The sequence below is a fragment of the Carya illinoinensis genome, chromosome 4 (genome assembly GCF_018687715.1).
Source record: "Carya illinoinensis cultivar Pawnee chromosome 4, C.illinoinensisPawnee_v1, whole genome shotgun sequence".
Taxonomy (NCBI): Eukaryota; Viridiplantae; Streptophyta; class Magnoliopsida; order Fagales; family Juglandaceae; genus Carya; species Carya illinoinensis.
Window position 1 is genome coordinate 8,970,305 of NC_056755.1, and position 72,089 is coordinate 9,042,393.

The 72,089-nt window shown below is 35.0% G+C and overlaps 4 protein-coding genes and 1 pseudogene across 6 annotated transcripts in view; 2 read left to right on the forward strand and 3 right to left on the reverse strand.

Moving 5' to 3' along the window:
- Nucleotides 1-8,596: 8,596 nt before the first annotated feature.
- LOC122307908 (gibberellin 20 oxidase 1-D-like) lies at nucleotides 8,597-11,509 on the forward strand. Its single transcript, XM_043121033.1, has 3 exons — nucleotides 8,597-9,329; nucleotides 9,941-10,262; nucleotides 11,027-11,509. The coding sequence occupies exons 1-3, from the start codon at nucleotides 8,746-8,748 to the stop codon at nucleotides 11,309-11,311; spliced, it is 1,191 nt and encodes a 396-aa protein (XP_042976967.1). The 5' UTR covers nucleotides 8,597-8,745; the 3' UTR covers nucleotides 11,312-11,509.
- Nucleotides 11,510-29,875: 18,366 nt separating this feature from the next.
- On the reverse strand, nucleotides 29,876-31,088 carry LOC122306226 (annotated as a pseudogene).
- A 949-nt stretch (nucleotides 31,089-32,037) lies between these two features.
- Nucleotides 32,038-39,012, reverse strand: LOC122307288 (probable methyltransferase PMT26). 2 transcript variants are annotated; one of them, XM_043120063.1, is made up of 9 exons: nucleotides 38,688-39,012; nucleotides 36,690-37,769; nucleotides 36,460-36,609; nucleotides 34,625-34,895; nucleotides 34,207-34,317; nucleotides 33,950-34,124; nucleotides 32,987-33,259; nucleotides 32,650-32,844; nucleotides 32,038-32,554 (listed from the first exon to the last, which is right to left on the reverse strand). In XM_043120063.1, the coding sequence occupies exons 2-9, from the start codon at nucleotides 37,746-37,748 to the stop codon at nucleotides 32,326-32,328; spliced, it is 2,463 nt and encodes an 820-aa protein (XP_042975997.1). In that variant the 5' UTR covers nucleotides 37,749-37,769; nucleotides 38,688-39,012; the 3' UTR covers nucleotides 32,038-32,325. The 2 variants fall into 2 exon arrangements, with proteins under 2 accessions (XP_042975997.1, XP_042975996.1); XM_043120062.1 differs by having other exon boundaries at nucleotides 36,690-37,785; nucleotides 38,688-39,011.
- A 3,479-nt stretch (nucleotides 39,013-42,491) lies between these two features.
- LOC122308334 (protein trichome birefringence-like 14) lies at nucleotides 42,492-48,737 on the forward strand. Of its 2 annotated transcripts, XM_043121603.1 has the most exons (5): nucleotides 42,492-42,737; nucleotides 44,699-44,986; nucleotides 45,838-46,032; nucleotides 47,217-47,412; nucleotides 47,734-48,737. In XM_043121603.1, the coding sequence occupies exons 2-5, from the start codon at nucleotides 44,830-44,832 to the stop codon at nucleotides 48,560-48,562; spliced, it is 1,377 nt and encodes a 458-aa protein (XP_042977537.1). In that variant the 5' UTR covers nucleotides 42,492-42,737; nucleotides 44,699-44,829; the 3' UTR covers nucleotides 48,563-48,737. The 2 variants fall into 2 exon arrangements, with proteins under 2 accessions (XP_042977537.1, XP_042977536.1); XM_043121602.1 differs by lacking the exon at nucleotides 42,492-42,737 and having other exon boundaries at nucleotides 45,838-46,008.
- Nucleotides 48,738-64,209: 15,472 nt separating this feature from the next.
- LOC122307138 (cell division cycle 5-like protein) overlaps nucleotides 64,210-72,089 on the reverse strand; it is a 14,650-nt gene continuing 6,770 nt past the window's right edge. Inside the window, exons 2-4 of the mRNA XM_043119812.1 lie at nucleotides 66,909-68,627; nucleotides 65,970-66,251; nucleotides 64,210-65,502 (exon numbers count right to left, since the gene is read on the reverse strand). Coding sequence (XP_042975746.1) covers nucleotides 64,645-65,502; nucleotides 65,970-66,251; nucleotides 66,909-68,627 — 2,859 coding nt within the window. The 3' untranslated portion in view covers nucleotides 64,210-64,644. The remainder of the gene's footprint in view (nucleotides 65,503-65,969; nucleotides 66,252-66,908; nucleotides 68,628-72,089) is intronic.

Consider the following 72,089-nt stretch of genomic DNA (forward strand, 5'->3'; position numbering starts at 1 on the left):
GGAGTTTTGAGAAGGAAGAGAGAAAAAGTTGAATAAAAATAGTTAAAATATTATTAGAATATAATTTTTATTTTGAGATTTAAAAAAATTGCATTGTTTTTATATTTTGTTTGAAAGTTTAAAAAAGTTATAATAGTTAAGTAATGATTAACATATTGAATAAGCATGCTTAATATATGTTGAATAAAAATATTGATATGAGTTGAGAACATCTCAACATGATCCAAACGGGCCTAATTGCTCAAAATTTGTGTTGGATATGATCAAAGTTGATGGATCAAGGAGAGTTAACGTATCTAGGGGTGTACAAATAAACCAAAAAATAGAAAAACCGGCCCGAACTAGATTGGACCCGTTGGTTCAGTCCAGATTTCGAGTAATTCTATCTGGAATCAATTAATTCATTTTAAAAACTGGTCAAATCCAGTCTAGAAACGGTTTTATTAATTTTAATATTTATCTATATTTTATTAATTTTTAATATTATATATAATATATTTTATATTATATATAATTTTTTATATAGAATATAAAAATATGTATGAAATAATATATTATAATTTATAACATAATATTTTAATCTTAAACATGAATATTTATTTGATCATGTGTTTTAAAAATAAAATATATATTAGATACATTTTATTGCCTAATAAATTCTCAATATATTCTTTTTGATAAATACATTAGTAATATTAATATACCTAATATATTAAAACCGGACATATCAGTTTATGAGAGTAATCGGTGTGTAATCGGTTTTTAAAACTGCAAAACCGATACATATCGATTCGGTCTTAAATTTTATTCAAAACGGGACCGGACTGGACCCTTACACCCCTAAACATATCCAGATTTAAACGACTAACTTGGTTGGACCACTCTCTCTCTAGACCACATCAATAGTGTCTCTTCCACTTAACACCCCACATGTAGAAACGAGCTCAAAAAGAAACATTCCAGTATAGGAATTAGTCAGTCAACTCCGCAAAGATGGATCTGGAAAAGCTAATCACTCAAACGGAAGCTCTGTCATGGTAAGACTTAGACCTGATACCTGCACCAAAGATAGTAAAGAAAACTTTATACTTAATCTTAGTAGGGAGATTGGTAGCAATCCACTCCAGCATTCGAGCAAGCAGCATGGAAATTCACATAACAATTCAGCATAAAAGATCTCAAGGCCAACAAATTCCTATTTACATTCCAATGTCCTCAAAACAAGCTCAAAATACTCCACCAAGCACCTTGGAATTTCAAAGGTTCTCTTCTAATTCTAAAACCATGGTCACCATGAGCTACACTTCAGGAAATAAGCTTTCAACATTCCACTTTCACCATCTAGATTCACGGTTTCCCTCGTGAGTACATGACTGTTAGGAATGCAACAAATGTAGGGAAAGCCTTAAGGAAACTAGTTATTGTAGAATAGGACCCAATCTTTGGAGTAGCTTGGCATAAATTCATCAGACTAAAGGTAGTACTAGACATCATACAACCACTACAACAAGCCTTTATGATGCTAAGAAGGGGAAATAAAGAAATATGGATTGCTCTGAAATATGAACGTCTATCTGATTTTTGTTATGCATGCGGATGGTTGGACCATACACAAATTTTTTGTAACTACCATCAGCACCCATCCATAAAGATGGTATACGGACCTTGGTTGAGATCTAAGTACATTAACCCAGCACTCACCCAAGATTTCTGTCAGACAAACAACAGGCAAGAACAAGAAAACAATCCCATGTCAGAAATCAACGAGACTACTCAACAAGATGAACATAGTTCGAAAGGAAAGAAGATTCTAATCTAGATGAAACAATGAACAAAAGCTACAAACTACATTTTTCTAATCCGAGAGCAATTAATAGCGGCATTAGTGAAGAGATCGAAGCTTCAATGCTGGAATTGCACCAATTTTTCCCAAAATCGATGTCGACTCTTGACAACACAACAAATTCGAATTAAAAAAAAAACATGTTTCACCAATCAACTCCACTATTTAGCTACAGTGCACCACCTTCTTTAATTCCTGCACCAACTGGATTTATTAGCATCAATGAGTAGCCTAACTACTCTGTAGATCTTGCGCAGCAAACAGGAGGGAGTAAATCCCTCAATATGACCACTAAGTCTGAAAGCACAATCCTAGAGAAAGTGGCTGCATTTAATCAAAAATCAAACTTCACATTAAGGTACCATGCGGCACCAAGACAATACACGCCCTGAAAGGCACAGTGGAGACAAATCTACACAGCTATGAAGGGATATCAAGAACAAAGGACAAATAAGAAAAATACAGTAACATCAAACTCTCTCTCGGTCAAAGAAGGTGAGCCCTTTCTTCTCTTTAATTCATTTAACTCCATGCGGCCCTTAAATGCTAATAAAAAAGACTCTAGGCCCAATCTTGCATAAGGGTTTCTGACTCTACCCTTTCCACTCCAAGCCCAACCATCAGGCCCTGTCATGAAAGCTCGAAATATTTATCAAGTCCACCATCAACATTCAAACTCCAAGAGATATCGGGCCCCAAAACCCAAAGCCACTAAAGGTTGCCACTCTAATTGTTAATTTCAACCCACCAACATTTACCTTCCCTCCCTTTATTTCTAGGCAGCAAGCCCATAAAAAAGAAGCCACCAATCAAAGTGAATTTGCCCCTATGCAATGACCTGTAAAACCCATGCAGACTAGTCACTTAGGCATTACCCATCAACCTGAATTCTCATCCTTCTCATCTATGCCCCATAGTTTGGCACCATTAACCACATCCCATATCAATCTCTAGCCAACCAACCCTCTTTACTCACTCTCTCAATCTAGGGCTGAAACTGTCCATCAAACCTCACCTATACCGCCCAAACCCAAACCAAAAATGACCCCAACCGAGCCTCTAAATCTAGGGAGATTAAAAATGAACATTGCTAGCCTCACTCAGGAACATCTAGCAAATGAAAACTCACCAAAAAAAAAAAAGTTGCATGAATCCTACTCAAATGGAAATGCCCATCCATTGAAGAAATATCATCGGGCCACAGTGAAAATAGAGAAACAAATGGAGGAACAAGTATTGGAAAATGACCAAATCATGGAAGATGCCACTTTGGCACATATATTATTGAAAATGTAGTCTGAACATTTGGGAAAGAAGAAATTCAAAAGAAAGGTTCGCATGACCCCGTACTTCCACCAACACCCAGACAATCCAAAAAAGCCCAAGAGTCCATCTTCAAGATGCCTCCCCCATTAGAATGAGGACAATAGCTTGGAATTGCAGGGGACTTGTCCAACCCAAAACAATTCGAACTCTAAGGGCTAGTATTAGAAAATATAATCTTGATGTAGTTTTTTTGTCGGAAACCTTGTGACGGAGGACCGCACCCTATCTGTTGTATATAACTTAGGTTTCCATCTTTTTATGAACTTTGTAGTGTCGTGTAAAAAATGGGGACTACTACTAATGTGGAGATTGAATGTTGAAATCGAACTGGTTAATGTGAATATGAATGTAATTTCAGCTTTGGTATATTCGGATCCTTCTCATCATCCATGGTTAATTACTTTTGTATATGCACCAGCACATTGGAATAAAAATAAATAAATTTTTGTAGTCACTTGGACTCAGTGCACCAATCTTTCTAAGGACCATGGATATGTATAGGCGACTTTAATTATATAACCAATCAAAGTGAGAAACATGATGGGTGTCTAGTCTCCAATAATCAAGACAACGGGCTAAAAGCATTAATGAATAGACACATACTCATTAACATAGGATTCACGTGAACTCAATTCACTTGGTCCAACAATAGACATGGGTCTGCTTTAATTAGAGAAAGACTAGACAAAGTAATAACCAACCAAGATTGGAGAATCATTTTCCCAGATGCCATGCTACAGCACCTGACTTCTTTAGTCTCGAATTATCACCCGCTCCTGCTGCATACAATCACAAAAGCCCGTAAACCATCTTATTTCAAATTTGAAACTTTCTGGGTCTGTGAACTACTCAGCCAGAATATCATAAGAGAAGTTTGGAATAATACCTTCTAGCGCAACTTGGCATATATTCTTTCTAGGAAAATAAGAGCAACAAAGGATGCCCTCAAACTTTGGAATACGACCCACTTCAAAAGAATTCAAACCAATATTCAAAGAATGGAAAATGAATTATTGGAAATCTAAAGTAACCCCGCAAATAGATATAATCGAGAGAGAGAGAAACAAGTGCAGCAAAATCTTCACCGACAGCACGAAAATGAAGAGACACTTTGGAAGCAAAAATCAATAATCTCATGGCTTACCTCAAAAGATCTTAATACAAGATTCTTCCATCTATCAACAACAATTAGAAGAAAGAGAAACTCCATCGACTCAATCAAGCTAAGTCCAGGTAATTGGTCTACAGATCTCAATATTATTGAATTTACTTTCATAACTCATTTTGGATCCCTTTACTCCTCTTCAAATCCAAGCTTTCCGAACAATCTGGACAACCTATTTGAGAGACAAGTAACAGATCAAGAAAATGAAGCACTTCAAATGGTAACAATTGAAGAAGAAATATTTGGGTCCTTGAGGCAAATTTCAAACCAAAAAGCACCAAGTCCAAACGATATAACAACACTATTCTTTAAGCATTATTGGCATATCATAAAAAAAGATGTCATTAATACAGTGCAAACCTTCTTCATAAGTGGGAAATTGTTGAGACAGATCAACCATACAAACATTGCACTCATCCCAAAAATTCAAAGTCCAAACAACCAATGCCAATATCACCCCATTAGCCTCACCAATGTCATTTGCAAAATCAACACCAGAATTATGACTAACCAATTCAAATCAAAATTGAGCAACATCATATTTTCATTGCAAACAGCTTTTGTCCCTAGACGCAATATAAAAAGAAAACACAATAATAGCACATGAGCTGTTTACCACCTTAAAAAAAGAACTGGAAAATAGGGATTGATGGCCATAAAATTGGATATGGAAAAAACTTTTGATTAAGTGGAGTGGGATTTTCTCTCTTTGGTAATGAAGCAATTGGGTTACAGTATAGTCTGGATCAACCTAATCAAAGAATGCATCACAACAACAACCTTTTCCATATTAATAAATGGTTCACCGAGGGGATTTTTTAATACTTAAAAAGGACTAAGACAAGGTGACCTAATATCGCATTTCCTATTCATACTGTGATGGAAGAATTATCACGAATCATTTTAAAGGCAGAAGCGCAAGATGAAATGGAAGGAGTCAAAATTAACAGAAACAACCCTCTAGTTTCTCATCTTCTTTTCGTGGATGATACGATTATTTTTAACGTAAAGAAATGCACAAACAATATCAAAGAGTCTGAATAAGTATCAACAGTGGTCAGGTCAAAAAGTCAACATGCAAAAATCCTCCATCTTTGTTACAAGGAATACTAGCCAGGAAGCCAGAACAACAATTAAACAATGGCTACCATACAAAGTAGCCACGACCAAAATGAAATACCTAAGCCTCCCTACTTCATTCGGCAAAAAGAAAAAGGAAGACTACCAAGAGATGCTACGTAAGGTAGATAAGAAACTAAAAGTATGGAAACTCAAGTTGCTCTCTCAAGCGAGTAGACCGGCATTGATAAGAATGGTTGCAAGTACCATTCCAACCTACTATATCGCTTCATTCAAAATTCTCAAATCAATATGCAAGGCACTCGATACAACTTTTAAAAATTTTTTGTGGGGATTCCCTAAAGATTAACGTCACAACGTAACTATCAAATCACAGAAGTCCATATGTCAGCCAAAAGCTCAAGTAGAACTTGGAATTAGACAAATGGCAAACATTAATCAAACAATGCTAGCAAAAAGGGGATGAGAAATGAGCAAATGACAAGATAGACTTTGGCATGCAATTCTATCTGCAAAATATCTCAACACCACGGATTTCTGGCAAACAAAACGGAGACGATTAGACTCAAGCCTCTGGAAAGGGATATTGGAAACAAGAGACACGCTTAAAAAAGGAAGGTGCTACTAGATTAGTAATGGAGGCTCGATTAATATATGGTCACAACCATGCATTCCCATTATGAGCAACTTCAAGCCAAAGCCACTACTTGGAATGGAAGAGGTACAACCATATTTAAAAGTTTCAAACCTCCTCATTGAAGCCCCTAGATCATGGAATATCTAAAAAATGCAAGAACTATTTGATGAAGAAAGCATAACTGAAATATAGAAAATACCATTGCCTTCCTTTTCTCAAAGTTAAGACAAAATAATTTGGACCCCAAGCAACTTAGGTGAATTTTCTATTAAAATAGCTTATCAAATAGTAATTAACAGCCAGGAGACAATTCAACAGTTTGCCACAAAGAACATCTACAAAAACATATGGAAACTAAAAATCCATGATCGACATAAGCTGCTACTCTGGAAACTTCAATGGAATATACTGCCTACCAGACCAAGAATCAAAGAAGTTATCCAAGAAGCTTCATCTAAAGAATGTCTTCTATGTAATCAAGAAGAAGAAACACTACTCCATCTATTCATAAAATGCCTAATTTTCAGAATTCTGTGGTATCAAAGCTCTTGGTCCTTGAAGTTGGAAACACTACCAATTCAGTCCATATCGGATTGAATAAAAATGATCATTTCTCCTACTAAAGAATTCGGATTAAGAGAGGAAGAAGCACATCATTTTCAATTATTGGCGGTGATAATTTTGGACTTCATCTGGAAGCAAAGAAATGAAATACTACTTCACAACCACACTTCATTCTCTCTCAGACCAACACAAATCCAGTTAAACTGAATCTATCAGGAATACGAGGAAGCATGGAAAACAAAAAAGAAAAGCCAGGTAGACATTTGGAAGACTCCTCCTAACAACTTCCAGAGTTTTTCATTTGATGCAGCAGTCAGAGATTTATTTTCAGTAGCTTCAACAGTTTCCAGGGATCACAATGGAAAAATCTTAGAAATTCAAATTGAAAAGCTTCTCACCTCCAATCCCTTAATAGCAAAAGCAAAGGTAGCTCTCCTTGCTACGAAAATGGCCTCTCAACAGCAATAAGAAAAAGCAATCCTGAAGGGTGACTCACAGCTAGTAATAGAAGCCATAGATAACAAAGAAACCATTTTTGATCACTAGCTCATTCACTTCATCATTGAAGATATAAAGCACATCTATGCTCCTCACAAGTTTTGGAACTTTGCCAAAATTTATAGATCTGTAAATCGATGTACGTATTCTATGGCGCAATGGGCAGCAACCAACTTTATTTTTTGTTGCATACACTAACCTTTTATTTTTTAAATATGCAAACTTGTTTAGAAGAAAAGAGAGGAGAGTTAACGTATCCAATTAGCTGTCTGCCAGCTTGATCAATCTATACCCCTTTTTTTCATTTCTTAGGGGATCGATCATATATATGTATGTATATATATCATGTACATGTATATATATATGTATGTATATTGATAACATGTTCATGATGGCTCAAAAATATTATAACTTACGCGTCTTCCAATAAATAATGTGTTAATATTAATTCCTTGATTGGCAGCTACCTTAATTGCACGTAATTGGCGAGTATAATTAATTGATATGGTCATGTCATGTGGTGAGTACTCGTAATAATGAGTAGAAAACAGCTATTTACTAAACTCACCCTCTGATAGCTAGATACATGCCTGCATATATAGTACTGCTGCAAATAATAATAATAATAATAATAAATGCTATATCCATAAAAAGAGCGCACATAAATAAATTTATAAATTAACGTAATTTTATATAATTTGTTAGATTTAATTTACAATAAAAATAATTCTATAATTTGACGCATTATATCAAATCACATTAATTTATAGATTTACTTTTATGTATTCTTTTTTTGGTTAAAATATTTTTTTAATAACTATGATGAGGTTACTATAATATTAATATTTATTGTTATTATATATATTATATAATGATTTTTTTTTAAAATTTTTTGGGGAGGGAGAATCATACGATCTAATACTATATGATCTTGGTGATCTTCTTCATGACCAAATGAAACTTTTTGATCTATCTCCGGAGATATATCTGCTAAATGCTGATCTCTCGCTATGCGTAGTTTTAGAAAAAGTAGGCTGATATTGTCATGCTTGTCGGAGGAGATCATGATCGTGTAGAAAAAAAGACGAAAATTATGTACAGTCATAAAGTATTGAGTAATTATTTTAAAAAAATATGATTTATTATTAAAAATTAAATTTTTAATGTAGATTTTATATTTACTTATTTTAATATTTTAAAAAAATTATGCAACTTTGCGCACTTAATTACTCAAATATCATTACTTAAATATCATTTTTAAAGGAGATATTAAAGATAAAAGGGATCGGATCGAAGAGCGGCGATCATGATTTTAATTTCTTTGAAAAATTTAGTCACTAAACTAAGGGTTAAAATATGGACGCGTGTCCACTCGTCTCAGTGCTGTTGCACCTAATTAATTACTAACAACCATGCAGCTTCCAAACCTTAATTTTCAACGACCTTTGCGATGGACGGCCTTGCATGCATACGATCTTTAATAATTAAGCCCTGATCTTATTCAATGATATTTCTTTATATATATGTGTGTGTGCGCTCTTTGTTTTGTTCTATAGTTCTCTGTCTGTTTGTGCTCTCTAGAAATTACATAATATATACCTTCTTCTTCTGGCACCAAAACCCTTTAAAATCATGTCTCTCATAATGGACTCCAGCACTTCGCCACCCATTAATCCTCTGTGTCCATTAATGGATGTTAAAGATCATGAGAATGGAGCTTTCGTTTTCGACTCAGCTCTGCTCCAAAAGCAAACCAGCTTGCCTAGCGAATTCATCTGGCCACTACGGGATTTGGCCAATCACAGTAGTACCACTCGAGAAGAGCTCAAAGAACCCATCATTGACTTGGGTGGCTTCATTACAGGGGAGAATAATGCAGCAACAGCTCGCGCAGTTGAGCATGTCAGGGAGGCTTGCTTGAACCATGGCTTCTTCCAAGTGACCAACCATGGTGTCGATGTCAATCTCATTCGTGCCGCGTACGATGAAATTGATACCATTTTCAAGATGCCTCTCGACAAGAAGCTCAGCCTTTGCAGGAAACCTGGTTGTATCTCAGGGTACTCGGGCGCCCATGCAGATCGTTACTCGTCTAAGTTGCCATGGAAAGAGACATTTTCTTTTGGATACCATGAGAATGATGATGATCATGACTCCGAGCCCATGGTAGTTAACTACTTCAATTCAATCTTGGGTGAAGATTTCCAACGAATAGGGTAAGATTATTCATTTTAATTTTTGTGCATGCAGTATTTAATTCATGAAGTTGTATTGTTAGTGTTTTAGGCGCTAGCTAGTACTGGAAATGACAATAAACAATGCATTTTATGAGTTTTCAAGTCATAACTTTTATTGGCATGTTCATTCTTGCATCTTCTTTTTTGAAACTACTTTTATAATTATATTTTTTAATAAGAACAAAAAACGACTCCTGTTGACGGGTTTGACTACATGGACGATCGACCTCATTAATGATATTTCTATATCACATCGGAACAAGACCTAATTCATTTATTGGCTTCCCTGCTTGCTTTGAAAGATTGGTTTTGATTGATGCTATGTACATGTTCTAAAAAGAAAAGTCCGGTGCAGGACTTTCATAAAAAAAGTAGTTCTTCAAAAAAATTATTATTATTATTATTTTTTTATCATTTTTTAAGATAAGTCTACATTTTTATAAAAAAGAATTGTAAGAAATTTATCTATTTAAGACGTGTAGGAATCTTTTCTCTGTGATCAATCTCTGCGCATCTCACTGATCATCATCAGAAAGCATGGACCTTTTTTTAATTTTTTTTTATCCCTTTTGGTCTTTTTCTTTTGATAGTTGGGTTTATCAAAGGTACTGTGAAGCCATGAAGGAAGTTTCTCTAGTGATTATGGAGCTCTTGGCAATTAGCTTGGGTGTTGATCGTTTGCACTACAGGAAGTTTTTTGAAGACGGAAGCTCAATAATGAGGTGTAACTACTATCCTCCTTGCAAAAAATCTGGCCTCACCCTTGGCACCGGTCCTCACTGCGACCCAACCTCCTTGACCATTCTTCATCAAGATCAAGTTGGTGGCCTTGAAGTTTTTGCAAATAACCAATGGCATTCAATTCGACCTCGTCCAGATGCCCTAGTCATAAACATTGGCGATACCTTTATGGTACGTATGTATTTTATATACATATACATATACATATATATATATATATATAATTATGCTGGTCCTTAATTCATGATCATATATGTATGTGTGTGTATAATTTATTTTGATGATATTAATGATACTCAATGAATATGAAAGCGTGCAATCATGCAAAAAGAGTACTCTAGCTAGGTTTTACATGCAGTATGATCAGGCAAGCATATATATATAATACACACATATGCATGTGGACAAGTAGGTTATCTCAGCATTAATTATTTTCTGCTAAGATTAAGACATCATGGTCATTTAACGTTCTGAAATGACTAATGATCGACCAATTATAGAGTTTCATGTACATAATTTATAATTAAAGGTGCTGGCTGAGCTTGATCTGGCAGTTTAAAAATACTCATAATATATTTGAAGTATTTCCATCGAGATCCATAACCACTAGTGGGTCTGGAGTGAATGACTTCCATGCATTTATTTGATCATCTGGGACCATATATCGGCATGAATCCATACAGACTTTATGAATAAAAAGGGCATATGCAACTCATATAAGATCAAAACGATCCAAAGTGTAATAATTTAATACCAAGATAATTATTGGACGAACGACCTTTTTACCCGAAAGATTTTACCACTACTTGAGTAAGATGACACGCGGATCGAAGACATGCATGACAATGACAAACAATTAAACAACTGCATGCTGCATGTACATAAAATTTATAAAGCTAAGTAACTTATGATCTGTTTGATGTTTTGATATGAAGGCGTTATCTAATGGGAAATACAAGAGTTGCCTGCACAGAGCAGTGGTGAACAGGGACAAGGAGAGGAGATCGTTGGTTTACTTTGTGTGCCCAAGAGAAGACAAAGTGGTGAGGCCCCCAAAAGATCTGGTTTGCGGAGAATTAGGGACCTTAAGGAACTACCCTGATTTCACATGGTCCGACTTGCTGGAGTTTACACTAAACCACTACAGGGCCGATGTCGCTACCCTCCAAAGCTTCATCCAATGGCTTGTATCCTCCAAACCATCCAACAACTTCAAGTAATTTCTTAATTAATTTGGCTGATCATCGGTTCTGATCATGATCATTGCTACCTAGCTAGCTCAGCTTAGCTCTCGGCTCATGGTATTTTTCTCCCAACCCCTTCCTCTTCTATGTGTATATATATATATATACCCTGATCAAGTGGCTAGCTAGCTGCCGTGTAATCACATATAATATATATATATATAATTTACTTTAGGCATAGCACCTTCTTTTACTGTTTATGTACACGACTTTCACTTTTCACTGTATTCATAAATATCTGTTCGCTCTGCATGCGTGTATGGTGTACGTGAATTCGGGCATACGCATGCACTCTTATCTTGTTCATGAAGTAGCATGCATGTGTGGTCGTATTGTGAACATCATAATCGAGAGGTGCTATATACGCTCTCTTAATTATCTTGTTGATCAAATGGTTCTAGTCTTTTTGGTCATTTTTATTACATACGACGACTCATCAACTTGTACATTTATTTCGGTTTCTTCTTCAACCATATTAATAAAATATATATCAGGTCTAAATTCCTATGTATTATTAGCCATTCGAATTATAGAAAAAATTCAACAACGAATGTACGTGAGAGGAGCGCGTGGACCCTATTTGTCCGAGCAATTACTCGAGCAGGGGGCGCATGCACGCCTGTATATATGAATTCAGTGCAGAAATCATGTCATATAAAAACAATAAATGAAGCGTAACGTGATGGGATTTAAACGATAAAAGAAAGAACTGAGCATCAAGGAAATACATTCAGCTGGAAAAGTGGAAAATCTTTTCATCCTCCCCGTATCTATCGATCAACCTCCCGGCCACCTTCCAAGATCAAAAAGTGTAGGAAAATCTTTTCATCTGTGACATCTCATGGCTAGATACCACAAACGTGGAGGCAAAAATTGCAATTGTAAATCATGAAGCACTCATATATAGACGAAACGAATGAACGTACACTTAATGAGACATGCTAGCTGCCAGTAAACCTCGGTTTCAGGAAACTAACTTTTAGTTGTCATTGTCGTATCACTATCACGGAGACAAGGACTGATGCTGATCAAGGGTTGTCGTTGCATTCTCAAGACGAACACGTAAAATATATAGTATTAGCCATTAGGATGGGTCCCAAAGCACGGGGACTATTACAAAGATTTTGCGAGGAGAGAAGATTTGTGAAGGCCGGAGTCTACGTCCAGTCTGAGCCATGAGGTGACTTGGAGATCATCGATATAAATTAATGCAACAATTACAGACCCCAATGGCTACCCTCGTGTATTTTTCAACGATCTTTTTCCCCTTTTCTAAGATTGTTCCCGTGATTGGACTCTCTCTCACAGATGCAATACATATGCGCGCGCGACAACTTTTTGGCCTGTGCATTCACGTGCGCGTGCATGATTTTTGTTTAGTGGTCTCAACGTGCTGGCACGTATGTGGGGTCGAGACATGATTTTAATTTTTGTTTCCGACCTGTTCTTAAGGCACGTAATAAGTTAATCAATGGGGCCATAATTATTAACTAAGAAATTTAGTATTATTTGCACTAAAAATTAACTTTTAACTCGCAACTTTAGTACTGTATATATATAATATGTATATGTCACGTTCTTCACAGATATATAGTATCATATATATATAAATACACATACACACCACACATCATGCCTTATATATACACACAGTACATACATACACACACCACGTTGATTAAACCCGGAGTCGATGACATTATGAATCTGCATATAGAAGTGGTGTAGTTTGCCTTGATGCCGTGTGGACGTGCGGACATGTGCAACATGCACCTCATGTGATGGTTGCATATATGTGTGTGTGTGCACCTACAATTGAAGAAATTAAGGCCATGTATATTATATACATGCATTTGTGCAATGCAACAAGGTGGCCATTGTGTGCTACCTTATTGTCGTTTTGCATATATTATTGTTGTGTGCTGACTGCTGGGGGCGTACGTGCCGTGTACATGCAGCCAAAGGTCTAGCTGCTACTTGGCGTCGAGTCATGCGGCCAGCGCATCAGGCGGCGCCATTATTTCTTGGCTACTGGACGTTTATGATCGAGCCGTTGATGTGCAAAGAAATAGACCACCATGCAGCATGTGGCTGGTAGTTAATTAAAGGCCGTATTTTGAACAGAACACCATGTAGATCGATGCAGTTCCTAGCTAGGTCGACACTTAAGTACTGTCGTGCTCGATCGATCCAAACATCAAGAGAAAGAAATCATTCTGGATTCATATGTTGAATAATGTTCGTGGTTGCCAATGGAGGTTCAAGTCCTTTAATCCATTATGGACGTAATTGGTGTCCCTGAAAATATTACATCCTCCTTAAGACAGCTCGATCGATCGGTATTAACCATGCATTGTGCTATCTAGTCATCATGTGTTGGTAACAATTAACATCATATATAGTGTATACCCTCCTTCGATCGGTGTCTAATTGATTAAAGACATGATATATATATATATATATATATATATGTGTGTGTGTGTGTGTCATGTGTGTGTGTGTGAGCGACCATTTCTAGGACGTCAAGATTTCTTAGGTCATACATTAATTAGTTAGCGTAGACAATTAGGCGTGGAGTGAGAAAAACTGGTCTTATTAATTTGTGATCATACAAAATAAAAATTATTTTCTTGTTTAGATAACAAACCAATTATTTTGTCAATTTTCCCTACATATCATTAATGGTTTGACATGTGAAATTTCTAAAACGTTGCTTGAAGTTTATTGATATGGTATGCTGGATTGTAAATCTATTTTTATTTAAATGAGTTCATAATTAATTGAAGTTGATTAATGTGATATGTTAGATTGTAAAATTATTTTTAGTTTTTAAAATAGATTTAACGTATCACATAATGAAATTATGTTAATTTATAAATTTATTTTTTAAAATGTTTTTTTTTTCTCTTTGTAAGTATACTCCTATTCCAATGTCAAATATAACGACATGTTAAGAAAATAATTAAAAATTTAAAACGATAAAACTAAAAAAATGTCTTTTAGATTATTAAAAAAAAAAAAAAAGGGTGCTTGGGAGGGAATTCAATCCCATTTCCGAAGGACAAACCTTTGGATAAAAAGTGGGACAGATTTGTCGCATCAGTACTAGTACTGATCGATGTGCAAAACTTTACATTAATTAAATAAATATAGATTTCAAATATTATTTAAGTCATGGGCTAAAAGCTGGGAGATAAGGTGGGAACAAGAGGACCCCATCCCCTAGAGAGTAGAGGGTACATAAATGACCACTCCAAAGGTACTATTAATTTGATGATTAAGTTGAGCCCGACAGAACCCTAGTACCGGCAGTATCTCATAATATAGTTTTCATATCTTTAGCAATTGACACTTTGTACTAATTAATAAAATCATACACCTTTCAAATCAATATATAATATTTGATACCTTATGCATATACTTAATAGTTCAATTGAGATTAGAACCAACTGACCCTTTAAAAAAAAATTATTATTATTATTTTTTTTTTTTTTAATTTGTCCAAATTGATCGAACTGACCAACTAGAGGGGGCGGGAGAGAGAACCAACATGACCGGGCCTAGTCGGTTAGCCAATTTGGGATCGGTTTTGGGCTTGTAATGATCTAGAAGTCCAATTTTAATTTACATCTAAGGAGTTATAAGACCTAACATTAACTGTTTGGCCATCGAGAAAAGATAAGAAAATGAAATAAGAACACAAAGTCCAAATGGAAACGAAACTTATAGCTCAACAATGGCACCAAAGAACATATTTGAGATTTAACCAAAGAATTACACAATATTCAATGTAACTTACCAAGAGAGTGAGAAGGTTTTAGAGATGAGAGAGAAAGGGCATTGGGGCTAGCGAGTTAAGTGTCACCAATGGACAATCGGAAGATGGATGGAGGGAGAACCAAGAGAGGCCAAAGAGATGAAAGATGAGAGAGAGAAACGATGTTGGAGAGTAAAGATGAGAAATGAAGAAGAGGGGAAGGGGGCTTCCCTAACCCAAAATGACGTCATTTGATGAATTAAACCAAATGACATTGTTTCAATTTTTTTTTTCTCTGACCAAACTGTTATAAAACGACGTTGTTTAACTTAAGTGTTTAACTTACTTAAGTTAAATTGCATCATTTTATATAAGAATAAAATAATATATTATATCAGTCGGTTCACCAATTTGAACACGGTTCAAACTTCAAACAGAATTGAACCAACTGATGTCGATTTCCATCAGTTTGGACCTCCAGCAAAATGATTCTCCATTAGTTTTGGTCGATTCCGAAATCCAACAGCCGGTTCAGGTCGGTGATGATTAGTTCTAGCTAGCGGTTCTTTTTCACCCCTAATATTTCAATCCATCCTATACCCCCAACCCCCTCTTCTATACCGTAAGAAACTTGGTTTTATTTGCACGACAAAAATAACTAAGAAAAGAAAAATTAGTCTCATGAAGTTCACAATGGCCGCAATTGAATTATATATGTTAGTTGCTCAAAAGAAGTAAAAATAAAAATAAATAATCATCTCTAGGTTTTCTCATTTTTAGTATATGGTCCCTAAGATTTTCAGATTAAAATGATGGAGAAAATATATAAGTTGTAATTTATTTTGTTAAGAATCACCATTTGATAAATTAGTCATTTTCGTATGGAAGTTAAAAAAATGCAATTGATAAATAGAGAGGAAAAAACACTAAACATGAATGTTTTCTATATGTAATGGGAATTAAGTACTAGTACTTTTTTTTATTTATTTATTATTTTTTATAGAAGGGGTGGGGAGTTTCGAACCTAAATTTTTCATTTGAAGAATTGGGTCATATGTCATTAGACCATCAGACTCTAAGCTAAATACTAGTATTTTATGTGCACATAATTAATTAGAAATCGTATGTATTTTGAAACAAAAAATGGCTGATCGAAAGGGATCATAATATATTTTTTCAGGTTGGTTATGATCCTACAAACATGACATATAGCTAGCTAGCTTGATCAATGCCAACATGATAGTGTAGCTTTTGTGTGTGTGTGTGTGTCCATGCAGTACCGAGACATCAACAATATATATCTTAACCACTTGATATGTTGACCATAATACTCTGATGATCCCCATTATTTAACTTCCTTTTTCAAGTTGCATGATCTTGACTTCAGCGAGAAATCATGAAAACATGACTTAATCCCAAGTATATATATCCTCCATGCATGATTACATTGTAGAAATTTGGAAAATGAAGATGAATGAAGAGATTCAACATTAATATGGTAACACTCCTGTGATGATATTTGTCCAACAAGTTAGTGATAGACAAAGGAGAATTAAGTACCTTCATTATGCATAAATGGTCCCTATTTATAAACCATGAGGCATTGATTGAGAAGTGACACAACCATTAGTAAGACAATGGTTGGCAAAGGACACGAGTATTAACAAAGGACACAACCCTTTGATTTAGCTTTTGACTAAATCAAAGGGTTGTGTCTCTTAACACTTTCTCAACCATCATCCCCATAGGTACCATCACTATAGAGAGTGTATCATTTCAAGGGGTAAACATGCCCTAGAATTACATCTCCCACTTGATCACACAAAACAGTGATGATCCAATTGAGTATTTTACTTCGGTACCAATATTATAAGCTTTCTACTACTCAACTCTCATATACAAACTCTTATAGATCGACGTTAGAGTATGGCAAGCCTCTACGTGCGCTTGTTTTTGTCATTATTTTATCTTACCACATCGACCTCCACCATATGTGCTCCTACTAACCACATATAAAGAGTGACTTCATTTCACTAAAAAAAACTTAGTGCACAACATCAATTCTCTGTGATTGAACCAATAATCAATAGCCCTATCACAATTGACAATTTCAATCGAATACATAACACATGTATCGACCTACGCTGAATTTTTTTTAAGTACTTCCTCTAGAGGCTATTTGTGTGGCTTTATCTAATCACCTTATTAGCGACTTTACAAATAATCAACCAATTATTTGGTTAATCAACCCACACTAAAATTTTATCAAGTACTCACCCTAAGGCCATTTCTGAGATTTTCCTTAATTACGTTATTAGTAACTTTACAAATGACCAGAATTTTAATTTGGGTATCATTATAACTCCATTTTTCTAAGCGTCCCAGGAATTTTTTGAGTTATGCATGTCAACCATAAAGTTAATTCACCTAGGTATCTCTCAACTCCATTCTAGTCACATGTTCTCTAAATTTCTCCAGAGACAATCTCTTAGTCATTGAATCTGCTATCATCTCAGTCAAGGAAATAAAATTAACCCTGACCTTACCTCTTTCCACTATATCTAAAATATAATGATAATGCACATCAATGTTTTTTCCCTTGGAACTCCGTGTTCCACTTTTTATCGATGAGATGACAGAGTGATTATCACAAAACACATTAATTGATTTTGTGGATGTACCCAAATTCAAGCTTTCAATAAAGCCTTTCATCCAAACTTCATTACTCACTGCAGTACTATAATCAATATATTCTACTTCCATAGTAGACTTAGCAAAACAGCTATATTTCTTACTCAACCAAAAAACTATTGTTCCACCAAATAGAAATATATATCCACTTATAAATTTTCTATCATCTACATCACTTCCACAATCAGCATCATTATAGTAGATTAATTCTAGATTACTTATTCCAAAGTATAATTTCATATTTTTTGTACCTTGTAAATACCTTAATGTACGTTTCACTACTTGCCAATGTTCCTTACATGGATTGGATTGATATCTGCTTACCAATCCTAATGCATGGCAAATATTTGGTCTTGTACTTGTCATTGCATACATGAAGCTTCCCACATCTTGAGCATAGGGAGTTTTAAGCATTTTTCTTATTTCCTTCTCATTGTTTGGACACATACTTTTATTTAAAACATGATCTTTGCAAACAGGTGTATTTAAGGATTTATAATTTTCCATACCAAATCTTTTAAGTAATTTTTTTAGATATTTTTCTTTATCTAAATATAACATCTTTGAATTTCTATCTCTAGAAATTCTTATACTAAGAGCATAGGCAACTTCAACCATATCTTTCATTTCAAATTTAGATTTCAAGAATTCTTTTGTTTTAATAATCATATTTAGACAATTACTTGTCAGTAATATATCATCAATATATAATGATAATAATGTCAATTTATTATCCATTTTTCATATGTATACACAATGATCTAGTGAACATATTTCATATCCCATTTTAAAATGGCTTGGTGAAACTCCAAGTACCATTGTCTTGAAAATTGGTTAAGTTCATATAGTGACTTCTTCAACCTATAGACTTTTTCTTCATGTCCTTTAATTTGGAACCATTCTGGTTGAATCATAAATATATCTTCTTTTAATTCACTATTAAGAAAAGTTATTTTTATGTCTAATTAATGTAATTCCAAATTCATTCTGGCAACAATAGATATGATAATCCTTATGGATATGAATTTTGCCATAGGCGAATACATATACACAAAGTCTATACTTAATTGTCAGGTATTTCCTTTAGCCACTAACCTTGTTTTATAACTTTCCAAACTACCATAAACTTTAAATTTCTTTTGAGAATCCATTTGCAACCAATAGCCTTTCTATCTTTTGGAAGATCTGTTAACTCCCAAATATTTTTTTTTTTATTAATTCTATTTCATCTTTCATAGCCTCAAGACATTTATCTAAATCGATACTATTAATTATCTCATAAAAGTTTTTAGGAACATTTTCTAAATTTTTTAAATTGGTATTTAGCATATAATGATCTTAAAATAATATCGATGGTCTTCTGGTTCTTTTACTCCCATTGTCTCCAACATTAATACCTGTAGATTGATTTTCATCTGATTTTCTTTTATTTCTGTTATTCTGTATCTGAATAATATTATAGTTTTCATTGCCAGACCCTGTAGAGACCCGTTGATTCTATAGATCATTTAATAAATCTATATGATCAATTGGAGTAATAAGGTTTATATTTTTCAAGAAACAACATTTCTACTTTCTATCAATCCTTTTTCAGAATGATAAAATCTATAGACACTTTCATTTTTTACATAGCCAATAAACCTACATTCCCAGGTTTTACCTTTCAATATATCCCTTAGTGGCCTTGGAATAAACACTTGTGTCTTACAACCCCACACTTTAAACTTACCTAAGTCTGGTTTATGTCTCGTCCATATCTTGTAAGGTGTAAGAGGTGTTGCTTTAATTTCAACTCCATTTAATATATATGCCCCAATCGATAATGCTTCACCCCAAAAATATGTTGGTAGATCAACATATGCCATTATTAATCTCATCAGATCCAATAGAGTTCTATTTCTTCTTTCTGCATTGTCATTTTGTTTAGGCTTATATGGCATATTATATATATGTTTTATACCATTCAATTTACAGAAATAATCCAAAGCTTCAAATTCATGTCCTCTATCATTATTCAAACTTTTAATCAGTCTACCCAATTGGGTTTCTACTTCTGTTTAATTTACATTCTTTAAATTTCTTAATTGCTTCAGATTTATGTTTGAGTAAGTAGATATGCATATCTTGAATAGTTATTAGTAAAAGTAATAAAGTACCCAATTCCTGTATTGGTTTTAGTTTTGAAAGGTGCACAAAGATTCAAATGTATAATTTCAAATAAATTTATGGATTTCCAACTTTTGAAAAAGAGATTTACTACTCATTAATTTTCCTTTGATACATTGTTCACATTATCTGAGTTTATTTGTGGTATTAATCCGCTTTTACACATTCTGATCATTTTATTTTTATTTATATGACATGATCTTAAATGCCATAAATATGCACAATCAGTAGACACATTCAAATAATCAGATTTAGATTATTTATTAATATCAACATTCAGTACATACATATCGTGATCTTTCATGCCTTTCATTGATACATTACCCTTACACAATGGTTTCAGACTTAAATTCAACTGTGTAGCCATTTTGATCTTATATAGGCACCAATACTAGATTTCTATGAATACAAGGTACATATAATAGATCACTAAGTAAAATAACAGAATTATTTACTTTAAATTTACATGCACCCTACCCCAAGACATCGTAGTATGTGTTGTTGGTCATATACACTATGTGTTCTCTTGTTTATTTCTCTTTAAGTTTAACAAAAAAATCTCTATTCCAGCATATATATTTTGTTGCTGCAGAGTCAACTCACTATGAATCTATTACTAGTTCCACGAGCATTATTTCTAAGATTGTCATCACAATTTCCTTGCTTTCTTGCATTTTTTTACCTTATTAGGACATTGTGACTTGTAATGTCCATTATTTTCATAATTTCTAGTAAATGGTTTACTTTTTACTTTTTCAACTATTTCTTTTTCTTAAACTGTTTTGGCTTCATCTTGTTCTATATAGAATGTTTGTACTGAGTCATCAACAAATTGAATGATTCATTACCTCTATTCCTCATTTTTATTCTTTCTCCTTCAAGCACTAAAAGTATCGGAAGCAATGTCATTATTATTTCATTTTCATTATGTGTTAAAGAAGTAATAATATGATCTCAAGATGAAAGAAGACTACTTAGTATGGTCGTAATTTGAATTTTATCACTGAGAGGATGACCAACATCATATAATTCTTTTGCAATCAACTCAATTTGAAGTACATGATCACTAATGTCATCATTCTCTTTCATGCAAGTTCGTTTATGTTTTTCAATAATAATTGTATATAAGTATCGAACCTTAAACCATACTTTGCCTCAACTGCATCCACAATTTCTTTAATAGTTTTATAGTTTTCAAAAAGATGAATGATATGATCATTCATACAATGCAAAATTAAAACTTTTGACCGTGCATTGTGTTCTTCCCACTTATCTTTACTTCGTATATTGCTTCCACTTCCATTACTAGTCAACCCACTTTCTACACTTTTTGATGGTTTTGGTGTTGTCAATGTTTGTAAGGTCTTTCCATAAGTTAGAAGAAAAGTTATATGCATTTTTTCATTATTGAAAATTTCTTCCATTTAATTTTTCTATCCCCGAGGGATCAATACTTTTCTTCGGCACAATAAATAATAAGTCTTAAAAAATTGACAACAAAAATGTAGAAATAATAAATGTGGTCTATTGTAAATAAATTAAATACAATAGTTCAACTGTGAAAAAATAAAATTATTACAAACTTTATAATAATAATAATAATAATCCTTAGATTTAATCCAAGGTGTCAGCCTTGTAATCCTCCTATTATATTTTAAATAAGAAGAATAATGGAAGTGACGCTTCGATCGAGTATTCCTACAAAATTTCCTTGATGTTTCTCTCCTTTCAATGAGTTTTTACGATAATCTTGACCAACACATGCCCTATAATGATTTGGCAGGAAATTTAGAGTATAATAGCTTTTGAATTGAACAAATCGGGCTTGAAATGATCCCAAACGACCCAAAATACCGAAATTTGCCCAAACAGGTTCAAAAAACTGAGTTAGACGGTTCAAACCAGGTCTAGGAGAAGAAAACCAGTTGTCGGCTCGGTCAATGACTTGATGCACAACTCTGTCTTCAACTTGGCACACAACTTGTAGTGGTGGGTCAGCTTGTGGGCTGGTGACTTGGGCTTGGGCTTGGGCTTGAGTCCAATTCCTTATGAGCCCATGAACTTCCACAAAATGGGCTGAAGGTAAGGCCCATATTTGAGCCGTTTGAAGTGAGCACATTCCAGATGAAACAACGTTGTCTAGTTTGGCTGAAATGTCTTCCGGTTGGGCTAAAATGATGCAACGTTGTTTGGGCCCTGGCTCTAAATAGCATTGTTCGTTGCAACGTTTGGCTCCCCAGACTCAACCAAAACAATAATGTCATTTTGGTCATTTTTCTCTTCACTTGGTTGAATGACAATATCGTTAGCCAATAATTGTTTGAATTTTCTTATTCCTTGGTCGAATTTGCACTGTTTCAACCAATGTCTTCCTGTTCTTCTTCCTCGCAGGGATTGGAACCGGTTTCTGTACATGACAGATCAGTGCTTCCCTCTGACAACGACTAAGGTGCCGACATGTCCCCAACACTCTCAAATCCTAGTGGTGGTGATGGACTTTGGTAACTTGCTAGAACAGTAATAGTGTGTAAAATTATTGCACAGTGCATTGTTTCTTTGTGTAAAAATGTGCCAATAATTTTCTTTAAAATAATAACAACTTACAAAATTTTAAAGATTCCTAGTATACTCTAGACCTCCCACTATAATTTGGAAAAAAAAAATTTCCTTGGATTCGAAAGTCTCTGAGGATGATTGTAATATGCAAGTGTGGTTCCCAAACCAATCACTTACCTATTGATCATCTTCTCAATGTGTGAAATTAACCCCCTCTCATGACTTGGCTCTCTGATACCACCATAGAAATATGAAAAATGAAGATGAATGAATTTTGGGCATAAATTCCACAATATGGTGACACTTCTATGAGGGTATTTGTCCCACAAGTTGGTAATAGACAAAGTGTGATACCCTGTATTTACATGTATTTTAATTAAATAATTATTTTATTTATTAAGATTATGGGCTTTCTTGTTTTAAATTTTAGATGATTTACATGGTATTACTTTTACGATTTCTAACTGTGAAATTTAATTCGATATGTTTTATTGTTATTAATTATTGTTCATTATTTAAAATTTTCTTTATTTTAAATTAGTTTATTGTTGGATTTTATAATTTTATTTTACTTATTCATTGTATTTAAATTATTTTATTTAACTTATCGTTTTGAAATTCTTTTCGTTGGGTCAGTGTTGAGACCCAAGATGAAAAAGCTGGATTTCATTTCTTTTCCTTTCTTTTTCTTTTTTTCCTTTCTATTTTTCTTCTTTCTTTTTCCTTCTTTTCTTTCTTTCCTCCCCAACCTCCTTCATGCGCAACCTCCTCTTTGTTTTCTCCTCTCCTTAGTGTGTTCCCTCTCACCCAACCCAACGCCGCCGTGCACCCTGGTTGTCACCGCCCCTCTCGATGACCTCCCATCACGTTGTTAACCACCACCCATAGTTTCCAGCCTCCTCCTCGTCGCTGTCTCTCACACGCACGCACGCACGCAAAGCCCATTTGCGATTTTCTAGCCATTGCACCACCACCAACAACCTCCTCCCTCATCGACAACCTCCCCCTAGCCTCTCCATGCCAGCTCGAAACCCCTAGCCACCAAACTTTCCCCCACTCTCTCATGGACTCCCTCTCTCTCACACGGCCTAAGATCCGCCGCTAGGCCCACCGTGGACCGCCTCCTCAAGCCGCCATTAAGCTTCACGAACCCCTAGCACATTCTTTCTCCCTCACAACAGTCCCTTCCCCCTCCATCACGCACAATCCAAAATGGGTTTTTCTTCTCACACGGCCTTAAGGTCGCGGTGAGCTAGCCCACCAGCACACTGGACCACCCACGACCACCCCTAGCTCCTCAATGCCTAGCCATGATCTTCCCGTACCTCTATCTCAATTTTTTCAATTTTGTACCCTTAACTAACCCTTGTAAAATCACTTTCCGCCGTTGCTCCGCCACTTTTAACGTGACTTTTGATCTTCCAGAGTTGCATTTCATCTCTGTAAGTAATTTTTCAAAGAATTTTATGAGATTTAAATATATTGTTACACTAATGTATTTTTTGCAATCTTGTTAGTTGTGTCGAGCCTTAAATCCAAGGAGTATGGAGGTTTGATAGAATAGAAGGATGTGATTGTTTGTGGAATTGGATTGTGTTTTGGTGTTTATATGTTGTGTTTGGTGTCATGATATTCATCATTATGTTCTTGCATTTTCATGTGTTATAAATGAAAATGGAGTTTTCATGTAAGAAAAGATTTTTAGGTGCTTGTATATCATGACCCCAAGCCGAGATGGGGCATTATCTCGGTGGAGCTCCTCTGGTCATTTGGGAGTGTAATATATTGAGTGACGTCCCATAGGTTGTCACTGGGCGACAACGGGATCAGACAATATGGTAATGCTCTAGTGTCGACTCTGTGGCCCCTCTGCAGACTGGGGTTAGAGGATCCTTTGTAACGCCCCCAAATTCCGTTTGGGATCGGACGGACATTTGAAGCGTCGAGACATGCAACACAAGGTTACTTGCCCCCGTTCATGACATATAAGATGCAATGTTCCTAACATGCATCTAACATTATGCAATATTCGCAGCGGATAATTTTTTTTTTCTTTAGCAATACTATGCACCAAATTGAAAATATTCCAAATGCTTAAAACATACTTCATACATAAAGACCCATTGAATAGATCACAACACTAGTCCAAAATAATTATGATCCAAAAAGTACTAAAGATGCAACTCCATTGTACAAGTAGTAATTTATGTTAACTACTATATTAACATTGACGTCGCACCGTCGCTTAGTCAACTGTGTCTAGTTGATCAGCTCCTGATTCTCTTTCAGGTCCTGTAACAAGATTTACCATTCGGGGGGAATGATAGTTGGGACTACCAAAGTGAGATTTGATTATAAATCTCAGTAAGTTAACAAAAAACTTCCACACAAGCTAATGATGCATGCATGACAGTAAAAGCATAAATACATAATCAAATTCATAAGTAATTAAAGCATAACTTGGCGTACAACATAGCATAATTGACATAACTTAAATTGAAACATGAACTGAACTTAACTTGACATGAACTTGATCTGAAACTTGACTTATCATGAACTTGTTCTGAAACTTGACTTAACATGAAAAATACATACTCCACAGTTGTTGTGGCCCCATGTATTCTACGTGTAAATACATACTCCACAGTTGTTGTGGCCCTATGTATTTTACACAAACTTGACTTAACATGAAAAATACATACTCCACAATTGTTGTGACCCCATGTATTCTACACAAACTTGACTTAACATGAAAAATACATACTCCACAGTTGTTGTGGCCCCATGTATTCTACGTGTAAATACATACTCCACAGTTGTTGTGGCCCCATGTATTATACGGAAACTTATTCTTTAACTGCTTAAATACATACTCCACAGTTGTTGTGGCTCCATGTATTCTACGTGTCACAATTGCTGTATCTCACGTAGTATATGCGTCACAATTGCTGTGACCCCATACATAAGTAATCAAGATGAAACGTGACTGGAATACGAAAGGACTGAAGCTCTGACGTAACATAACGTGACTTGAACATAACTTGAAATACATGACCAACTTGAGATAGAAACATTTCGTAACATGACATAACATATAATAGACAACATATTTAACATGACATACTTGCAACAGTGAATATTACATGACTTGACATACATGTAATAGATGGCATACTTAGCATGACGTACTTGTAATGTACAGTAATACATAACAGAATATATTATGTAACAGATAAAAATTGATGACAGAATAAATTCTGTATAATAGACAATTACGTGATAACTTGGCATGGCATGACATATATAATAACACACATACATACACTGTAGTTCCTTTACTTAGCACACATACACAGTAGACTGCTAGTAAGTTAAAAACTAACTTACCTCGATCTCCGCGTTTCTTATAAAACTTCAAGTGCGATCACGAGTAACTGTAATTAGTGATTCTAAAATTTAGAACTAAATCACTAATAATTTGAAATATGGAAAATACTAACTTAAAGAGTAAAATTTTCATTTTACTCTCTACATGTGGGAAAATGACCGTTTTACCCATAACTTAAGGATTTTGCATACTAACTCCAAAAGTTTTCAAAATTTACATTCCTCATGTAAATTTTGTCCTAAACTTAAATATCAATTCAGAAAAATTTAAAACAAAACACAACTATGAAAAACACACTATGGCCGAAACATCCATAGGCCATTTCCCTTGATTTTTTTGTTGCAATTCCTTTCAACTTCAAAACTCATGCTTAAACCAAAATTTTGCAACAAGCATCTTCCAATCCTAAGTTCAAAACCATACTTAAAACATCCATTTAGAAAAAGCTAATAATCAACACCAAACTTTTTTGTAAAAAGATCCAAGCACTTGAATCACAAGTTTTGACCTTAAATTAAAACATCTCCAAGAGTTTCAAAAATCAAATCTTACTTCTAACATATTCATAATATCATCCTAACATCAACCATGCTTTAAATCATCAAACCAAAGTCACCAAAATCACAAAATAACATTTGGAGTTTTTGGTTTTACACTTAGTCCAAAAACAGAAACTTTTTCCTCAACTAGTTTTGATAAATCTCTTGATCTATGACTTATAAATATATGATCTTCAAACCAAACCATCACATGGTTTAAAAAGATGTCCTAAAACATATATAAGCTTCTAATTCAAGATCACATGGTTAGAAATTAACCAAAACATAAATTTAGCCAAGAATATCCACACTTTGGCTTATTTGAATATCTCTTTGGATAAAATTTCATATCTTTGAAACTAACATCAAATATCTTCAAAATAATAATATAACATGTATATAAGATACTTAGGATCTTCCAATAAAATTATTAAAATCATTAGAATAGGTTTAGACCACCAAAGAGTTAAACTTTCTCAAAACAGAAATTGTTTTTCTTCTTCCAGTTTCTAAGTTTCTAAATCTAAGAAAATATTTCATCAAAACCTTTAATCATGCAAAAATCCTCAACCAATAGTCACATATACATGTTAACAATACTCCATAAAAATTTCGGACCAATATCTATCCATTAGTTTGGTCAAAAACTCCAAACTATAACATATTCTCCAGTTTATCTCCCAGAATGACCTTTTTATAGTTTACACAATATTTTACTGACCAAATGATCTTCAAATGGGGCAAATAAGATATCCATGTAAACTAGACTAAAAAAGGAACAACTTATATGAAGGAGACTTTATGATAAAACACTTACAAAAGCTTCAAAATGGGTGTGCAAAAGACCTCCTAAAAGTTGTCTGAGAGAGAGTGTTTGATATTCTTTCAATGGAAAGTGTAAATGAAGATAATTTCGTAGGGAGAGGTGGCTGGAGATACCTATGGATGAGATATGGAAGAGATGAGGCTGGAGTTGAGAGTTGAGTGTAGTTTTCTCCTACCCAAAATATCTATAAAAGATTATCTCATAATATTCTATCCAATAGTATCTACAAAAAATCAACTTAAGATATTTTTATCTAATAATATCTATAAAAATCAACTCAAAATATTTTTACCCAATAATATTCATGAAAATTACCTCAAGATATTTCTTTTTATCCAATAATATCTACAGTTTTGAATAGACGTTTTGTCCGAAAATATGAAAAAATGTTATTGCGCCATAAGACTTTAAATAACCCTTCGAGTCTAATGGCACAAACCATAATACATTTAGACACTTCTAACTATCTCCAATAATAAACAACACACTTCTGATACCATAGTAAATAATAACACTAACTCTGTAGTTAGACAAAAACCTATACAATTAATGGATTCGTGAAAACTTATGGGGTTTTCACGAGGTTCGTAAAGTTAATAGAAATTTCACAATTGAATTTCTAGCGGGCTGTTACATCCTTGGTCATTAACGCACTAGGCGCAGAGCTGGACATCGCTCGTTATTAAGTCACACACACGATCGTTAACCGCGGTGTGACGAAGGGAGATAAGATGTGCGGATGGTCCCTAGGAGAAATCATGGCGCATACGGGATAATTGAATATGAGGGCTATTTTTTGAAAAAATGAAGGTTTCTGATAAATGAATATGTGGACAATTTTCTAGAAAATGGTAGTTTATGATTAAATGGATACAAGCACTATTTTCTAGGAAAATAATGGGTTTATGTTTGAGCCATTTTCTTAAAAAATGGAGAATAATATTTAATGGCATATTTTTGGTCAAATGCGATTTGTGCCGTTTGTTGGAAAAATGTACATTTTCGGGAAAAAAAAATGATGGTTTTTGGTCTCATGCATATGCATGCATTCATGTTAGTTGTTTAAACATATTTTTATCTCATCGGTTGTTTGGTTGGTTACTTACTAAGATTCACAATCTCACATGATATTCGCACTCTATAGTTCTGTTTTATGAAATCGTAAGTTTTAATGCAGAATAAGATTTTGAGCCAGAAGGATCGACTCTGCCGAAGGAGTTACATGTGTTCACTTTTGGATCATAGTACATGTTTTCCTTTTTGGTTATGTAATTTTGGCTTGTATTATATTTTTGTTGAATAACTGTAAACCTATTTAAGGATCTTTTACTTTTGTGGTTCTGTATTTAAAAATTATGGTACTTAGTTGACTATTTTTTATTTATCCACTATGATTTTTGTTATACACTTTTTGCATATACACACACTTAGCACTCGTCGTTGGGATGCGTAACCCGTGTTGTCATCATCTCGATATCACAATTCCACATTTTTGTACGTGGGAGTCGGGAATGTCACACAAAAGAGAATCAAGTGCATTCATTGTGCACAAATGATCCCTATTTATAGACCATGAGGCACTGATTGGCAAGGAGCACAACTATTGGTAAGACAATGGTTGGCAAAGGGTACAACCATTAACAAGTGACACAACCTTTTGAGTGGCCTCGTTTGTTTTCAGAGATGAGATGAGATGAGATGAGATAAGTTGAGATAAGTTAAATAAAATATTATTAAAATATATTATTTTTGTATTGGGATTTTAAAAAGTTGTATTGGAATTTGAAAAAGTTGAATTATTTATTTTATTTTGTATGAGAATTTGAAAAAGTTGTAATGATTAAAATGAGATGAGATGAGATGAAATGAAAGTTTTGTGAAAATAAACAAGGCATAAATCAAAGGGTTGTATCTCTTGGCACTTTTTCAACCATCACCCTTATGGGAACCATCGCCATAGAAATGGTCATTCCAAGAGGTACCCTATGTGGTAATCACTTCCCTTAGAATTATATATATGAGCTAGCTAGTTGGCCCAACTTCATACTGATTCTGCATAACGGGGATTTTTCAAGTTTACTTGTAAAAAAAAAAGAGTTTTCAAGTGAACTCTAAGACCTCATTTGGGAACACAAATCATCTTATCTAAAAAATTTTTATAATTTAATTCGCAAATATCACTCAATTAATACAAGCATTTTTCAATTTTAAATATTCAAATTTTTCATCTAATCATTACCACTTTCCTAAACTTTAAAAAAAAAAACACACAAAAAAAATTCAAAATTTTCAAATTCCAAAACAAAAATAATTTTATAACAATATTGTAATTTTATAATATTTTTATTCAACTTGTTCCCTTTCATTTTTGAAAATTCGATAAAATATCTTAACTTAAACTATTTAACTAATATTTTAAATTATTTTATTACTATTCACAAATTTTTTATCTTATTTTATCTGATTTTTCAAACGAGAGGCCTTAGGCTTTAAGCTAGTTAAGGTTCAGGGTGGGTGGATTTCTGAAAAACGTACATTAATTCTGATTAATTTGATGATGTGCTTAAAGAGATTAGGATACTGCTAGGGGGAGAAAATTAGAGCCCTGATCCGGAAATCAGCTGAACTGCTCAATCAGAAAAACCAGAATTATTGAAAGTAAAATAAAAGTTAAATGGCACTGATCGATCATAACACGTACGTACATGATGATGTATGATCATGAAGTACTACATGCATGTCTAGTGAACCAATGAAAACCGATCCATCAGAAGAAGGATTGTTGATATGTGTATATGACAATTACATGATTACAACAATATTAGAATCAATATATGTACCATCAAGTAATTAGTTGTATCAATATTACATGATTAATCCTAGCAAAAAAGGAAATTAAATCGCTGTATAAGAGAACAACAGAAGACAATAATTACTCTCTCTCTCTCTCTCTTTCTACCAATGAATCAATCTGGTGGTCTTGTGGCTGTAATTATGTTTGAACTGAATTTGGGGAGAACGGCAATTATGGAGATCGAATGCAGGCTGATCGGATGCCATGAAAGATATTGACTGAGACATGAGACAAGTTGTAGAAGAAGAGACACAATTATCGTATTGTATATAATTTTGTTCTTGCTGATAATATTGTTGGTTTTGCCTTTGCTCAGATGATCTTTGTTGCTTTGGAATGTTAAGTTTCTCTCCTTCAATCTCTCTGAACTTTTGGAGGTACGTTTTTAGAGGGCTTACGTAGTCCTCCAACCCTAGGGTTGTGATTGCCCATATATATGATATCATCCCCATTGATGGTCTTCCTCTTTTCTCTTTGGCACTTGACGGAGGCTGCGTCGGTAACAAAGCTAATGAACTCAGAGACACATTCTTGGACTGCCTCTTTTGCATCCTTTGAGATCTTTACGTTCACCGGAATCATGACTTTCTTCATGATTTGCCTATATTTGCTATGGGGAGAAAGCGATCTTGTTCTTTGTTGTTGTTGCCACTTATGGTGCTGCTCTTTAAACATGAGCTTTCTGGGTTACCACTGTTGGGTCCATTTCCATGGCTCTCATCATCATCTTCCATTGATCTCCTTTAAAGCTTTAATCTTTAATAGTATTATTGAGAACTTTTGCAGTTTTGATTGATTTAGAACTTGAATATAGATTTGAATATTTGCTTCCCTTAGCCGCTTAAAACAAAAAAGGCAATAAATAGCACATGCTCAAAACTTGATCAGAAAACATATACATGCATCTCTCTCTCTCTCTCTCTCTCTCTCTCTCTCTCTCTCTCTCTCTCTCTCTCTCTCTCTCTCTCTCTCTCTCTCTCTCTCTCTTTGTGAGATTGGTGTGGGCTGAGAAGGAATATTGAGAATTGTATAGGCTAAGATAAATGGAGAGATGGGCATAAAGATAGGCAAGTGAAAAGGAAAAAGGAAAACAAGTGTTGGTTGATTTTCAGTGCCGCAGGGACTCGCTCTCTCTGTGGAGCAGCTAATTTAACTGCGTGCCATTATATCCAGTCTGACTAACTTTTTGTTTCTTTGATCATCGGTCAATTTGACTTTTAAAACCAGTGACTTGTTTCTTATTATTATTCTTATTATTATTTTGATATCGGGGAACCTATCCAGGCAAAGTCCTTTGGATCCATCCTAGCAGAATAAATCTCGATCATGTGTATCGTCTTGTGTACTGCACCATCAAAAGTTTTCTTACACTGAATTGATTAAATCGCTAATATTTTACTAAGGGGTGTGACCCCAAAAGATTATTTGTACTTTTGAAATGTTAAATCTTGAACTTTGCAGAAAGTGTTATCCTAAAATCAAGGCCCTTGTCACTTCGGCCAACTACTTGAAGTTCGTTTCTTATTATTATTTACACTTTTATAGGAGCTTATAAGTACATCAATTGAACCTTTAATAATTGCTAATTTATAACCATCAATAATGATGGAGAGGGTCCTTGTCCAATCCAATAATCATTCTCATTATTGCTGGGAAATCCTCGAGTTCTTATCTGTTTGAGCTAAACAGCTCCATCAAGGCAGGAACATGAACAGACTATTCAGTTATTGCCTTGGCTATGATTTTGGAATCCTTTTTCCGTTTCATTTGAAGTTTAAACTTCCTGTCTCACCCTAAATTTCAAAGTGCCCATAAACTACCAACATTTTGACAATTGACAAAACATCGATAATACTGAAGCAGCACACAAGCACAACATATCACTATGATAAACTACCAAAATCTAGGCTCATTACGCTTTACTCTTGCAAGAATGTTCATTTCTCCATCAATAACTAGTATGGTAATATGATATTACATGAGTGGAAATCCCGACAGCAACCTCTCACTATATATAGAGATCAAACCAAGGAAACAAATGATGAAAAATAACAGACTGAGAGACCTATCTAACATGATACACTGGCTAAGGTACAAGTACAGTTACAAATTACAATGAATATCAATTAGCAAGCAGAACAAAAAGAATATTGAATCTCATCGGGGCTACTGTCTCAAGATCAATCACGATTCAGGAAGTGATTGGATCATGCTTAAGCAATTGCATACTGGAGTGTCTCCGATTCGTTAGGTCGCCACATGGCCTTCTGGACAGACAACAATCCCTCGTTGTCCCTGGAGTAGGTTAAGTGGACCTCCCACTGCATTGACTTCAGCATATTCTCCAGCTCATTAATGGTCTCAACATTGTCACGGACAATAAGCTTCCCCTCTGGCCTGAGGATCCGATCAACCTCCACAACTACACCAGCTAAATTGCACCTGTAAGACTCACAAAACATTACAAAATTAGATCACAGTAAATCATATGAACCATATTTCATGTAGAAGAATGAGAAGTAGAATATTGCGCACACCTCTTTTTAACCTTGGAGAACAGATGGTCTGCATGGAGAAGATCATAGGATCTAGGATACGTGCTGAAGGATTCGCACCAGTCATGATATATTCCAAATAGACCTCGTTCATAAATTATGGGTAGTGTATCTGGGGAGTCTATGGCGACCACATTCATGACCCAAATCTTCAAATCTTTCAAGGCTGCAGCAAATCTGCAAGCACAACCGAAAGTTAGAAAGAAATGAGAAATGAGAAAAGCAAAGAGAATGAATAACCTAGTTAGCTAAGAAGACCATACGAACAATCAAAAGAACTACATGCCACACAACCCAGAGGTAAATTCATTCTGCTTACCCTCCATACACAGATCTCATGTCCATGGCATTCCTCACATTTGACCAGTTAACTCCCATCCCATTAAGATATGACTTGGTCACCACTCGTTTCCAATGCTCATAGTCTGCAGTGAAATCATCAGGAGCGGCTTTACCATAAACTCCGACCTGGGAGCTCAATAACCAGTACGGTGGTTTTTCCAACCTAGCTGGCCATTGCTCTGGCCATTGAGACCCACGCTCAGATGTGTCTACAGGTACTTTGTGCATGCATGCTTGCAACGGCACATTCCTGTGCCCAACAAAGCAGACAACAGTTAGGTTAGCCACTGCTAGAAAATTATGGAAGTGTCTGGGTTTGCATCAGACAAATGCTTTTGGCAAAAAAAAGATCACTCCTGATTTTTTTTTTTATTTATTGTTTTTTTTTTTTGTGGGGGGGGGGAGTTTGTGTTGCTTCCTAAAAGATTTGTCTTCTTGCACATACTCAGAAAGAGGATCTCCATCACACACTTGAAAACAAATAACTGGGTTGATTCGGCCCTAACCACATCAAATCACTTTTATTCCAACCAACATAAATCTTTAGCAAATAAACCTCCAGGAAACAAAAAATATAAATTCTTTTAAATCAACTTCAATCCAAACATCTTTTAAACACCAAAAAAAAATCTCTCCAAAACACAAATTCATCTAATCATTTGCCTAAGTTTTGGTTAAAGAAAAAACACAAAAACCAAAAACATAAAAACACATCTCACAAAGATTTTATCTATACAACTTTTCAAGTCTACCTTCCCACTTTCACATACACCAATGTAAACTGCATTACAAAAAATTTTATCCATAAAACTTTTCTACCTGCTTTCATAATACCCAAAACCAATCTCAAAATCCTTTTCAAGAATGCTAATAAATTACAGAAATTTTCATTTTGGAAAGCAGATATAATTTTCATGTCTTGGCTAATGAGAAAGGTTACCAGGCTGCATTTGGATCATCAGACTCTGGGCAGATAGGAGGCTCACTTTGTGATCTTTTCTCATAGCACTCATTAGAAATAGGCTTCTTAAATGTAGCTGCACCTACTTCATTTACAGTATCCTTGTTGATTGAAACTAGTTCCCAGCACATTGCTTTTGTTAGATCCTTCATCGCTGCAAAAATTTCCCACAAAATGGACAAGTTAGATTCCATCAATCAACCCCAAGGTATGTCGGGGATTCAGAAATAACCTACCACTCCATATTTCAACATCTTCAGAAGTCTTCCGATAAATTGGAGTAGCAGACCAGACAAAGAAACCACCAGGACGCAACACACGATTCAGCTCCAAAAGAAGTTTACCACCTGCATATTGTAATTAGAAGTTAACCTACAAAGGACTATATCAAGTGGATCCCCAGAGTATCAAAGCAGGTGGTTTCAAGACCCCAAAACATAAAACTATAATTAAACAAGATTTCAAGTCTAGAGCATGAGAAAACACCATTAACAAATATCCCAAGCTTGAGTTGAACTCATTTGATCACCACTCTGAATTTTTTTTTTTAATAGTAAACGATTGTATTAATAATAGGCATAGCCCATGTAAACAAGATGGTATACAAGAGGGAAACCTATTTAAGACCGCTCTCAAATTAAAACATTGGAATACCTTCTATGTGCCATGGAACTCTACATCGTGCACAATGGACAATATCAAAAACACGGCTGGGAAATGGAAGTCTCTTTGTGCCCATCACAGCAGATATAGCAGGAATTCCCCTTTCAAGTGCAAATTGCACTTGGGCTTCATGTTCATCTTTTGGAGCAAATGACATAGTGAGTACATCTCTATCAAAGAGATAGCCTCCAAAGCTAGCAACTCCACATCCAACATCCAATATCACACGGGAGCGTTTCCCCCAGGCAACATCAGGCACAGACTGCATAAAGAATGGTAATTAAATTGAGCAAAACTTGTTTGAAGCTGACAAAAAACTAATTTCCTGATTGTTCCTACAAAAAGAAATAGCTACTTCATTCAACCGACCTCCCCCATTCCAAAGGCAAAGATAAAACAAAATGAACATCATACAAAGAAGAAAAGCGTATAAACATTTTTTCATGCTGAAAATTAATTGAGAATATTTACAGTCAGAATGAAGGCTTCCAAATTATCATTTCCAACACTTAGAAATAAACCATGATTTCCTTGCCAAATTAATCTTGCGTACCACATTACTTAAAAATTAGTCTTGGTTTTCTATCAAGCATAGGTGCCTCTCTTATATATGTACCATGTACTTGGGGGCTAAGACTATTATTCTCATCAATAAAATTCTTGTTTACCAATAAAAAAAAGGTTTGAATTCACTTTTCTTCCTGGCATTGGAGTTAATACCCCTTCCCCAACAGCCTTATTGTAGTTTCCAATTGACACTACGATACTATATTATTCCAGATAGGCCGGTGGAATCAATTGAAGACCAGGATAACAGTGCTGTTTGAAACATGTCTATATATAAAGCATACAAAAAGCTTGATGACCCATGATCCACAATCAGTTGCACTGCAGATGATAATCAGAGTCTAAACCATAATAAGCAATAATTTTCAAGTACATATATTTACTCTGTTTTAGGTATTATTGCAGAGAGTGCAGATCGCCTGCTGCATCTTTGAGCCAGAGAGGCCTGCTATAAAATTTCTAGCAACAAATCTCCTACTCAGATGAAACTGCTATTGAAAAGGACTCATAAGATTAGGTTCCAGAATATGATTTTGCCTATTAAGCCATCCCAATGCTAGATCAATTCTGCTCACTCACAAGTTTGAGCCTATAAATATTGTTCATCAGACATTGGGTCACTTAAATCATGTTTAAAAGATGAATTTTCAAACCTAGGATTTCAGAGCCGAGCTTAGAGAATCATGAAGATATTCCAGAAAGAAACAGCAATACGTGCCAATCAACTGCCAAAGGAACACTACCAAATTAATATATATGTTTTTTAAAGTAATCAAGTACCCGATTTATATAATTAAAGCACACAAACACCCACACCCACACATAATTTTTATTGGTGACAAGATTTTAGATCCATTAAAAGAGGAACAATGGATAGCTTCCAATGAAAATATCACCTAGGCCAGATGAATAAGCCTCCTAGGCATAGTTTCAAAGTCCTAGGATCATACTCCGCCACCTCAGTCTCTAGCATTTGCATAACACACTTTGAGGATAAAAAGACACATGATGAATATAGTAGACCTTTTTATGTAGATAAAATATAATGGATCATATGTGTGTAGGACACACATCTATCTACACCCTCTAAAATAAGAGGGTTAAGAAGATAGAAGAAAGACAAAAAATACAAGGACAGTACCAACTAAATAAGGTCACAGTAATGCAACCAATTACTGTACAAAGTTCAAGAAGCACGATTGAACAGCATGAAAGGTACTTGGGATAGAATGGAGTATGACAGGTATCAAATGACTTACGTCCTGTATGAAGTCAATGTAATGAAGAGCACCATGCTTAAATTGGGTTCCACCACCAGGAAACGTAAGATATTCACCAGAGACTTTCACCCAATTCTGATGCCCCTTTATTTGCGCAAGTTTGGTGTGAGGAACATTATAGTACCAGATCTGCAAGAATGCACTTTATCAGTTCATCGAATAAGACGAATCACCAATTACAAATGAACTTCACATTATTTTATTGATACCTTTTCCCTGCTTGTAGGCCACTCAATTGGGCGTCTATATCCTTCAGGAAGAGCAACAAGGCATGTGGGGGCTTTTTCAGGACACTGCCTCTCTCGATGTTCATAATGCTTAGTACTTCTAAGATTTTTTATTGCTTCCCAATTGTCAAGGCATGGGATGTAATCCGGCCCAGCAGTGACATTGCAAAGTTTCCAACTATAACCAGTCTGTTGCGTAGACAATTTTTGAATGTCCTTCTCATTCTTTGACTCTGTCAATTGAGTTGACCAAGCCCCACTTTGAGTGGTAGTTTCATTCAGGAGCTCTGACTGAGCACCAGAAGGAAATATATTATTTAAACTCTGGTTTTGGGCCTGGCCATTTTCCTTCTTCTCACCAGAGTTTTCATCTGTTTCCTTCTTCCCATTTTGATCCACCTTCTCATCTATCTGACCAACTGCCTTTTCTCCATCCTTTGTTTCCTCCGGGTTCTCTGATTTTTTCTCAGCAGAACTCTCTTCAGAACCACCTTGTCCCCCAGAACCATTCTCACCCCCATCTGTTTTTGCCTCCCCGCCATCTGAATTGGGTCCTTCATCAGGCTTTTCCTTCAGTTTCTCTTCAGAGTTTTCGTCCAACCTCTCTTCAGGCTTTTCCTCCAGACTCTCTTCAGGATTTTCCTCAGGCTTGTCCTCCGGCTTCTCTTCAGGATTTTCCTCAGGCTTCTCTTCAGGATTTTCCACAGGCTTCTCATCAGATTTCTCATCTTGGTTTCCTTCTGATTTAGAGTGGCTCTCAGAATTTAAATTAGTGTCTCCTTTGGTTACATCCTCTGGCAAATCACCCGAATTATCCTCAAACTGCCGAGTAACTCCACCATTGCTCTCGCTCACTTGCTCCTTCGCCTCATTCTTATTCTCTTGAGGCACATCCACGTTTTGAACAGGTACCACGGATGATGATGTCATCATCCAAACCCCAACCAAGCAAAGTGCCACAAAAACAACAATTGACACAGTCGAGCAGTAAGATGATGAGGATCTCCTGTTGTCTACTCTAGAATATTTCCCTAACGCCATATTTTCTTACCACAATTCTTCCTGAACAATTTAACACCTAGAAAATCAAAACATAATTAAACCTATATCACTTCATTCAACAAAAGTCGAACAGATCCAACAGAATTGACATACAAGCAAAAATATCATGCATATAAGTAACCACACAATCTATCTACTTTTTTTCATGACGGGGTATCCGAGAACTTTCACCGCCCTAGATAAGGCTCTAGTTCTCGACTAATCCCCAAGGTAAAAGCCGTCTCCGCCAGCAAATTTGTCATCTTCACCGCAGTGCCTTGTTCGCCACACAATCTATTACTTATGAGCATTAAATCGATGGACATATCCAAATTGCAATTGCAATTACAAAAAACTGTTACGGATTCAAACATGGTATTAGGCAGCGAGGCTGAACCAGTACCCCGAATGCATTAGAAAAATCCAATTCCAACCAACGTGGCCCGTGGGACTCTCCGACAGTAATCGCCGTGATCAGCCAATAAGGTTCATGAAGTGGCATCCAAAACCGAACTTTACAAACACACAGCTGATTCATATTAAGAAAAGGAAAGAGTAATCACAATGGACTTAATGTGTGAGAACCTAAATAGATCTGCACCGCATCTAAGCCAAAAATCGCATAAAACAAGAGATCGAAATATCTCGGCCATGAGAATCACATCTATGCGACAAGAAACAAACAAAAACAACAAACTTCCATTAGATCTGCCTCAAAATCGTATGGCATAATATATCAGCAACAAAGAAAAAACGAAAATTAAGAAACCCAGCATTGATTTAACTAGAATGCGAGTGTGCTAGATACAAACACAGAAACGCGGTGGGCGTACGCAAATATACAACCGAAAAAAAAAACGACATGCAACCGACGGAATTGCCAGGGTTGAAGCTGATAAAGAGATGTATTTATCTAAACGAACTAAATTTTTCAGAAACCTTATGGGAAAGAATGGAGACGGATCCGAGCAGGGTTGCAGGGCCAGGGGCTAGTCCTCCATAACGATACAGAGGAGAAACTGATTGTTGTTGCTCGATAAAAAAAAGCAGACGATATTTAACAGCAAATAGGCAGAGGATTTGAATTGCTTGCTGTTCAAACTATTTATACAGTGTTCAATCATTAAAAAAATATACCCCCATTTACAATATTTCCCATGAATTTACACAGAGAGAGAGAGAGAAAGAGAAAGCGACGGCCTTTGAAGAGAGCGCAGTGAGAGCCATGGGAGCTATCACGGGCACGCCGCGAAATCAGTGGGGATACATATCAGCCAACAAAACTTACAAAAGAAGCCAAAATACGAGGGGCAGGAAACTTCAAAAACAAGGGATCGTGTAATTAATTACTCTTTTTTTTTTTTTTTGAGTAATTATATATTATTGTGTTTTTTCAGTGAAGTTACTTAAAAGTTGGTCATATGTCACTCAAAAGTGGAGGAATCGTTAATATGAAACCATTGATTTTATATGAAAATTAAAAATGAAATAAAATATTATTAAAATATTTATTTTTTATATTATTATTTTAATATTTAAAATTTTTAAATTATTTATTATATTTTATATAAAAATTATAATGGTATCCAAAGTTCGAGTCGGGCAATATTGCACATGTTCGCCTTCAAGCGTTAAATTGACCATGTGATTTTGACGTCACAATTCTCTAAAAATCTTAAAATTTTTCCACTTTTTAAATATTAATTATTTTTTTATTATTATTTACAAATCACTCAATATTCCAGCGTAGATTCTTCTTCTCCTTCTCTCACGGGTAGACCTATTGCCAGTCATGGTTTTGGATCTGCAAAAATGTTAAGTTTTTCTAAATCTATGTAGTTTTGTTGAATTTGTGTGTTCGTGTATTTTCATCTCTTTATAATAGTGAAACTGAATAAAGCTTGGCATGAAGCGCAAAGGCGTGTTAAAAGTGTATTAATAAGGTTTTGAAGGTCACGCAAGAATGCTATCCAACCAACAAAATGCAATCATTTAAAATGGACTTTTTCCTTCTAATTGAAAGAGACTAGAAACAAGAATATTGCATCGATCTCGAGTTGCTCCCTAGGATTGGCTTGGTGATGTGGAGTTTGCTCTATTCTCTTAGCTTGGGCTCCTATGCAAGCTCTTGCTTGGTGCATTGATAACAACACCACTAGGAAAGAAGGTAGCTTGTTGGTGCACCTCACCATCAAGTCATCCCACAAGTAGTTCATATTAGAAATTAAGTTTGGAATATATATTTCTTAAAATAAAATAAGTTTTTATAGGTATAATTATTTTTATATTTTTTTATATATTTTTTTAATATGATTGGTTAAAATAATTATTTTATATTAAAAAAATAATTAAAATTTTTATAATAAAATAAAATTAGGAATGAATAGGAGAAGGGACATGAGTCACATGACTCGGAATTGAATCGAACGACGAAGGCATTTATTTCCCAATATGCACTTGCGAATCCAACGCCTTGAGGAATGGAAAGTATTTCTTTATTCTATTATATTCTAATCAGATTATTAGTGCGATATTTGAGTGAATGTCGGTGGAACGACACAGAATTCAAAGCAATACCTACTAAATACAGACCCTTGAGAATCACCACCTCGCCTCCTGGCTCCCATATGGGTCCCATTAGCGTGATTATCGGATTCAAACATGATTTATCCACGATATTTTTTCAACGCTTAAAAGAGTAACACGATTTTATAAAAATGATACTTCTCTATCATTTCTACGCATTATATACAATATTTTTTTTTATTTATAACAAATATGTGATATATATATATGATTAGTAAAATAATTTAATTATTTTAATAAAAATAAAAATTAATTTAAAAATATGTCAAATGTGTATTTTGGAATGATATTTGTAATAGTAAAGTAGGCAAATACTGTACAATTTCTTTAAAAAAAATCAAATACAGAATTCACATAAAAATCTACTTTTTTAATAGGAGACTTTACTTAAAACAATTATGCGGCGACGTCTACAACTGTATATAGTTTTATTTTCAAACATCATTCAAACACACTTTTTAATTTCAAATCTTCAATTTTTTCAAATTTATAAACAAAACATAATAAATAATACAACTTTTTCAAATTTTAAAATAACAATAATATTCATATAATTTTTTAATTTTTTAATTTTCTTTTTCTTTCATTTTCCAAGATCTAATAAAATATCTTAATTTAAATTATAATTTAATGTTCACAAATTATTTAATTATCATTAGTAAATGGTTTCAAAAATTCTTGCTAGGTTGGAATTAAAAAAATATTTTATCTTATCTCATATAATAATATTAGTTTATAGTATTATTCTTATTTTAAAATTTAAAAAAATTAAATTATTTATTATCATTTGATAATATTCAATTTTCATTATTACTAAAAAATATGTCATTCGGCTATGTTTAAATATTTTTTCATAACCTCATTTAATATTTTTTTATAGCATCATTTAAATACTCTTTTATCGCATACAATATCATTTCTTAGCATCAAATATATAGAATCTCAACAATTCATTTTATGAAAAATAAAAAGAGTTCGTAATAATATTTTATTTAATTTTTATTTCAATTCATTTCATCTTAATTTATTATTAATTATATATTTTAATATAAATAATATTATATATAGTCACTTTAACATATTCTTTATATACAGTCAATTCATTTTATTAATGTGATTGATTTTATTAATTTTTTTAATATATAATTAATTACATTAATAAAATGTATAAAAATATATATATAAAAATGATTAGAGGTGGAATTTTTATTTTAATGCAACGCGCAAACTTTAGGGACGTACCAAAGCCATCTGGCAGGGGTTGAACGCTGAACGAACATTATGCCCATATCGAAACTCGTGTGAGATCCCAACTACCTATCATTTCGAAGGAAATAATAATAATAAAATAATCACATCTCAACTACTATATAATTATTTTTTTTATTTAATTTATGATTTTTTAATATCATTTAATTCATGAAACAGACAGTGCATTAATTAAAAAAAAAGGGTGAAGGGGGAACATTGGATCTGATGAAACGGTCCGACTCAATTTAAAAGTTCACTATATTAATATAATATAAATATTTAAGTATTGGTTACCATTGATATCTATGTTATTATAAATTATTTTATTTTCAAGCTAAAGTATACTATTTTATAATTTAAAATGTATCGTTTAATTTATAAGAGATTTAAATTTTTTTAAAATTTATCTCTTAAATTAAATTATACATATAAGTATTTTATTAAATATGATTTATAAGGATAAATTATTTTTTATTATTAAAAACAAATTTCCCATTTGATTTATTTCTAAATTTGTAAAATAATTTTTTTATTTTTTATAATTCTCTTCACAAGTCATAACACTTCAGCCTTTTCAGTTTTCAGTTACTTTTTTGTAATTTTTTTAAAGTAGTTTTCAGTTACTTTAAAAAGAGAATCATAATACTTCTTTTGGTCTAAAACATAAAACATGTTCTCATTTTTCCCATTTTTATTCTCGGAAGTTGATTCTTAATTCACTTCAATTCAATTCAAGTCATTTTATTTAATTATTATAATTTTTTTAAATTTTTTATAAAATATAATAAATAATTTAATTTTTTTAAATTTTAAAATAATAATATTAAAAAAATAATATTTTATTTAATTTTTATTAAGGCAACGCATCGTAATAGAATATTTTAAGGTTACTTGATAATTAGCTGAGAGAATCACCGGTTAGCCGTGACGCGGTGAAGGTTTTGTGCACTCGAACGAAAGCAAAGCACCACCTCTCTCTCTCTCTCTCTCTCTCTCTCTCTCTCTCTCTCAAGTTTCGAAATGAGCTTTGCTTCTCTTTCGCTTTCTGTCCATCCGTGAGCTTTGGATCTGAGATCGTGAAAAGGGTTCAGCTGCAACCATCACAGGTTGCACCATGCAAGACAGAACCCACAAGAGGCTTGGAAATTACAGGTCTTTATTCTTGTTGTGTTCCCTTTTAATCTCATTTTCCTTTCTTTGCCTTTTTTCCTCTTTAGTTATTGAATCTCTATGTGTTTTTGAGGATCCTAATAGATGATTTCAAACATATTGAAGTGGTGGAACACTGTATAATTGGGCTTCTCCCTCGATGATTCCTTTCGTACATTTTATGACAACTTTAGAAAAGAATTATTGGATTGGTTCTTAGAATCCTAGCCGAATTATACTGTACATTTTCATTTTTTGGCGGGTCCAATTGGGTTCACATCCTTAATTCTATAGAAGCTATTGTATAATCTGATGCATTCTGGAATTGGTTTCTAGTCCAAAACTATTTTGGGCAATACCGGTCCCTTTCTTGGGAACACTCAGATTATTTTCACCATGATGGGTGCTCTTATTATTAATATTATCATTATTTTGATATGTAAGAATTTTATTGAGATGAATAAAAGACTAGGCGAAGCTCGAGTACACAAGCACCTAGTTAGAGATAAGAAGAAATAACTACAAGAAATTCCTGAATATTAAGCCCATTGAAATCTAAAGCTATTATTAATATTGATATTATGGTTTAGAGAAGAAGATGAACTTTTTTAAATAACATCACTAAATCTTACTAAAAAACACAAGGAACACTGCCCCAGTATACTGAGAGTATAGAACGCCTCGTCAAGGAGGGGAATGAGTATAGGAATTCAGAAAATCTACAAAAGAAGAAAAGCTAAAATTGCTGCGGACGGATGACCACTCATACAAAGATTTGAGCGTAGAGGTTTTTAACTCCGGTAATATACTCTTGCGGCCATCAGAATATGAACATTGTGTTGATTCCATATACCCCACATTAAGCACAATGGAGCCATTGTGCATACTTCTTCGCACCAATTGCTCCTGGTTTACCTTCCCAAACTGCCATTAACTCCACCATTGGTTGGGGCATCACCCACTCAACCCCAAGGGCCAAGAAGGTGATATCCAGAGGATGCTCCCTAGATTGCTATCAGATCATTTTCCATTGAGACTTGATTGATGGAGTCGCTAGACACAGAATGTATTTTAAATATGAAAACATGTGGCTAAAGTTGAGGGCTTTGTGGGGAAAGTGAAATGGTGGTGGCGTTCTATAGCTACCACAAATCCCATTATTTCGTATTGAAAGTAAGTTGCAGGCCTTGAATAAAGATATGAAAAAATTGGTGTGAGGAGGATTTTGGTTGTATCAAGAATTGGAAAAGATGTTATTGAATGATCTATGTGGTCTTGATGGGATTGCGGAAGAGAGGTGTTACGAAAGGAGGTTTTTAACATTCAGTTACAATAATCCCGTTTATCATGGAACATGTCTTGTTTTAAGATTATCCACTATTTTCTTGTTTATGTCAATTGTATATTTCTCAGAGCCTCAAACTCTCAAAGAAGTTGAACTTGCCTTCAATACAATATAATGCACACTCTGCCTTGATCAAAATAATCCACTATTATAGAAAATGATAAGAAGTCATTTTCCAGAATCCATGTTCTTTTGGTCTATATTTTTGGTAGTAATAGTTCACCTGCTTAGAAAATTTCATTCAACATAGATAGAAAGCATGACTTGTGACTTCCGTCAAGAAAAGCCTTTTCTTTTGACACCAATAATAATGGCATCCATGCAAGACAGTGTGCTAGCTGTTAGATAGGCGTCCACAATGTTGACCTTACACTTAAGAGTTCAAATTCTTATCTCCTGGGAAACCATGTTCTTGGTCGTGAGAAAAGAATTTCTTTTCTTTTTATTAAATAATTTTTTTATATGCAGTGTTGCAAATCAGTGAGGGCATTATACATGTCATATGTGTGAGTGCATTAAGCTGCTGAATAAGTCCCATTTAAAGTTACTTCCTTTTCTGTTTTTTATTTCTGTGTAAAGTCTTTTGATCATTATTTATTTATTGGTTTATCTCATGCAGATGAAGCCCCCAATAATTATTGCTTCCGAGTAGATGATGGACAATTACTGAATACAACCTGCATAGAAAAATCCGAAGAAGAATCAAGGTCTGCCCAAGGGATCTGTAATTTTTTTAAAGTATTAGCAGAGATGAAAGGAGGAAATAATTATAGATTGAGGGGGAGAAATCTTTCTCTCACTCTGGCTGTACTCATTGTTACAACCATAGCACTTTGGGCTTGGGAAAAAAATCCTTTTTCCAATACTCTACCGTCAGCCCAGGAGCGTTATATAATACCTTCATCAGGTTTGTTATGTTGCTTTTCACTTATCAAAAAAAAAAAAAAAGGTTTGTTATGTTGCTTTTCAATAGAATTTCTTCTGTTGCTTAAAATTTTGTTGATTAAAAAGGAAAGGGGTGTATGGAGTGTACCAAGAAATGTAGGTACAAGACCTGATAAAGAGAACACAAATCTTATGCTCTGAAAATCAGCACTAAAAGAAGTCAGTGGTGCATGTGTGTTGGGCTGTGTATGCTCAGCTTGGCTACTAGTCTAAACTGAGTTGGTAAGTAAGGCCTCATGTATTGACCATGTAGTATGGATCAAGGATTTCTAGACTTTCTTTAAGCAGTTTTTTTTGGATAAGTAGGAATTTATTGAATATGAGAAATCTCAAGCACAAATACCAAATGAATCTCGCCATCCAACCAAGGGGGTCCAACACAAGTCTACACTAGATTTCATCAAGCCTTGAACAAGGGAAAACCAAATTAGATAGGTAGCATTAAATATCACATCAGAATAACCGCAAAGTCTAACTAAATCTCTTTTAAGCAACAATGTTTTGATACCCTGGAAGGAATTAAGTTTCTCCCTTACCCAATACACAATCTCCGACACCATCTCATAATATATGGTTAGGTTCAATTAACTTGATGATTTGAAAGTATGTTGGTCCTTGGATAGCAGTGTGTTTAGAGAAACATGTCCACTAAGTGACTGGGCTGTGTGCTCAGCTTGGCCACTAGTGTAAAAACTTTGATTTGACTCTTGACTGGTGATGTGTTTAATATGTGAGCTATCTTGTGAGCCTTATTCTGTTTTTAACTTGCTTTTATGTTTTCAGTCAGCTGATGAATTTTCTATTGTGGCTTAGATTTTCATGCAGACACCCGAAATGAGTCTGCAGTATCCTGGAATCCAATGGAGAAAATTGGGGAAAATAGTTCACAGGTGATCATTACAGCAGCAGCTAAAGGAGAAGAAAAACACTTTGGTACTGCACCAGTGGATGCTATATCCACAATAATTCCTGAAATGATAGACAGTACATCCTCCTCTCAAACTAAAAGTACGGTTATTTTCATATTGAATATAACAATGGTTCTTTGACATTTTATATCAGTGCTGCCCTTGTGATTAGATTAGCTGTTTCATCTTCATGACTCAGCTTCATTGGAATTCCAAGCTGTTTCTTCTTTGTGACACGGATCAAATAGAATTCCAAGTTTTTTTATTTTTATGGGAATGCCAAGTATTAATGAATAACTATTCAGTAAAGGTTCATTTTTAAGTCTTTCAAAGAGTCACTACCCTGTGTTTTTAGGATTTGTTCATGGCATCAACTCTCAATTCTTTTGATGGTCTTTTCGGTTAGTTTGGAAGGGGTAACTATTCACTTGGCTCACAATCATCTTCAAGTAAGTGATTGTGACATTTTGAATGGCATGGCATATTTTCACATATTATTTTTTTTTTGATAAATTGTTTCTATAATTCTTGGAAGGTGACGAGGAGAACTAACCAGTCTGTGCAACAGTCTTTCAATCTTACTTTCACTTGTAGATTTGGACAAATTCCATTGTCGAAAGGGGGGGCCTTGGTCAATCATTTTCTCTTCCTTCTTGTATAACCCCTTCTTGTCGTATAACCTCTTCAAGTACGAGACTGGCCCACTCTGATTCTCCCGATCTCTCTTTCCCCTTCTTTTGACATTGCCTTTTTTCATGTGTTCTTCTCAATTGCTTACAAGAGGTAAATGACGCATATATTAGGTCCTCTAGCTTTTTTACACATGCTTACTGGTAGATTTCTTGTGATCACCATCTTGGATAAACATCAAAGATTTGCGTTGTGTCTCTTATGTCAATTTCATCAAAATGCATTAATCATACGCTTGAAATGTAATAATTGATTTTGAGGAACTTATGATTTTTTATATCTGAATTTATTTTTAATATTTAAGGAACTTCTGTTCAGAAAAAAAGGTTTTATTATCATGAAGGGTGGAATTGCTTTGGAAGAGGATGGTACCATCAGTTTAACGTTGTTTGGATATTTATGCAGTTTGTCTGTGAAGTTATTTTGTGGAGTTTAGCAAAAATATAAGGCTCTTTAAAATTCTTGCTTCACACTTGTATGCTGCCAAAAATTGTTAAAAGGGTCAAACCAGGTGTAATTGATGCACAAGCCAAAGATAATTTGTTCACTCTTCAAATCTAAACCAAGTTTGTTCTTTTTTTTTTTCTTCTGCAGTCTGCAATTATGCTAAGGGCAGATGGGTTGCTGACAGCCGGAGGCCATTGTATTCAGGATTCGGATGTAAACAGTGGTTATCAGGAATGTGGGCATGTAGACTGACACAAAGAGAAGATTTTTCTTACGAGGGATATCGGTGGCAGCCTGAAAATTGTGAAATGCCAGAGTTTGAGCGGCTCACATTCTTAGAAAGGTGGGTGTCTTTCTTCTGTTATTCTTATTTTTACAAAGTATCCTGACTTTATTGCAGAGCTTACTTGACCGTAATCAAGCATGTGCAATGTAGTTAACTTTAACTTTCCATTGGCCTCCCACTTGGGTTTTTTTTTTACCATAGACTTCAGCTAGAAGTTTTTTGAGTTATTAATGAACATTTACGCTAATAATCATTGAATCAATATCTGTTCACCTGGTTCAGTCATGAATTTGAAAGTTAATGCTATGGTTATGCACCAAGCGAGGTGTTTGTTTATGACTTTATGTTGATGGTCTAAAGTATGACTGCAACTTCCAGAATGCAGGACAAAACAATTGCATTTATAGGAGATTCATTGGGGCGGCAGCAGTTCCAGTCTTTAATGTGTATGGCAAGTGGTGGGGAAGAGAGCCCAGAAGTTGAAAATGTGGGCAAAAAGTATGGTCTTGTCAAAGCTCGCGGAGCCATTCGTCCCGATGGCTGGGCTTATCGGTTCCCAAAAACCAATACTACCATCTTATACTACTGGTCAGCAAGTCTGAGTGATTTAGTGCCACTAAATATCTCAGACCGAACCACCGATGTGGCTATGCATCTGGACCGTCCTCCAGCTTTCATGAGACAGTTCCTCAATCAGTTTGATGTGTTGGTTCTGAACACAGGACACCACTGGAACAGGGGTAAGCTCAATGCAAATCGTTGGGTGATGCATGTAGATGGAAAGCCAAATGAAGACAATAAACTTGCTGAAATTAGGAATGCCAAGAATTTTACAATTTATAGTATTGTCAGATGGCTTGATTCACAACTTCCCTCACATCCCCATCTTAAGGTTTTCTTTAGGACTATCTCACCTAGGCACTTCGTTAATGGGGATTGGAACACTGGGGGAACCTGTGATAATACCATTCCATTGTCAGGAGGAAGTGAAGTTGTGCAGGATGAGTCAAGTGATCCTGTTATTGAGGGTGCTGTAAACGGCACAAGGGTAAAGATTTTGGATATAACTGCAATTTCTCAACTGAGAGATGAGGGTCACATGTCCCACTACAGCATTAGAGGAACTCCTGGTGGAAACGATTGCTTACATTGGTGCCTACCCGGTATACCAGACACATGGAATGAGCTCCTCATTGCACAGATATAGGGATTGCCATTCTTTAGGGTCCGAGATGACCATTTTTCTCATAGATAATTATACTTCTTTAATGGGAATTAGCTTTCTTACTGGTCTCAGAGTAGACTGAAGTTAAGCACATAGTCCCTGTCCAATATTTTTCAAATATATATATAGTCTTAATTATAAAAAATTGTTAATTCTATTTATAATCTAATGTGGAGTTTTTTAAAATGTGGTATTCCTCGATTACTATTGTAACAAATTATGCATATCGGAAGGAAAAAAGAAGAAGAAGAAGACAGAAATGATATAGAGGAAACAATATAGTGTGTTGGATTTTTTTAAATTTCTAATTGTCTAATATTTATTGACATGATATTTTCAAATTATTTTAAATTTAAATGACTAAATTTATGGCCAATTATATATATATATATATATATATATATATATTTATATATATAAGGTATTTTGGAAGGAGTAAACAAATTACTTTCGTCTTGAATTTATAGAAGACAAGATTGCTCTCAATATTTGCTTTTGCTTTGTTGCAAAATGTGTTCAATTCTCTGTTATCTTCTAGGAGAAGAAAAGCTACACAAATTCTTTTTGTTCTATCATTTTCTAATTTCTTACTGCTGCCTAATTCTTCCACACAGCCTCTACCATTTCATCAACAGTTTGGACCGGAGAAGAATTCACCAATTTATCTACAAAAAACCAAACCAAGATAATAATAAAATAAAATTAAAAAAAAAAAAAGATTTGATTATTGTCCTCAATAGATATTTTAAGTGGACTTTCTCCCCTAGTAAAAGCCCATAAGGGAAGACCAGCCTGGCTGGATGGTCCATCGACCTGCTAAGGCTATCCAGTCCAAAAACTAAAGTTGACCCACAATCACAATGGTGCGGGAAAAACCAATGGCAAAGATGGAAAGGACTTGTCATCCTAGTACCCTCCTATGACACCTAGCAGTCGAGAATCTAGGTAGGCAGGTGGGCGGGAAGTGTGAAGAGTCACAACAAGTATGAAGAAGTTTGACGATGTGCACCCACAGGATAAGGAAGCCAGGAAGCAATACCGCATTAGTGGTGCTGATTTCTGGACTCCACGCTGCAATAATTGTGTAACCTCAGGAGCCATATAGTATTAAAGGATTTTGACTAAGTGAACAGTTGATGGGACATATACTCTCTGAGATAGGGTATGAACTATTCCCCCCTCAGAAATCTAGTATAAAAGCTAATTCCCAATTATGAAACACTCTCTCTAATTCCTTTATCCTCTTGTACAAACTACTAAATAGATACTAACTTAAATATTAGCGACTCCCCAGTCTCCACCAAGGTCCTCAACTCTCTGTGTTTTCTCTAAGTATATAAGTGAAAGATTAAAGATCCAAGTTGGAACTTGGCATAAAGGTGTGCAAAACACGACGTTGATAGATATTATTTATTTTTCATAATGATCTCAACTATTACTTGTATTATATAATATATAAATAAATATATATATATATATACAAATACGGAATAATGTTTTCTGCATTGCGTTGGTTAATTAGTACTATAGTTTTTTTTTTTTCTCAAGAAAATAACTATTCATTGATACTTAGAGTCTTACTACAATGTACTAATTAATCATACATATGAGATTGGTGGGTCATTTCCACTGTGAAAATCTAATAAGCATGGTAGAATTTTGATTAAGTGTATGTTTTCAGTTTCATTGTTGGATACTTCTCATTGCACAATTGCATGCATGCACCAATTATGAGATCGATGTATTTTTACTAGGGGGAATTTGGTTCAGTTTCGAGAGATTTTGTGAATTGGACCGGACCAATTTGGTCAAAGGTTTTCCCACTCTAGACCGAACCGAACAGCTTAAGGATCGGGCCGGCCTGATCCCATTCGGGACTATCCGATCTGGTCAGATCCCATTCAGGACGGTCCGGTCCGATCGGTCCCTACTCTGTTCCAAATGGGCCAATGCCCCAATATTCATATCCCATATTTTTCGGCCCAACAATGAAAGTTCACCAACAGTTTATTCAGTTTTAAGCCAAAAATACTAAAAAAGAACTTGAAATAAAAATAAAAATAAACATAAAAGAAAAATGATCTATATATAATAAATTTGAATAAAATATTTTACTGTCAAAAAATAAAAATTTTCGATATCCATCCAAACAATTTAAACAAGGTTATCAATCATAATATTTAATATTTATCATGTAGCAAACTAGTAACTTAGTTGCAACTTGCATTTAAAAAAAAAAAAAAACTGAAATCTGCCTTGATGTAAGTAACATATATGATACATCAAATGATTCAAATATGCCTTCTACAAGAAAGAAAAAGTACTATAATATTGGTAGCACAAATTACTTATAAAAAAATAAAAGAAAAGAAAACTATAACAGTAGCATAAAGCATTTACAAAATTATATCAATACAAATTATACAATTATCCTCTTAGGCCCTTGCAGCTCCTACATCTTTTGGCTTGGCATACTTTTCACTTTTCACAATACTCTGTAAAGTGTAAACAAAAGAATTATTAGCAAAAGTTCTTATCACCAAACACACGAACATAGTTTAAACTTTAAACTATCTCATTCCAATCTTAACACAATTAAGATATTTAGATTCTAATGAAATGAATTGGACAAAATTCCTTGCAGTGAATTGTTCAAAAATGTTACCTATTACATTTTACAATCTCTAGAAACAAAAAGAAAGTGGTTTTTGGAATTGGAGTGCTTGATTGAAGATTCATTCAATTTGATTTAAAAGCTTAAAATAAAATTAAGTGGGAGTTTCAAAAGGCTTATTATGCTCACAATCTGGAAGCTTTTTCCCTAGACGTTGTAGCCCCAAGGTTTGAAGAGTGACTTCATAAACTTCCTGGAAGCAGAATGAAAGGAGGCACGTCTTCCAAATATCTGATCTGTATCAGCTCTCTTGGCCTTTCTATATATGCAAAAGATAAAAATCTAACGATTAGAGCTTAACTTGTTTACAGGTAACAAGTATATCTTTGTGTCCTTTTGCCACTATCAATGAACTGATGATAGAATTCTAACTCCTCCCTAGTTGTGTAGGGATTCCTTTGATTGTGGATACATAGGAATCTTGTGACAGGTTCTGTTGGATTACTGGCTGTTATATAAGAAAGTCGACTTTCCCTATACGGAGCATGAACTCCTCAGTATGGACTGTATTAAAACACAAATAATCTAACCATTTAAATTTTAATGGCTCTTTTACAGTTACAAAATATTTACTTCTCTTTCTCATAACTTTTGATGGTTTTGGTTCATTTGAGCGGCTTGTTTGGTTTATGGAAGGGAGGAACTGGAGTTTTGTCACAAGTTGGAGACTTTAAGAACTTTGCTCTTCTTCTTCTTTTTTTCCCCCTGGAATCTCTTGTTCCTTTTCTTTCTGTTTTGTTTTTAGGACTTCACCCTATTTTTCCTTTCTTGCATACTTGGCATTAATGCCCTTTTCTAATGAATATTACTACTTCTAAAAACTTTATAATATTTAATTAATAGGAAGCAATCAATTAGTAGATACCTGTACGTACCTGGTGCTTGAAGTTCTTGTTTTAATGGGTCAATTATTATGCGGTGGGTATATATGTGATGTAATCGCTTCCATGCATGTATGTTGATAATTGTCGGACGTACAGCCCTCATGACTTCTTGAAGATTTCATAAGCAAAGTTCTCATGAGAAGTTGAATTAAATCCATTCTTAATCCAATAAAACAGCACATTCTTTTCACCTTTTTAGTCTTTAATCAGCATTGGGTGTAGCTCCGGTAGATATTGAATTTGATCCTTCTGTAGAATCAACAAATTTTTCAACAAGTTTTACTCATAAAAATTTAAAACAAAACAAGTTAAATAAAATTAAACAACATAGAAGATAAAATAAAATATACTATAAAAGATATCAAAAGTAAATTTGTTACATACTCATATCCAATTGCTTCTTAAATTCCTTAACTTCATCCATTAAAGTCTTAAGGTTTATTAGAGTATAAGAAGAACAAAATTAATTTTGTGCACATATGAAACCCTCAACCATCATCGGATTTAAAATATTTTGTAAAGGGTCAAGTACACGACCCGCGGTGTTAAATGTAGATTCAGAGGCCACAGTAGATACCGATATTGCAAGTATATCGTGTGCAACCTTTGAAAATATGCAATATCTAACTGAATTCATCTTCCACCAATTTAAAAGGTCAAAACTATTACCTTGATCCTCACATTTTCATCTAGATATCTATCAACTTCTTACTTGCTTTCCAAAAAATTTTCTGACTATAACTCTTGTTTAAATTGGGCCATCAATTGTGCCTTTCTATTTACAAAATGATCTGTTGAAGGATTTCATCTTCTTGTGGGGAGCTTGTGCGCTGAGAAGAACTCCCTTCGTCATTTTCTATTTATGACTCATACATGTGAATAAATGCATTTTTCACCCTCCAACTCAAATCAATGGTTTTTGAAATATCATTTCCATACATTTTTCTCAACCCAAAGTCAAGATATCGCATCTTGTAGCGAGGATCAAGAAGAATTCCAATATACAGCAATATATTCTGATTATCCAAGTTCTTCCAATACTTTTTCAAACTTTCTTTTCATATTTGTGGCCATGAATCCCACCATAATGTTTCCTTCTTCGCACTCTATGTTAATAGCATCTTTAATAATAACCAACTCCTTAAAAAAAATATCGTAAATTACATATTCACCCCCCGAGAAGCGTAAAGTTGCATCATGAAATAATTCAAGAAACCTTACAAACAACTATACCTTCTCCCAATCGGATGCATTGAGAGGCTCTAACTTCTTGAACTTCCTCCTATTCACCACATCATCATCATCTCCAAAACTACCTAAAAAGCTTCTTCCTCCAACCGATCAAAAACTTTTCTAAATTTTGAAACCTTCTCCAACATAAGATAGGTAGAGTTTCACCTAGTCTGTATATCTAGGCAAACGTTACTTTTGGATTGAATTTCTTTCAACTAGCCCACACATTTCTTAAATGTACTCCACCTTAAAGGGGAGGATTTAATATACTTCACAACACCCCTCACCTTCGCAATAGACTCCTCATATTCTTTCAACTCTTTACGGATGATTAAGTTCAAAATATGGGAACAACATTGAACATGCAAAAATTCATGTTCGAAGACCGTGTCCCTCCTATACTTGGTTTTTTTTTTTCAAATAAGAAACGACCCCATTATTAGACCTTGCATTATGATCAAGAGCGATAGCAAGTAATTTCGGTTGCTTCTAATCATGCAAACATAACTCTATATCCTTACCAAATGTATCACTCTTATGATTTTTAACCAAAGAAAAGGAAAGAATTCGCTTGTGTAGCTTCCAATCATCATCAATAAAATGTGCTGTGAGATACGTATAGTTGAGGTTTTCCACGGTTGTCCAAGTATCCATGGTGAGGGAAATTTGTTGCCCTTGAAAAACACTTTTCAATTTATTTATTTTCCCTCATAAATAGATTAAAACAATCATTGGCAATTGTCCAATGGGATGGAATCCCTACCCATTTAGGACAAACCACAAGTATAAACTTCCCAAAACCCTCCCATTCAACAAATTTAAAGGGCAAGTAATCAACAATAATTATCTCTGCTAAGGCTTGTTGATAAGCCTCAACACTAAATGCAATGGGCATAAGTCCCCCACTATCACTACCTCCCTCCACCTTTCGACCTAGAGTCGTCTAAGACTTATTTGTATTCTTAAATGAACATTTCTTATATTGCTTCTCAATATGATATTTTCTTAATTTTGTATCATTGATCTTTGTATCACATGCATACGAAACACCACAATAATTAAATGCAACCCTAAGTTTAGTAGGATCACCTTTTGGTATTCTTATAAAGTGATACCAAACCATTGACCTAACTCTACCACTTTGTGACCCACCAATATTAGATTTATTACTTACGTTGGATGGGGGTGGGGGTCGGGTCGAGGCATATATGGACTTTGTATTGACTCTTGCACATTATTAGTTGAAAACTCCATCTAGAAAAATAAATAACCAACAATTAGATTAAATATAAAGTCAACCACAAGAACTCCACAAGAATAAACAAATCACAGGTTATAATCATAAGCCTGAACAGTGAATGAATTAATGCTACTTTATAAATTAGACTACATTATTTAACATCAAAGCTATCCAAACTAAATGCATTTAGCTTAGTAAAAATTAAAATTATATTGACAAACCCTAACAAATGATTGTGGACACCTCATATTGAAATTATGAAGTGAGTATGATAGTAAATAAGATTTCAAATTATTTGGGAGATGGATTCATATTCTTGCTCTTTATATATAATTAATTGATTATATGTCTACCAATTTGGAAATTTCTCATATCATGAATGGAGCCGGACCCACGTCTGTGTGCTTCCTAGCTTCTAATACATAAAAATAAATAAATAAAAAGGGTTGGTTTAGCTTATAAAATAATCTTTGTTTATGCTGCAAATTGAAGGAAAGGCTTGCAATTGCATTGGGTGTTTATTTTATCATTTTTAAGCTCACATGTAGTGTTAAAAAGAACTATATATAAAAATTAATGTATGTTGTTTAATTTTAAAACTTTAGCCTTAAAATTTAAAGAAGGCCATATGTACTTTAATATTGATGAAATGTGGGGCTGAATTGAAGAGGGTGGATTTGATAGGAGTGGAGAGGGTTGTCTATGTAGAAGCCATGGGTAGCAAAAATAAAATAAAATGAATCAGGACGTTGGTCCTTCGAGGCTCTGTGATACCATAACAAAACTCATGCACAACTCATGTTTGTAAAAAGGTCTCAAGATAACCCGTTTATTGAGTTCAATGATTTTCAATAGTTTTTATATAAATTTACTTGTAATATGCAGAGATTAATTAACCAGAAAATGAGACATCCTAATTATTAAGTTGATGATTATTATATATTTACTTGGTTGATCTTGAAAAGATTAAAACAAATTAGGGTTTTCTCCCAACTTACAAACAAATTAATATTTTTCCCAAATCAGGCAAATAAAATATTAAAACAATGTTTACCTTATATTGCAGGGAGGAACCGACAAAGGGACTAGAGAGGGCAAGGGCTTTCAGAGGTGAGTCATGACGGAGGGGATGCTTTGTTTGTCTGGGATGTGACAGAGGGGCTGGAGACGGTAGCCTGGCAGCAATGCCTGGGGCTAGGGTTTTGAGAGAGAGAGAGTGAGAGAGAGAGACTTGAGAGAGAAGTTCTGAGAGATGAGAGAGAATTGAATGGCAAAATGGGGATGGGAGGGAATTGGGGGGAGAGGGGAAAACAGAACACCACTTACTCAATTGAAACAGCGTCGTTTAACCCCAAACGGCACCATTTAATATTGATATAAATTTTTTTAATATCAATAGTTCTTTTTATATAAATTTACTCTTATGAATGCTGTCATGGCTTCCCCTTGGTTTGGGTTGCAACTCATTGAGTGTTTTGCTACTATGAAAGAGATTTCTTTGTTATGTGATTTGCATATTGCAATTGAGGTATTGCCACTTGCCCTTACTGGAATGTGATATACTTGTTTTTTTTTTAATATTTATATAAATATTAAATTTAATATCGATAGTTCTTTTTAATATTGATATAAATTTTTTTAATATCAATAGTTCTTTTTATATAAATTTACTTGTAATATGCAAAGATTAATTAGCTAGAAAATGAGGCATCCTAATTATTAAGTTGATGATTATTATATATTTACTTGGTTGATCTAGGAAAGATTAAAACAAATTAGGGTTTTCTCCCAACTTACAAACAAATTAATATTTTTCCCAAATTAGGCAAATAAAAGATTAAAAAAACAATGTTTAACTTGTATTGCAAGGAGGGATCGACGGAGGGGCTAGAGAGGGCAAGGGCTTTCAGAGGTGAGTCACGACGGAGGAGATGGTTTGTTCGTCTGGGATGCGACAGAGGGGCTGGAGACGATAGCCTGGCAGCAACGCACGGGGCTAGAGTTTTGATTGTGAGAGAGAGAGAGAGAGAGAGAGAGAGAGAGAGAGAGAGAGAGAGAGAGAGAGAGAGAGAACCTAAGACTTGATAGAGAAGTTCTGAGAGACAAGAGAGAAATGAATGGCAGAATGGGGATGGGAGGGAATCGGGGGGAGAGGGGAAACAGAACACCACTTACTCAGTTGAAACAGTGTCGTTTGGGTTTAATTTCAAATAATCCCAAACGGTGCCATTTAAGTATAGATAATTTCAAAAAAAATAAATAACTGGATTGCATGGAATGACACCATTTCATGCAACCTAGTTTCAAATTCCTTCAACTCCTGGATCTAAATGGTGCTGTTTAGGTCTAATTTTTCACTAAACGGCATTGTGCAATCACTAAGATGTGATTTTCAATTCTAAATTTCTAAGATATAATTGGCAAGTTGGCACATAAATTAATACAAAAAATATTTAAGGTAGTAAAATTAAAATTAAGTAAACTATTTAATGTAGATTATTTAATTATCTCACTAAAAAAATAACTTATTAAAATTATATTTATGATGTTAATTGGCATAATTGCTACTTTGTTACTAACTTAGAGTATATCAATATATTATGATAGTTATTAGTCAATGCATAATGAGAATTTTTTTGATACTTACGTAATTATATTTTAATATATTAAATAATTTAATATATATACATGTTATTAACTTATTCACTATAACTAATAATACACTATTACACTAATACTAATACTAATACTAATACTATAACTATATTAACTAATAACTATACTAGTAGTATTACTAAAATACTATATGTTAGTGATAAATTGATAATACTATATTAAATAATAGTAATACTCTTATTAAGTACAATTAGTTATAGCTATATAGCCTATGTTAGAATTTAGACTATATAATAGACTAATAGTATTAGTACAACTATATAAGTATATTGTATAGCTATATATTAGTATTAATTATAGTGATTAGTATTAATAGTAAATTATTAGTATAGCTATATATTAGTATTACTTATAGTGATTTAATATAACTATATCAGTATAACTATAGTCTATATTATAATATTAGACTATTAGTAATAGTATAAATATTAGCATTAGTATATAATTATAAATATTAATATTAGTTAATAATTATATAAAAATTATATAATTAATTTATACAATTATTTATATAAATAATATATATAAGTTATATATTATTTTTAATTTTTATTCGGTCCTGGACTGGGATTGGACTGAACTCATTCGGTTTCTCAAAAATTGGACCGAATTGGTACGGTCGATTTCTTCGATCTGGGCCAACCGATTCTCAACCCTAATTTTTACAACTTTCTAGGATTCAAAGTTATTCAATATTAGTCTTGTGTCCCTTATGATGCCCTTTGCAATCCAATCTTGAGTTCCTGTTGATTCCTTTAAAGTTGTTATAGCTCTATGAGAGTCACCTTCAACTATGATGTTTTTCAATTGTTTGCATTGTGCTTCTTTCACTCTTATGAATGCTGCCATGACTTTCCCCTAGTTTGGGTTGCAACTCATTGAGTGTTTTGCTACTATGAAAGAGATTTATTTGTTATGTGATTTGCATATTGCAACTAAGGTATTGCCACTTGCCCTTACTGCAACATCAAAAGCTATTAACACTTTTTTCTGGTGGAGGAGGAGCCCAATTAATTTTGCTCTTTCTAATCCCATGCATTACAGTGGTCTTTATATTATTGGCTAACTTTTAATGCAAATTGGCCTATGGAAAGACTTTTGGAATTGTGAACAGTCTAATTTCTATAAAACCAAATATTATCCATAACAATTGTAGCAAATAACTAGAATTTGTGAGTATCAACTTCCATAATTTGGAGTTTGGCCTCAGGATCTAAGACACACATAATCCATGTGTTAATATCTTGTCCTCCAATGGAGAAGATTAGAGGCCTAATGGATTGTCTCCACATAACTCTAGAGTAAGGACAGTCTAGAAAAAGGCGATAAACAATTTCTTCTGTAGAATTATAGATAGGGCAAATCAATTATTCTTCATGTTGAGAGATATATTTTTTCACCAAAGATTTTGTTGGAAGGATATTATTAAAGACTTTTCATATGAAGAGCTTGAGTTTGTCTTGAATTTTTAGAGCCCACATATTTTTCCAAACCAAAAAAGGGGTATTGTTGCTATTTTGATTTACTAAAGTCAGTATGCAGATTTGACAGAGAAATTTCTAAAACAGTGATGCATCCATTTGAGATTGTCTCTAATAATATGAAAGTGAAGTTGGATGAGAGATATATTTTCAATTTCTCGAATAGTATCTTAGGAGAAGAGAGCATTTGAGAGGAGAGAATTCCACCTCCTGGGTTCTTCAAGGGTTAATTTAGATAGTCTCAATTGTAGATCTTGGATTATATTGAGAGATGATGGATTCTGGATTTGGGGGATAGAGAAGGGATCTAAGGGTCTGTCCTAGCTTTAGTACTAACTCTTTTGTTAACCTACATGCATAAATTGGAGGTTAAGAAGTCTCTTCCAAAATGTAGATTCAGTGGGTTTGCTATAGGGGTGGCAATATGTTATACGACCCGTTAACCCAATACGAACACGACACGATAATAGCGGGTTAGAGTTTAATTTTAATGGGTTCGGGTAAAAAAGAGTTGACTCGTTAAGACACGATTGTTTAATGGCTTGATAACGGGTCAACCCATTATGACACGTTAAAAAAACTAAAGTTACAATTATACCCTTATACCTAAAAGTAAAATTATTAGAATTTTAATATCGATATTTTTATTGTTTAGATTATAATTTTAGACTTGTATTTAGTTTTATAATTTTTATAAATATTGTGACTTTTAAATTATATAAAATTATACTATATTTAATTAGGTCAAAGTGGTTAATTTTGAGTCTATTTAACTTATTTACATAAATAGTTTGAAGCGGGTCATACTGTGTCATGTTAACTTATTTTGTAATATTTACTAATAGGTCAAAACAGATTAATACGATACAACCCGTTATGTTAATGAGTCGTGTTAGGATTTAAGATTTTGACACGATAAATTTAACAAATCAGATTAAAATTGAGCTATATAATATAATATATATGATTTGACACGACACAAATACAATCTATCAATACGATTTGACACTCCAAATTTCCCAAGAATGGTAAACAATATATTTGTTTCACAAACTTCTCAACAATGACATTCTTCTACATGCTGAGGCTATTATTGAGAACATCCCATCCCAACTTGCAGAGCAGGGCCTGATTAGTACTACAGTTGTCATCTAGAGCTAGACGCATTAACAAGAAAATCACAATTTGTACGGATTTTTGCAGAATTTCTTCCCTTTCCTGTTTTTCACAAAAAAAAATCTGGAAAGGCGCATGTGAAAGGATCTTACTACCTTAGCATGCGTTAGACTTTTGGGAACCTTTTATATAAATAAATATTATATATATATAGTTGATGCCACTCCTCAGGAAGATTAACGTTTCACATTGATCATCATGACGTGTTTTCTACATACCATGTGACGAATATCATGCTCACATGCAACTCTCTCTCTCTCTCTCTCTCTCTCTCTCTATATATATATATATATATATATATTATTGTTTGGGTTGTCTCGATCGTAATTTGACGTATGGTAGATGGTGCCAAAAAGTAGAGGGAGGAGGAGGAGAAAAGACGCACAAGTTAATCACTGTTAATTTGGGGAAATTCTCTTGAAATTCAAGGATTCTTTCGCGGGGAAGTTATTATCTATTAGACTATTTCTTCCCATTTACGTCGTCATTTCTCCTCGGTCTCCCAGAAATTTTCGTTGTCAAAACATGTGCTGGGATATAGTGACGTTCAGTTCCATTTTGTCCACAAATTTTGGGTTCGGTTTGAGATAGCTACTGCAAAATTAAGGAGGTTCACTCCAAGTGAAAATTTTGAGATGTATCATCTGAAGGGTACCTTATTATAATTAATTAGTTCATGAAGTTCGAGTAGAAAAATCATCTACATAATTTTAAAGTGAGTAAGTCTCGTATAATAGAAAAACTGACTTCATTGTTATGGTGGGCATCATTTTTTTTTAAAATATTTATGCACGCTGGTGTATCCTGTATTTAACATTAATACTCCATTTATAAGAAATTCCTATTTGACAATCACTCAAGTACTGCATTTACTTCGCCTGGCTGATCTAGTAACGGACTTCCAACTTCAATGAATATGTTGAACCTATTTTAAGAGGTATAATAGTCTGAATTGATTGTTCTCTATTTTTGTTCTACTTGGCCTGACTCAACTTCCTTCCATTTTTAATTTCCTAAGGTGGACTTTTCAGTAGTGTTTGACATCTTATGCTGGACCTTTCATGATAAAGAAAGGAGAATGATTTGGTTGTTTTTTACCTGGGGGGTTGAAAACTTGAGAAAGGAATTTTAATTTCCGAAAAGAATCAATATATTGATGAAGTCTGTCCTCATGTTTAGTGTTTACTTCCAGAAGGTGGCTGTGGGTGTGCTTTAAAGGCAACCTTAATTTGGCGTTGACACTTGACATAGCCTGAGATGCTTGACATAGCCTGACAACATCTCAGGCTATGTCTTCTTCCGATCCCCATGCTACTAAAGTGGAAGATATGGAATGATCAGTTTTTCAAAGAGTTACAATATATGTATTATATTCTTATCAATCTATTCACATGATCTCACCTTGCAGCACTATAAAATTAGAGGATTAATGATGTGTAGTAACCTAAAATGAAAGACTATATATTTTCTAAATGATTTTGAGGTTGTCATATAATATTTAACAACAAAATATATATACATAGAGGCACCAAGGTAATCGGAAAGGGACTTCAGAAATCATGTTTGTTCCTTCTAATATTCACTAAAAAAACAAAATAGTTAGTAAGAAAAAAGATTACCTATAAGTTTGGACAGTACAGTACAAAGCCATTTGGCACGAATTGGGTGTGAGAAAAAAGTAGTAGTTAATTGTATGGGAGGTTTCTTAATTAAAGGTACAATGGGAAAGGAAAATGATAAACACATATCACATTTTACAACATTTTACCCAACAATGTTTAAAAGGAGGGATATTTTTGTAAACTATCTTATAAAATTAACATCACTTTACAAAAATACCATTATTTTACAACATGTGTTATGTAAATTATTATGAAATATGTTGTATATATCATTTCTCCAATATTGGGAAGCCATGGGAAAACCTGATCTCTCTCTCTCTCTCTCTCTCTCTCTCTCTCTCTCTCTCTCTCTCTCTCTCTCTCTCTCTCTCTCTCTCTCTCTCTCTCTCTCTCTCTCTCTCTCTCTCTCTCTCTCTCTGTGTTTTGTTTTGGGGGTAACTGCAAAGCAACTAGCTACCTTTAAAGACGCAATTTCCTTGTATTTCCCAAACCGTATGTGATCCTCCATAGGCAATTTGACAAACAACCCATTACCCATTTTGACATTTTTATCAATTAGTCCATTTCTTCTTCACTGTATATATATATATATGAGAGATATTTGGTCTACAATTGCCAACTTTCCTCTCTCTCTCTGTTTGTGTGTCTCTCATACACTAAGTTACCAACACAGCTTGGATCTTGACGATGAAGATGGACCAAAGAAGAGTGGCCAGCATCATTTTCCAAACGCAAGAGCCAAAGATGAAATCAAAGAAGTATATTAGTCGAGCTGTTCCCCCGAAGAGAGGATGCATCAAGCGTCGGATCTTCTCTTGCATTTTCCAGAAGTTGATCAAGAAGATCACTATCCCAAAGCATCCATCAACATGATCAAGATCTTTTAATCTGTTCTCAATTACCTTTCCATGATGGGGTACAAACAGTTCAAGTTAAGAGTTTAGAGGCCAGGACCTGAGGCAACGATGAGGAGGCCACAGTGCCACACTGCACTACTCATGTTGTAGATTAGAACTGGAAGTTCTCTCTGCTTTCAGAATCCTGATCTATATGCTGTGTTGGGGCAGTACGTGTTTTGAGTATTTGACCTTAATTGTCAGTTCATGGTTAGTTGTCATGTTGGTATATGTATATATACTTGTTTTTGTTTACGTACACTTCCCAAAGAATGAATATACGTGCAGTACTATGTTGTTGGCGTTCCTGTTCTAGTTCTAGTTGCCACAAGCCATGTTGTTGTTTGATCACAATGAAACACCTAAAAAGCGCTGCGTTTTCACCAATTGTGGTTGGACAGAAAAAGTTTGTGTGTGCGTGTGTGTGTGTGTGTGTGTGAGAGAGAGAGAGAGAGAGAGAGAGAGAGAGAGAGAGCAAAACATACAGAAACAGACAAACAGAACTTCCAGGAATGACGAATACATGCAAGAAAACGTGTGGGGCCGGGACACCTTTAATTTGCAAAAGATCAGATGGATGAGAATTAGCCATACAACGATATATGTTAACTATATATGTAAACTTTTGACCTTAGTTTCGCTAGTTAATTGGGTATGGTGTCTGATGTGAACCCTCTCTCTCTCTCATCGTATCTGCTTTGGACTTTCCTGATCGATGTCGAATTCGCGGCGAAAGAACGTCCTCGTTAGCTAGTTTTGGAAAAACATGTTATATATATATATATATATATATTATTTATTGACTTTGTGCATCATCTAGTCCGGATGACGCATACATTAATATATATTTAGATAGCTTGCAGTAGTATTGTTTACTGCTTTTAAATAATAGTCAATCGTTGGGGTCGGGGATCGATCAAGCTACATGCCTGCTTATAATTACATGATTGTTAGGAACAACATTAAATTTTGGTAAGAGTTTGTATGTTGTGGTTAATTGTGATCTCTCTTTAAATTAGATTCTTGTTGAAGTGGCCTTTCGATCTCCTAAATGTCATTTTCCCAACACTCTAATCTCTCTCATATTATGATCAGGTTGTGAATATATAATAAGACGTGACCTATAATGCTTCTTACACTTTGCCTACAAGCCGCGCTTAAGGTAAAAATCAGAATGAAGAATAATAATACATATAATCGTAGAGTATTTAAATACCGTACAATCGTTTTAAAAAAAAATAAAGTCTACTATTAATTTTTTCTTGTAAGTTTTATATTTTTTTTTTTTTAAATAATTACATGATACTTATGCAATCACAACTACAAGTACCATTTCTCGATATTATAATACACCAACTCAAAGAAGTTGCCTCAGGGGTGGCTCATGCTCACACCAAGCTACCACCAATCTGTTCAATGGGGTTAGATCATGGAAGGAATTAAGGGTCCTCCCCCTCCACCAGCCACTGCCTGCGGGAAGGGGAGTGACAATTATTATTATTATTATTATTTTTTGCATCTGAAAATCAAGCGGTCATTTGACGTCCCATTTTATTTTAATGACTATATATGCATCCTACCTGGAATATATTTTGAATTTTTGACAATTTTCAAAACATGGCACGTTTCGACAAGATTTATTTTATTTTATTTCTTACCCACAAGGACCTCATTGCTAATAATAGCCAAACTTAGGCAGAATGCAAAACCAAGTATATAGATAGCTGATACAATCAAAACTAGCATGTGATGGGAAAATCTTCAGTAGTTTCTCAATTAATAAAAGTTGAACAGTGAACATGCCCGAACTAAGATATTATCCTTCACCAGTTTATGTTCTTATCCAGACCCTCACCACTCTCTTCTTGGTGCATGTTTTCACAAAAAAACAGTAGAGAATAATTTCCAGTTTTGGTACAAACACGAGAGAAAATTATGAGAAATAGAGTTTAGACCAAGTACCAAAGGTGCGGGTTACCATGCAGTTTACCCCTTCAACAGCAATAGATACACTTCGATTAAGGAGTCCAATTACCCAGAAGTGTAAAATTCAACAGCCGTCCAACTTTGCCATGACCTCTTGGCATTGGCATTTGTATCTGCCATTTTCAATTGGACTATTGGTAAAATCAACATCCAGGCGAGGCTAATTCTCCTCAACGTTTAATAACACATTTGGTGTTTAATTATCCGCATGCCCCCCTTCACCACCAGAGACCTGCATGGCATCCCCGCCAGAGCAACTATCATTGCCAGCGGTTTCTGGGACACAATCTTCTTGCTTGCTCAAGCCACCATCAAGGCTCACGGCTTCTGCTACGTTTTGTTGATCACCAGAATATGGATTTTCTTTAGTAACCTCAGTAGTTATATTGGCTCCAGCAGCCCCATCACCTGAGTCAGTAACTGTCACCAAGCTGGGAACTGCCTGAGGGTTATCTCTACCTGGAGGGGAGAGCTGAATAACAGTACCTTCAAAAGTGTTACCTTGTACTGGTGTGGTGGTCTCTTGCTCCACAGCAGTAGGGCTACTAGTAGGCAAATTTTCAACCATGCACAGTTGTGGATGCTCGTTCTGGGCATCGACATCCATATCAGATTTTGGACTTGCATGTTCTTGTTTGGCATCCATTGGCTGTACAGCATTTCCATCATGTGATGATCCAATTGGATCTGTAGACAGGATAGGTGCATCCATCAAGATGCTCTGTGCAAGAGTCTGATCTTCTGCAGCCTTAGCCAACTCAAGGGTATGATTCTTGGCTGCAATCGCCTCTTGCTCTTCTGCTTGTACTCTGTATTTCTCCATGAGGTGTTGTGTCCTATCTAACTCTGCCACAAGATCTCCATATCGCATCTGTAAAGTTCGTTCCAGCTCCTTTTGCTTCTGAACTTCCTCCCAGAGACTATTTATCCGGTGTGAAGCTGCTAATTGCTCTTGCTTTTGTAAAGCTCTGAAACACTCAAGTTCTGTTGCAGCAGTGTCCATCTGTTTGAGGGTTGTCGCGATCTTTGGCCAGAGAGCTGTTTTAGCTCGTGTCTGAAATCACAATATCCATAAATTTAATAATATTATCAGGTTGATGTTAAGTACCATGAGTATGACTGAAAAGCAATGCATCTCCAAGTCAAGTTTCCATATTATTAACAGAGGAAAAAAGAATGGATCTATAATTCAAGTCTACATATCATTAAAAGATTGTTTATATGTGCTTTTGGTACTACATTGAAATATATGATGTTCACCTTTTCCATCTTGGCAAATTCTTGTTGGAGAATAATATTTCACATTTTGAAAGACATTGGACTCCACTGCAAATATGTGAGCGCGCACACACACATGCAAGTACAGTTATGGGAGGTATAATAAAAGAAGGTTCCAAGGTTAACGGGGAACGAGTCCAAACATATTTCAGCCAAAACCATGTTATAGAGGAAGCAGAATTAAAGCAAAATTGAAAAGAAGCCAGAAGCAAAGATATAGCGGGTATCTCATGGGCCACATACCTCATAACCATGTGTGAGAACTTTGACCTTATTCTCAAGGCTTTCTGCCTTGGCTTTATCACCATCCATCTTCTTCTTCACATTTTCAAATTCATTCTGCAAAGCTGCAAGCTTCTCCATGTTTCCAGCAACACTTGAGAGACCGTAAGCATTACGGGTAGGAAAGTACATGAGATCATTTAGGCAAGTACTGTGTGCTTCAACAAATTCATCAAGGGATTGATTTTCATGCCCCATTGCCAGGCGAAGATACCGAGCCTCTTCCCCTATCAAAGTATCAGCCTGCTGACAACAATTTTTCTTAGCAGTTTGCAAGTAACTAATTCCCTGACATGCTCAGAAGTCCACTCTAAAAAAACAAAATACTGAGGCACAAGAATATACTTTATCTACCTCAAAAATATTTTTTTTGATAGGTAATCAAGAAATTTTATTCATAGAAGTAGGCAAAGCCCAGCTATACAGGGAGTATACATGAGAATAACCTAAATAGAGTTTACAATATCTACCTCAAAAATATTGACTAGCACACAAAATTCAGATCCCAATACAGAAAGCAGCATGTATGTTATAAATTTGCCTTGAGTGTCGCTGATATGTTCTTTCAGCCCGAGCTTCCAAAGTGTGATTGACACATGTTTAGGAGACACCAAAAAACTATTTCATGCATTCCTAAAATATTTACCTTCTTTTTATTTTTGAAGTTTATATTATAAGATACACATCTTATAGTATAAGAGAGGTTACCAATACATTCCCTTACAGTTCCTTTATAGAATCATCTGAAATAGACCCATTTACAAATCCAAACATAAAAGATGACAGTTTCCATTAATGAGACCTTTGAAGATGGGGATAGAATCACTTAAACAAGGCACTTCCTTCTTTTGCAGTGAAGAAAACAATAACCTACGTGATACAGCTAAACTGAATCCATACCTCTTTCAGCTCATCTTCCTCAAAACCATCTATCTCAGGGACATAACCAGGTCCATTTGCAGAGTGCTTGACACTTTTCTTTTTCTCCTTGGTCAGTTTCTTTTCAAGTGGATACTTAGCACTATCATGCTCTAGTAAGCTTAGAAGCTCCTTTCTTATCATTTCATCAGCCTGCTCAATGGAAGTAGGAGGAACAAAGGAGCTCTTGTCTTCATCTGCTCTAATAAGAGAATTTCTAATTAGATCCAATGAAGCAGCAGGAGGTCTAGGGAGCTCCCTCTGCAGTACTTTTGATCTCTTCCTAAGTAATGCCTGCTGACGTGCCTCTTCCACAGCCTTTTCTCTAGCTATCCTATCAGACATATCCTCTTCAATCTTCACCTCTGGTTCATCATTATCTTCTAAAACCGGCTGCATAACTATCTGGTACTCATTCTTCGGCTGTGGAAGATTGATTAGACCTGATCGCAAGTTCCTTCTCAAATCAGCTTGCCTTCTTTGATCAAGTTTGGCACCATCTTGCACATCCATATCTTCATTAATATGAAGCTCATCCCTGACAGGAGTTCCCTTTGGGGTCATATTAAAATATCCATCTCTTGATGGTGTCATGCCAATTCTAGGAGTAAGACCAGCACCTCCAGGAGTGGCTGAAGGAGTTAGCAGAGGGTTTGGCGTTTGGATCTCCCTTTTCTTAGGAGTAACCCCTGAAAAATCTGAAGGGTGCAACTCTGGATTCTGTCCCCCTAATAATGGTGTCTGAGACTCCCTCAACCTGGCTAGATTTTCTGCTTCCATCATAATAGCATCACCCTTACCAGCTGGTGTTCTTTGTGGAGTTCGTAGGGGTGTCATTCCTGGCTGTGGTGTCTGGGAATAATTTGCAAGAAGAGCACGTGTTGCACCACTCCCTTCAGAAAGTTCCTCACCACCCACAAGAATATCACTAGCATAACCCATCTTTGCAATTTCCTCCAATTCATGGTCCGAAATCTGTGGTGCAGGAAGCATAAGTTTTGACCTCTTTCTGACCGTTTCTGGATCATTCAACTTGTTGGCTTGTAGTATAGCTGATGGGGCATCCTGCCTTTGTGCAATTTTATTCTTTGCAATATCTTGCTTTCTTAGTTGTGTTTCCACATCCATTCTCCTTTTCCCTTCCAGTTCTTCAATTGTGGTAGGGAACTGGGCCTGCTCCACTGGTCTATCCTCATCAGAAACATCGTAAAAGCCTGGAGGAGGCTTCTTCTCAAATGGAATCTCGGAGTTATAATCTATGCCCTTCCTTTTCCTTTTGCGTTGCCTAGTGTCAATTCCGGCAGCCTTCAGTTCTCTCCTTTTCTGTAAAGAAGCAAGCCTCCTAGCCTCCTCAAGTTGTTTCTCCCTGGCTTTCCTCTTTGCCTTCTTTCCCTTGGTGTTGGCTAACCGGGCTCGTGCCTCAGAAAGCATTTCCTTTTCATCCTCATCCATGTCAATGGGATCTGGACGTGCAGGCTTCGACTCGGGGTTTGGATCAATCTCTCCTGGACGCAATTTCCGAGGGTCCTCACCTGGTTCATAGTTGTCATCCTTAGCACAAGCTGCATCGAGGAGTTTCTCATACCGCTCAAGGCATTGGGATGGAGTACGACCAACAATCGGGGCAATTGTTCTCCACTGTGTGGGCATGAGTTTTGCAAGATGTAGCAGTTTCTCATCCTCCTCTCTGGTCCACTCGGTCTGCAATAAGCAATAAGATCAAATCATCACTTCCAGAAAAGTTTCAATAAACTGAAAATTTCTCATAAAAGAAAATATAAACTGAACAAAGTTAAAAAACTAAAATCCAATGTGGATGGAAAAACACTGAAGATAATAAAATAAATCAAAGAATCAATGCACAATGAAGAAATAGGCAAGCATATTGCACAAGCACTCATAGATCCATTTTCTGTTAAGATAGTACAGAGATACAGAACAAAACCCATAACAAACCTTGTGCATTGATGCAGGCGGCTAAAATCTCCCAGATAACCAAGCTTGTTACCAAAATATTTCAAAATTATGGCCTAAATTTGATGTAGGACCTACTCAATACTACACATAGGCTACTTTTGTTGCTCATCTTAGTTTTTAGTTTTGTTATGTTAGGAAGATGGTGGATTCATATTGGTAATTCGTTCTTCAATTTCAAGAGTCCAGGCTCAATCTGTAATTTGCAGAATTCTGGATGGGCTATACTTTTGGGTCCTTGGGTTTCATTTGAAGTTATATTATGTTATCAGGTCCTTACTATGTACTCAGAACTTAGTGGTCAAAGCCCAAGGAGTCAGAGTCTACATAGGTCTAGGCGTTAGAGATCCATGTGGAGAGAGAAAGAGTGTGTGGACAGTGGATGTAATGATTTCTACTCATTGAATAATGTGGTTAAATGAATTTTTGGCAAAGATTGCTCACGGGGTTGTGTAACACCCCAAGGGAGGCCCAAGCCATATTTGGACCTATAATCCAAAAGTACTAATCAATTGTACAATTGGTGCCCCAAAGGAGTCCCAAGCCACATCTAGGCCTATACTTCAAAAGGACCAGTCAATGGTACAATTGGAGTCTCATTGGTTCCAAGATGTGATGTTGAGGAACCATAAGTGCAATGCATAAGTTTATCCATCATCTCTTATTCCTACATGCCTTTGAACTTCCAAGCAACTTCCTATCAAACTCCAACAAAGACTACATTGGAGTTTAGACATAATTGTTCCCTGAAATCCTTTTTTATTATTATTAGTAAATAAGAATTTTATTAAAATAGGCAAAGCCAAGTACACGGGACATATACAAGAGCGACACCTATGCATGCGTGTCTAAAGATACAAGGAAATCATGTACATTCATGCCATTAAGGTCTATTACAATCGACCAATGGAATATAGTATGAAAAAATAACGTTCTAATCCCGTCCATTGTCAGTTCACGATTCACAAAATTTCGACCATTCCTCTCCGTCCATATGCACCACCATAGTCATATCGGTATTATCTTCTACATAACTGCAATTTGAGTGCTACCTCGAATGCCTTGCTAGTTGGCCAAAAAATCCACAACCCTTCGTGGCATCACCCAATGGAGTCTTGCTCTAGCAAACATATCAAGCCACAAACTCATGGCTATGTCACAATGCAGTAATAAATGATCCACCGACTCTCCACTGTTCTTGCACATATAACAACAATCCAACACAATGATTTGGTCTTTCCATAGATTATCTAAGGTGAGAATTTTCCCTAATAAAGCTGTCCATACAAAAATAGAGGCATTTAGGGGGGGCCTTGGTCCTCCATATGTTCTTCCATGGGAATGGGCTTGTAGAATGTTTCATAAGGGATTTATAATACAATTGTACAATAAATCTTCCCTTCTTAGATGGTGACCACAAAATTGTATCAGCTCCTCCATTCACCCTACTATACACCAGATTAAAGAAATTCGTTTTCAATTTCTCAGTCTTGGGCAGCTCTAAGGAACATGATATTCCATTGAGGAGAGCCACTAGAAAGGTCCATGGGGTCTGCTACGTCTTCGTGCGATGTTGTAAATTGTTGGATAAGCTTCCTTGAGGACTTGATCTCCATACCATAAATCAGTCCAGAATTTAATTCTAGAACCATCCCCAACTGCCAAACGTGTGTATCGAGGGAGGTTTGTCCAGCCTCTTTGGATGTGTTTCCAAAGCCCCACTCCATGAGGTCCGCTCACTTCATTCGAGCGCTATCCTCCCCACAATCCACCATATTTTAAATATATGATAACTCTCCACAAAGCTCCGCTCTCCTCTTGGTATCTCCATTCCCAGCCTGCCTTCACGTATTGGGGTACAAATTGTAGCCCAATTCACCAGGTGAAACTTGAATTCTTCATCTATTCCCCCCCATAGGAAATCTTGTTGCAACTTCTCTAACCAATTAACCACCTTGCATGGTATTGGAAAAAGAGATAAGTAGGTAGGTAGACTGGAAATTTTTATCAACGCAACTCTACCACCTTTGGACAAATAAATCCTCTTCCAACTTGCCATATTCGGCTCCATTTTTTCCAACACACCATCCAAGATGGACTGTGCCTTGAAGACCAAGATACTTAATTGGCAAGGTGGAGACTTTGCACCCCAAAATGTTGGCAAAGCTCAAAACATCTGGAACATTTCCAACTGGAATTAATTCTGACTTGGCAAGATTCACTTTCAATCCCGATGCCACTTCAAAACAAAGTAGAAGAGCCCGCAAAGCTTGAATGTGATTGTGACTAGCACCACAAAATACAAAAGTATCATCCACAAATATGAGGTGAGTCATCTCAGTTGTGCCGATTCTTGCATCCCTATTACAAAGCCAAATAGAAATCCACATTCCACAAGATCTGCAGCCATTTTACTAAAAGCTTCCATTATAAAAACAAAAGGTAGCGGGGATAGGGGATCCCCTTGCCTCAATCCCCTCAAGCTTCTGAAGAAGCCCCTTGGAGTACCAATTTAGGGGTGCTACCCGCACCATACGGTGCGGGGTAGCCCCCTCCCCGCACCCCGCCCCGCACCATGCGGGGGTGGGGTTTTCCTCCCCGCCACCCACCCCCGCATGGTGCGGGGCGGGGTAGGCGGGGTGCGGGGCGGATACCCAATCCGCCCCGCTTTATTTTCACTTCAAATATTAACTATATTTTATTATTTTAAAAAATTATTTCTAGATCTAAAAGTGATAAAAAATATATGTTTAGATCTAAATTGTAAATTTAAATTTTGTAAATATGACTATAATTTAAAAATTACGTCATTTTTAAATTTACTAATGCATATTTTGTGTAAGTTGTAGTGTAGTAGTTTTTAAACTATATAGTTTTTAAATTTGCTAATGCATAATTTGTAAACAAGTCTAACAAATTATAATATATATATTTATATATACACAATTTATAAAATATAAATATATATTTATATATATAAACATATATTTATGTTTTTGTAAATATAAATATTTATGTCTATATATATATAACATATATATATAGGTGAGGGCGGGGCGGGGGAAATGCGGGGTGGGGTTGGGCTCTCCCCGCCCCCCGCCCCCGCTAGGGGGACTAGATGCGGGGCGGGGGCCCCCGCCCCGGCCCATGCGGGGCGGTGTACCCCGCCCCGTCATGCGGGGGCGGGGC

Excerpts from the sequence above, each read along its gene's own strand:
- LOC122307908 (XM_043121033.1), top strand. The coding sequence starts at position 8,746 with ATGTCTCTCATAATGGACTCCAGCACTTCGCCACCCATTAATCCTCTG. Across the intron at positions 9,330-9,940 it reads GAAGATTTCCAACGAATAGG|TTGGGTTTATCAAAGGTACT; the intron begins GTAAGATTATTC and ends TTCTTTTGATAG. Across the intron at positions 10,263-11,026 it reads ACATTGGCGATACCTTTATG|GCGTTATCTAATGGGAAATA; the intron begins GTACGTATGTAT and ends TTTGATATGAAG.
- LOC122307288 (XM_043120063.1), bottom strand. The coding sequence starts at position 37,748 with ATGGCGTTAGGGAAATATTCTAGAGTAGACAACAGGAGATCCTCATCA. Across the intron at positions 34,318-34,624 it reads AGTTCCATGGCACATAGAAG|GTGGTAAACTTCTTTTGGAG; the intron begins GTATTCCAATGT and ends TACAATATGCAG. Across the intron at positions 32,555-32,649 it reads TTCTCCAAGGTTAAAAAGAG|GTGCAATTTAGCTGGTGTAG; the intron begins GTGTGCGCAATA and ends TGAGTCTTACAG.
- LOC122308334 (XM_043121603.1), top strand. The coding sequence starts at position 44,830 with ATGAAAGGAGGAAATAATTATAGATTGAGGGGGAGAAATCTTTCTCTC. Across the intron at positions 46,033-47,216 it reads ATCCTCCTCTCAAACTAAAA|TCTGCAATTATGCTAAGGGC; the intron begins GTACGGTTATTT and ends TTTCTTCTGCAG. Across the intron at positions 47,413-47,733 it reads CGGCTCACATTCTTAGAAAG|AATGCAGGACAAAACAATTG; the intron begins GTGGGTGTCTTT and ends TGCAACTTCCAG.